This window comes from Pecten maximus, chromosome 12 (genome assembly GCF_902652985.1).
Source record: "Pecten maximus chromosome 12, xPecMax1.1, whole genome shotgun sequence".
Taxonomy (NCBI): Eukaryota; Metazoa; Mollusca; class Bivalvia; order Pectinida; family Pectinidae; genus Pecten; species Pecten maximus.
In genome coordinates, this window is record NC_047026.1 from 22,929,430 (window position 1) to 23,001,518 (window position 72,089).

A 72,089-nucleotide genomic window follows, 5' to 3' on the forward strand; every position below is an offset into this window, starting at 1 on the left:
TATATATATCAAATCAATCATTCTTATTCTTCATTTTGTGTCTTCTTAAATATTAAGAAATTAAAATTTGCAAAATTTGACAACTTTAGCTTAGATCACAACAGGTCAATAGAAACCAAACAAGATTAAATAAATGCCCTCACGTGACATATTTAACACAGGTGTATCTTCAGCTGTAGAGATATAGGTAACCATTGATGTAACCAACGCAACAGCTGCTGCTTTAGATCCACGAATCCAGTCTTTATTGTCAACCACAATAGTTGCAGGTTTTATTGATGTGATGTTGATATGCACATATATTAGGGAAGTTCACATTTAGTTTTACTGAAAACTATATATACGATAGTAGTGTTTGAAGCAAGTTTCACTTTTTCATGCATCACCGAGATTGCATATTAAAACCTCCATCAATCAGAATGTTTTTTATGAGTGGAACAGCATTTCAGCTATATAGATAGTGATACAAAGTTCCTAAAACTGACACACACACACACACACACACACACACACACCCACACACACACACACACACACACACACACACACATATATATATATGAAACAGATATACCCAGATCAGATTTCTTCAAACGCGGACATTTTCAGGGGGATTTGTTGCCATTGTACAGCCTTCTATCAGCAAACAACAGCGATTAGTAAACATTTAGTATGAGGTACAGAAAAAATATGAGTCTGGTTCTTTACACTTATAGCTTATAGCAAATTGACGAAAAGAGATGGCGGAATTAAAATTCAGAAGGACAACAGCGAATGATTATGATGGCGTGGTGTCGATACGCAAACACTTACCTGACGGCACGGACTACATTCCCAGTCAATACCACAAGCTTTTGGAAAGTAACACAGGATTCGCCGGATTTATCGGTAATCAAATGGTAAGTATCATACTCAGTGGCAAAGAATGTATATCATAGTTAATTACTCAACTCTTTGTCGAAGTAAATATCATAATTTCCGCATACGATTTTCTAAAACATGTAACTGGTATGGCATGGAATTTTAAACATGGTGAAACTTTACCATGGGCTCCACATTACCATACTACACTGGGACCAATTTTTAAAAAAACATACCACTGGTTAAGATGTCATATTTCTCGAACCGAGGGAAATCAATTTTGTCTATTTGTATGTTAGGTTTATTGTACCGTGAACAGCCAGGGTAATATTGAGGTGGGGTATATCCTTGTAGTAGTTGGTAGTTTCTTCATTGAATAAAATACATGGGGAACATCGCATGCTATTTAGATCAATTAAGGTTAGGTATCTTATCCAGGGACACGACCACGACAGCACAGACCGAACTGTTTCTCATCCTGATCTTACCGAGAAACCGCGGTCTTCTACTGAGATGTCACAGCCGGTTCTCTAACCGAAAGAGTTACCCCTCCCCCCCCCCCCCCCAACACCTGACATTTCATGGCCAGTTCTCAAACGACTGAGGCCCCTCACATGAGGTAACGTGGCCTGCACTCTAACAGACTGGCCTATCGCGGCCCCGTGAGGGTAATATAGTATCCAGATAAGTAATATGAAATAATAACAGCAACAACCTGTCATCATCGTGGCAACCAAATTTATTCCGATGACCTACATAATTAATGCATTGTGAAATTTTTTTCGAGTGGTTAATGCCATAAGCATGCCATGGTTGACTGAATCTACAAAGTAGCAATATTTTTTGAGGTAGTATATGTCCTAATAAAAATGCAAATATAATTCATTCAGTTTAAATATAATACCGACACTCATAAAAACACCGTGCTCACGATCTCTAGATTTTTTTTCATGAACTACCATAATGGATATAACGTCTACGCGGACAGAGACGCGGTGTTCGAATGAAAATTAACTGTCGTATCACTATTTGACAGCACAAAGAATAATGACATCATTAAATGCCTGGTATCATCGAGACATCATCGTGCACATGATCACGTCACTATCACAAGGCTTCACTGTGATCCATACCCTTCAATAATGGAGGACTTAAGTTTCGGGCCGTCGAATTTTCAAATCAATGTTTCTCTCTTACTAAGTTCCGGCCTATGACAAGGAGACTTAAAACGAACATACCACAGCCTCCCAAAACACACATACGCACTCACCACACGCATGCATATCGCATGCACGGGAGGCCGTCCTGAAATGACCTTAGCTGTTGATAGGACGTCAAACAAATAAAACCAAACCAAACCAAACCAAATCTCTATTACTAAGAATTTACATCCCTAAACTTCTGGATACCGCTCTCATTTGACTTTAAATTGAGCACCCGCCTCTGTGAGGAAGTGAGGAAACACTTTTGGATTTGTTTCTGAATCGGACGCTCAGCGTTTTGGATGTGGGACGACTAGTTTGCTCGTTGTCAGTATAATGTTAGAGGGTATGTTGTTCTGCTAGGTGTCTTCGGCAATATGCATCAGTGAGATATAGCAATATAAGGCCGACATCAGTTCAACGCTATTACAAAGAGGCGAAAATGAACATACCACCAGCCTCCCAAAACACACACTAACCACACACTATGCAGACCCTACAAAGGGGAGGCCATCTTTAAATGATCATAGCTGTTGATAGGGCGTTAAACAAAACAAAACAATCGTACGTTCATTCGTATGTACATATGCTCACTCTAACCACTTTAGTTTTGAAGGGAGTTCATCAAATGTTATCAATTTGTCACGAATGGGGATACCTTGAACGAGTGTGTCACACGAGGGGGTTTGTATCGTCTTTGGTGCTAATATCAACATTTGGATAGTTTCCATGATTCATACAAATTATTTAATACAAACAATCAGCGTTTAGAGGTTATATTTGGTGTTGAAATACTAAAAAGTATATCACATTCTAATTTATATTGTCGATGAATGTTATATGTGGCAGGCGTCATAAAATACGTTGTAATGAAATCATATGCGGTTAATACGAACAGTTGTTTTTGTTTGTTTCAGGTTTGTTTCATGTTCGCAGCAGTCATTGATGACGGAAAAAGTATTCTCGTACAATCAATCCGTGTCAGAGAAGAATACGAAGGAATGGGAGTTTATTCTCGATTGAGAGCATTTTGCATCAAGGATCTTTCCCGTATTGCAAAGAAAGGTGTCTTCACGATAAACTCGCCAGGTTATTATAAAAAACTTCTCCAAGGATCGGCAAAACTGGTTTTCTTACGGGTATGTATTTCAAAAACTACATTGATGATTATTAATATCCGAAGTAATCATGTAGGCTGATGAGTTGCACCTATCTATACAAGTTCTAAATCTATGTTTATTAACTGATGCTAAACATCATCAGTGCACACGCCTTCACTGTTGAAAATCATCCTCATAATTTAGCCTGTCGCGATTTGTGGCAATCTTCCCCTCTTACATATGCATAATTGGCAGCAGTTCATGTGAGGTTTTAATTACTTTTTACAGCATGCCATGAAATTCAAAACTACGAAGACGTCTCTCCAGTCGTTGCTCAGATCTAGAAATGTGTGCTCCGCTCTGGAAAAAGTTGATGCGTCCTACTTAGAAAAGGTATTCCTCACACAATCTGCCACTCGGTATCTGTTTCCGGAGAACAGAGTCGTCATTAACTGGGGGCCATACGAGATTCTGTCGTCGAATATTGAGCGCATTCTTAGAGGTAATGAGATGTTTGCCACCACTGTATCCGAAAAGGATTTATCCTGTAAAATCCTGTCACCGATGATTTCTGCAGTTACTGTCTTCCAATGTGAAGCCGGCACTTTTGTTAATCTTGATTTGTTTGGGAATATATGTGACGAGATAATTATTTCAGACCATGTAAATACACAACTAGGGAGGTGCCTGGACAAGTGTGACGAAGTCATCGTTATGTACGTTACATACCAGAAACAACAGAATACCGATATTCTTCTACAGGTACTGTCAAAACTGAACTGGAGAAAGGTTGACGAGGTTGACATGTATGGCATGGAAAAGCCGATCTGAATTATGTTGCATGATAAGTTCAATTAAATGTCGTGGGAAGCCCTTCTGAAATCGTTGATAAGCCACGAAGACTTCAATTGCAATATCCTATATTCTGAAATATATAGAAAAAATATGGCTATATCATTATGGTCTTAATCAGATATATAGATATCATATAACAGGAATTTTCAATGAAGAATGAATGATCTTCATCAGATATGTATATTAGATAAAGAAAATATAACATTGATGGTCCATGATCTTAATCAGATATGTATATTATATATTGGGAATATTACATTAAGGATTTATCTTAATCAGATATGTTTATTACATATTGGGAATATTACATTAAGGAACCATGATTTTAATCAGACACAAGATGAACAGTCATGGTTTACAGGGATATGGACACTTTACAGACAACAAAATGGTTAAAAGCTTAGAACGTATAGTTTGTTAAAAAAAATATAACCTGAAACTTATGTAACCAGTTTAATACCCAGATCACACAGATACGTTTTACTTAACTGTGGTGTGGATATTTGACATTGTGTAGAGATTTGTCGCTATAGTAAAAACAAGCATATGATAGACTATGTATAGGTTGATATGTTTTGCCCTTTGGTGTAACTGATGCACTGATTAGCCGCATCCAAAGGTTTCACAGAACACTGCAGCACGCCTGATTCCCTGTACTCGAAAGAGGAAGCACATCACACTAGTGTTTTATTCGGTCTACCTGTGCGTTTCGGGTCACAGTACAAGAATAGATATACAAGGCAATAAATGGAACAACTCTGGAGTATTTACAGGAAATTTTCCCTTCCTACCAGCCCTCACGATTTACTATCGTACTGTGACTTATGGTAACAGGTGCTTTTGAAAAGAAGCGGCCTCTTTATGGAACAGCGTATCATATGTTACCAGGAAGTTAAAAACTATGGCAGAAGTTAATCAAGTGCAATCAATGATTGCGAAAGCTCACTGGCGGCATCAATCACACTGTGCACTCATTTTTTATGTGTGTCATAACATCACTCCTGGACCTAAAAAAAAATATAAACCAAATTAGAAGGGTGCGAGGTGTACACTTTTTGACTTACAAGCTTTCCAAAAACACACCCAAAAAGATTTAAAGTGGGGTGGGACGCCGGGGTACAGCATTAGCTCGCGGTAACTCGTAACCGGTGAGCTAAAAACGTGGCCGAATTCAAGGAGGGGATTACAACTCACTTGTTTATATGTACTTTTCAGAGTCTCTTGCAGAAGTCATATACACATGATCATCTGACTGCTTGAGTCGAAATAGGTCGTATTTTCTTTTGTGTATTGTGTAGCGCATTTAGAGTCATTTTACAAATAAGCTTTGTTAAATCTGAAATCCATTTTCTTTGTGTTTGTGATTATCATAATGAAATCAGGGAACCTCTTTTTATAAAAATCAATGATGTCATTGAATTGTTTTGATATGAGTTCGAAAGTAAGTTTCTCTTTTTAATGATTGAGCCATCTCTGCAGTGTTTTATATCTAGAGTAATAGTTTTAGCCATGATTTATAATTCTAAGTACTTTCTGTGTCTAGTAGGCCAATACTAAGGGGCCGCGATGGCCGAGTGGTCAAGGTGTCCCGACACTTTATCCCCAGCCCTCCACCTCTGGGTTGCGAGTTCGAAACCTACGTGGGGCAGTTGCCAGGTACTGACCGTAGGCCTGTGGTTTTTCTCAGAGTACTCCGGCTTTCCTCCACCTCCAAAACCTGGCACGTCCTTATATAACCCTGGCTGTTAATAGGACGTTAAATAAAAACAAACAAAAGGCCAATACTAGCTGGGCATTTTATAAATCATGGAATGTTTTATATTATTATTATGTATTTCAAATTGTTGAACATGCTAATAACGTCTATATCACTGTGTGTAAGTGTTCTTTTACATGTGTTTTGCTACATGTTTATTATTGTGAAATATGCTCTTGCAATCTGATCCTGGGACTGAAAATAGTTTAATTGGACCACTACAAGCCATGTTTAGAAATGAGATCGAATACAACGAACCGAATAAAGAAAGGACTGAACACGTCGGCATTATGCAGGGATTGGCGATTAGCTGAAAAAAATAAATTATCTATAACAAAAAAGAAGAGAGAAATAAATTGTTAGCATACACACACTGATTGTAATATATCAAACATTAGTCATTCATATTTACATTTGGCACCACAATCCCTCCCTGCCTCAATGCTAATCTAGGCTGCATCGATGAGCGCATGGCGTGATTTTGGCTTTATGTTGATCATCGTCACAGGCAAGATTTATCTATTTTATGTTATCCAATACTAATTTAAATGCTTCCAAAACTAGAGTCCCAAATATTAACACTGTTAGTAAGCAGCAATATGATTCTGCTTGAATTACAAAAGGCATGCTTGCAATACATCAGTGCATTTGAATTGTAGACACGATCACACTAAAATGTATCTGATGGTCTATATAAATAATGTCAACCAACATACTGCAGTTAGTAGTATACTCCAATTATGAGTGCGGAGTATTTTCTTCAACATTAGGAATGTTTCCGTCTATCATACAAATAACACCAATACAGTCACATTTCAGATTATATTCGGAGTTGAAATACATCACATTGTAATTTGTAGAGGATTTTTATTTTATGTATTTGACAGATGTAAGAGACACAGAATTCATTTCATATCATCATTTGTTCATAAAATACGTTGTGATGAAATCATATGCGGTTAATACAAACAGGTTTTTGTTTCAGGTATAATTCATGTTCGCAGCAGTCATTGATAACGGCAAAAATATTCTCATACAAGAAGTTCTTGTCTGGCAAAAAATACGAAGACAGTGGAGTTTATTCTCGATTAAGAGCATTTTGTTTCAAGAATCTTCCCCATACTACCAACAAAAGCGTTTCCTTGGTATACTCACCAGATTATTATGAGAAACTTTTTCAAGGGACAGTAAGACTAGTTTTCTCTCGGGTATGTATTTCAAAAACAACATTGGTAATTCATAGTACCCTAAGTAATCGTGTAGGCTCATGAGTTATACCTTTTTATCAAATTTCTAGATTTATATTTATTAACAGATGTTGAACACCTTCAGTGCTCACGCCGTCACTTTTGAAAATCGTCCACTTAATTTAGCCTGTCTGGCAACCTTATCCTCTTACATATGCATAATTGGCAGCAGTTCACTTGAGGTTTTTAATGGCTTTTACAGCATACCATGAAACTCAAAACAACAAAGTCGTCTCTCCAGTCGTTGCTCAGATCTAGAGATGTGTGCTCCGCTCTAGGAAAAGTTGATGCGTCCTACTTAGAAAAGGTATTTCTCCAACAATCTGCCACTCGGTATCTGTTTCCGGAGAACAGAGTCGTCATTAACTGGGGGCCATACGAGATTTTTGCCTTCGAATATTGAGCGCATTCTTAGAGGTAATGAGATGTTTGACATTGCTTTAGCCGAACAGGATTTCCAATATCAAACTTGTTTTTTCTAATTTCTGCAGTTACTGTCTTCCAATGTGAAGCCGGCACTTTTGTTAATTTTGATTTGTTTGGGAATATATGTGACGAGATAATTATTTCAGACCATGTAAATACACAACTAGGGAGGTGCCTGGACAAGTGTGACGAAGTCATCGTTATGTACGTTACATACCAGAAACACCACATGCATAAATGTCGCACGCACGGGAGGCCGTCCTTAAATGACCTTAGCTGTTAATAGGACGTTAAACAAAATAAACCAAACCAAATTAACGTTCTATCAACAGTTAATGTCATTAAGTAGGGATCTTGTGACCTTAACCAGATATATTCAGTAAATAACAGGGATATTTCTTATCCATACATTTAACATAAACGGATTATTGAATTTATGTAGAAAATTTGGGATGATAGGGCTTTTTATTACGTGTTATATATGATGTTGTCTATCTAGTGATTATTATACTATAGTATACTGGAGAGCTTTTAAGCTATCATTACATGTGCTTAATAGTGAAATTACCAAGATCTTCAGTTGTGTAGTTTTGCTCGTGTTTGTAAACAGTATTGTTTTGTTAGCTGTTGACTGTTAGTATTAATAGAACTGACATGTTAATTGCACAAATAGTTGAATTATAAACTCACAGGAACCTTTGATAGATAGTACAGACAATATCAACTACAAAAAACATAGGAATGTTGTATGGTAGCTTATAGCCGTTTACCTCGGTATTTATACAAATCATAATAAATAGGAAGATCTTTTATACGGACAAAATGTCGATTCCGGTCGATTTCAGGTCAGTATTTCAGGTCAAATTCACCTAAAAAGAGCAGAATAGTTAATTCATATCAAGAAATTGCCATAAAATTGACATGGAAATTTCACCTCAAATCGACATTTTGAAGATTTTTTTTATGTCAAATTGACCTGGAAATTTCCTCATATAAAACTGACCTCATTTTCATGTCACATGCAAGTTTATTTCAGGGCAAATTTACATCAAGACATTTTGCCTGTGTAAGTAAGCTGTATGATTAGCGTAATGATTTTTATTTTTAATTTTCCATTACATTACTAGATCATTTCCTAGAGTGTTAACATATCCAGTTTGATTCAATATCCAAGAGCTTTGTGTCCATTAACACAATTTCAAGAACAGATGTCAAACTACTGACGGAGAAATTAACAACACAAGGTGTGGAGAGATGGAGGTTGATGTGAAGATTATGAGGAAGTTTAATGGTAGACATTATGATCTCATTTGGAAATATATTTCCTTATACGAGTCGACCATGTTTAATGCTTGTTGATACGCCTATAGTGGTTCAGTTGTTACCATCCTTGCTCTCATTGGAGAGAGTGAATTAACCTGGATTGAACCTCGAGTGGTATGGCGTGTGTTGTCGATGAAGTAGAAGACGCTCACTCTTCTGGAGAACCTGGCCTTATTCGAAAAATCCGTTTTTCATGAATCACTAATCGATTTTGAGTCTGAACTATGGTTTGACTTTTATCACTGTTTGTTTGTATACTCCTGACCTTTCGCTTCGGCGGCCGGGCTTCCGTTCCCCGATCGGTCACCTGCCAAATATCCTGGTTTCCTCCAACAGTAAGACTCCTCGCGTACTTCCGTTGGTTAAACTTGTTTTGCAATTGTAGTTAAATAAAGTTCACATTTTATATATTTGAGGTCACATGTAGTTGGTACATGGTAATTTTTACACATGCCTGACCTTAATTAGGTAGTAACATTTGCTGACCCGTATATATCCAGAAAATAATCAGAGAACTCGTGAAGAAAATATCGATATCTACATCTGCACAATAATGACCACCTTCATCTATTAAAAATAATATCATATATTGTGGGTGCTAGACCCAGAGAAGATAGAAAATAAAGAGGAATATCATATAGTATGGAAGCTAGAATTGTTTGTATATTTGTAATCAAATAAACAATGAATTAATCAATTAAAAACAAACCATGACAGATATAGGTTTGAATGTGTTTAAACATATCTACTGCGTCGTCATTACACTCCACTGTTTTCCGCCTACCTAGACTTCGAAAATACACTCGCATGTCGGTTAATGTTGCATTTTTTTAACACAACAAAAATCAAATTTACCTCAAGACATTTTGCCTTAGTTTACATGTTAATACAAGAAATATGAATTTATTTAATACAACCAATATTAAAACTGCAATAATTTTGCTATTTTTAATCATTTAAAACAGTGTATATCGTTTCAAACTTTTAAGAGCCACATCTCTTGCTTTGAAATGTTGTTATCTGTACAGATAGGATGCCCAAGGATGTTCTTGTTTCATTATACTACAGCTTGCTAAAAAGAAGAATGACAAAGTCTGCCTAACATATAGTTCACACAGTAAGAATAATATACTATGTCCATACGTCTTCTAGTCTAGCCAACATTTGAGATTTTAGATGAGACCAGAGGTGTTGGCCTGAGTGGAATAGGTGTATTATACTAAAACAACACACGTGATTACTATCAAAACACTGACAGATCAAGTAGACACAGGTAAACTCAGACGAAAATGGAGTCACCATATTTTTGATATCTTCTTATAAGTTTCATTTCATCACCCAGTTACAAATAATTTATTAATAATTTAGTTATCACAGTTATTAAGACTTACATATACATCATTGAAAATAAACATGAATATTAATCAAAACTACCACAGTTATATTGTATCTAATATATATATTTAACACTTTATAAACAAAATGCGTGTACAAAATATGTAGTTCATATCACAAGTTATTTTAGTCAAACATAATTTAAATAGTCAGTCATAAGACTTAACCATATTATTTAAAGCATTAACCATTGAATAACACAATTTGATGATTAGTTCTAATTTTACCGCCATTACGGAAAACCACAACTTTTTTTTTTTTTTTTTTTTTTACTATTTAAGCTTATTTCCATGGTGAGCCAAGATTATCTAGAAGGCTCTGAAGGTCTTCGCCAGTTTCGGAAAACAAGACTAAATCATCAGCATATAACATTAGAAATTTAACTCTTCAAAATCATAATAATTGTTGGATTTTGAGATGAAAAAAGACTCAAAATCATTGACGTATATGAAAAAGTACCGGTGACAAAATTTCGCCTTTTAATAAATCGATATGGTTTTCAAAAGATTTATGAACAACCTATGAATTTGACACAAGATTTAACATTATTATATATTAATTTAATAATACGCAGAAGCTTGCCCCTGACTCCTAGTTTTGACAGTGTGTACCACAGGTTAACTCTGTCTACACTATCAAAATCAACAAAACAGCAATATAACTCTCTATTTTCACTAAAAGATTTAATTATAATTGAATTTAGAGCAAAAATCGCATCTACGGTACTGAGACCACTTTATTCTTCAGAAAATTCACCTGTGTCTGTACATTGGACATAGTAATGTGTAATGATAGATTTGAAATTTACCAAATACAGGTAAATGACGGCTTTTTAGATTTCAGATTTCATTTCTCTCTCAGACATAGAGCATGTGACGAGAGGTAACTTTACATCAAATTCGTGTACACATGGCGATTAGCAAAAATACTACTGCAAAAAAAAACCCAGGTAAGTGCATATTTGAAGTTCTAAATTTAGTAATACATTGTCTTTCTTTTGGCTTTAACTTCACAAGATAATTTTCCAAAATAAAATGTCTTTTATAGATAAAATATAAATATCCTCTTGAAGAGCTCTCAATATCGTTAAACCATTTTTGGATGATTTAGGTCTGGTAATCTTTGTTTCACAGCATACTTCAAGTAATCTCTATTTGATGTACATATTGTGGGATTATCCCAGATAAATGTCATACCAGCTTATATAAATGTATTCTGAACATTCTTTAACCATTTGAACTCCAAAGTTCCATTTGTTTGTAAATTAAACATTAAGTTATACACAGCACTAGACAGATTACTACCAGTTATCAATTGATGCCAAATCATAATAACTTTTGTTTTAACTTTTATACATAATGGAAATCTCCCGATCTCACCATATACCATGTAGTCTGGTGTACGTTTTTAATACCTAGTATACGCTTGCAGAACTGTAAATGTAGCTTTTCGATGGCACTTAAATTTTCATAACCCCCATACTTCTACTGAATACAAAAGTATCGGTAATCAAAAGAGTCAAAAACGTTTTCTTGTATACAGCAAACATAGCTTTTTGGATTATTCCACCAGTTTCATTTTTGTTCTGTAGAAACTCCCATTATAATTACCAAAACTCCTTAATAAGATAATGATTCTAGAACCTCTATCACATCATTAAATATTGTAAACTGAAAGTTCATTCGACACTTTCTTTTTGAAAATGTAACAATTTTAGTTTTAATTGTATTTATGATTCAAATGTATCAAGGGCTGATTTGAGTTCTTCCGCCGATTCAGACATAATAACTGTAACATCTGCATAAAGAATTATAAACAGTTTGATAGAAATTCCAATATTTTCACCTCAATTTTCTATTTTTTGTAAACAATTAACACCTTGTTCTCCAAAAAGGTCTTCTAGATCATTCAGATAAATGGAAAAAGAAATTGCGATAAAGTTCCCCCTTGTTTTACCCCGATATTACATTATTTCAGATACCTCATTTCCTCTTTTTATACATGATTTGGTATTTGCATATAAATTATAAATAACTTTAAATATTTTCCCAGTTACATTACTTTTCTGGACATTTTTCCATAGCCCTAGTCTCCAAACCGAATCAAAGGCCTTTCTGAAATCTATAAATGTACAAAATAGCTATTTTTTGTAAAGGGACAAAGCTCGGAAAAAATCTATAAGTCCATTTGCAATCTCTTTCACTTTCCAAGGAAATTATTGGCAACATCAATCACATGTCCTGATGAGGACACTTCTGGAGAAACTGTAAATAAATGCTTGTTCGTTTTTTTTCTTACGGACATTCTTTAAAGGTGACCGATTCCTGTCCTGTTCCATGTGCAGTAAAAGTTTTCCCAAAAAAACTTGCATACAGAAGACTTTTCACCTAAGGTCCTGCATTCCTTTTCTTTTTTTTCCGTCTCACAATATCTCCAAACTTCGATGATGTTAGCCGTAATGTAACATGGTTGGACTGACTGATTGTCAAGCTTTCAATTTGCCACAGCACATCTTACTGGTACACTATGTTGATTCAGACAAATTATACAATAAAACAATAAAGCTGAGATTTAGGCTCCCACATGATTGAGCTGAAACCTTAGCTTTATGCTTGCACTTGCAGCTAGCTAGGAGATGAGTTTTTCATCAACTTGACATACACTGACTTTGAATAAAGTATATAATTATTCATTTGCACTACAACAGCAGTGAAAAAGAACTTTTGTTCAAACATCTCTTTCAATTCAATCGATATTTCATCTAATCTTTCAATACATACATTTGTATTGACAATATTTCTTCGATTTCACGTTTGATTTGCAAAACCCTTCCAGTCACAGCCTTTGTTTTATCCTCGATACCGAGTATATATGAAATTTCACATAGAGGATAAGGGAATTTAAAGGTGAAGAAAAATAATTAGTCTCTCCAAAAAGGACTGTTTATAATCTAAATTAAGTTACTTTAATTGTTTTACAAAATATTCTTGTTTCTAAAAATTTGACAGATATAAAAGGATTGTTGTCATTTTACTCTATATATCATTTATTTTTATTCTAATTCTTATTCTTTATTTTGTTTCTTATTATACCTGTACCTTACATCACAACAGGTCAATAGAAATTAAACAAGAATTAAAGAAATACCCTCAAGTGACATTTTCCACACAAGTGTACCTTCACCAGTAGCGATAAATATAACCATCTATATAACCAACGTACCAGTGGAAGCTTGAAATCCACGAATCCATTCCGTATTGTCAACCACAACAGTTATTATGTTAATGTGATATTGACATGCACATACATTAGGGAAGCGCACATTTAATTGTAATAAAACGATATAAACGATATTATCAACCAGAACGTCATCAGAGAATATGTACCTTGTATGAGTTGTACAGTATTTCATTAAATGTATGCAGATAATTATACATAATTTCCTAAAAATGACGCGTTTTGCCTGATTCATCCAAGGTATGTCAATGAATATATACTGTACCCAGATGAAGCACATATACCAAGATCACAGAAAGTTCAACAAACATAGATTTATTTGTTTATTTTTTGCCATTGCACAGCCTTCTATCGCAAACATTAGCTATAAGTAAACATGTAGTCTGAGGAACAGAAAAAAAATCTGCTTTACACTCGTAGCTTATAGCAAATTAAGCGAGGCGTGAAAGAAACTAAAGTCTAGAATATAACAGCTGGTGAATTCGCTAAATACACAAGGGAATATTGTGTAAGGACCCAGACCCAGAGATGGCGACATTAAAATTCCGAAAGACAACAGCGGATGATTATGATGATGTGGTATCTATACGAAAACACTTACGTGACGGCACGGACTACATTCCCAGTCAATACCACAACCTTTTGGAACACAACACGGGATTCGCCGGATGTATCGGTAATCAAATAGTAAGTTGCATGCTTAATGGTAAAGAATGTATATTGATTAACTCTCTGGTAAATAGAATAACATCTCATTATATTAGATATATCCTCGTGTAATTTTATAAAACCTGTAACCGGGCCCAATCTTAATAAAACAATATCTTCGGTTAGGATTTTCATATTTCCCGAACTGAAGTAGAGGGAGATATGTTCGTTTGCAGGGATTATCGCCCCGTGAATAGCCAGTGTCATTCCTTGTGACTTCACTGAAAAAACAACATAAGGAAGGATTGTCGCATGCCATCCAGAGAAATTAGAGGAAAATGTCTTGCCCAGGGACAAAACCACGATAGCACAGACCGGCTAGTTTCTCAGCTCCACGAGAAACGAAATCCAACACATCGGTCTTAGCCTTAGATTACGTGCATGACACTCTAACCTATCGCTGCCCTCTCACCAGAGGTTACGTAATCGATACTCTAGCCGACTGAGCTATCGCGGCCCCCTCATCTGAGGTTACGTTGCCGGACTGAGCTATCGCGGCCCCTCATCTGTGGTAACGTGGCCGGCGTTTTAACCGACTGAACTATCGCTGCCCCCTCACCCGAGGTTACGTTCCCGGCACTCTAACCGAGAGGTTAATACCTTAAGCATGCCATAGTTGACTTAGTCTACAACGACACTGTCAATGCCATTGTTTTTATATGGTTGAGGGATTCTTTGTAATAACAATGCTTAGGTCGTATATATCCTAAAACATGCAATAAAAACACAATCACTCCTGAAAGCCCCGAGCTCAAGGCCTAGATTCTGCTTTATCAACTGCGATAATGGATATCATATATATATGGTCAAACAAACGAGTGCCCGAATGAAAAGTTACTGTCATAACACTGTTATACAGCACAAAAACAACAAAGAACTAGATTTGATCAAGATCAAAACACGGAATTTCCATCTAGGAAAAGATCGCAGACGTTCTGACGGACGCTTTTGGCCATTTTACCTACGTTTTCTCTTCGTTTTCTCTTCGTTTTTTCTTCGCTTCCCTTCTTTAACCCATCAGTTGACTTTCAACCGTGTCTGTGACCTTGAACTTCGAAGGTCAAGGTCAAAGATTTGCATACCTTTTATAGCCAGTCTTTCATGCTAAAGATGCCAATTATCAAGTCTGTAGGTGTCAGAGTATTGAAAGAAAAACATTTCAAGTGTAATTTTAGGATAATATTTAACTTTGGCGATAAAATGTTTTCCAAAGTACTTTTTTCTGAGATATGTTTAATGATTTTGCCTTCAAACGATGCAAACATCTTCAAAAGAATGTTTTCTTTCATATATGATGAAAATAAACGGTTTTTAAGAGAATTTGAAATTTTCGATTTTTTTTATCATTTGACCTCCGTGACCTTGAACGAAGGTCAAGGTCAATGAAAAGTAATACAATTTGTAGGCATCCGTACATGATATCACTGTGCCAAATATCAAATCTGTGAATGTAAAGATATTGGAGTAGAAGGAAATTAAATGCATTTTTGGGAGAAATTTGAATTTTGGCGGGAAATTGTACATTTTCAAAGTGCCATATCTGCGTCATTTTTTATCGCACAACCAGAAAACTTGCACATTTCGTCTTCCTTAACCATGCCCTTTGCAATGCAATTAAACATTAACTCATTTTGAATATTTAATTTTTGAGCTTGACTTGACCTCGTGCTTAGACCTTGACCTTGACATATTTTCTGATATTGTTGCATAGAAAAGTTAGTCCCGACTATGAACTACAAGATGCACTAATTTGAGAAGGGAAAATCGAATGAACAAAGAGCCTGATTCAAAAGAATTTTTTTTTCTAATTTTAATTTTATGGATTATTTGACCTTGAATGAAGGTCAAGGTCAATGGAAAGTAACTTCTTTTGTAGCCACTCTTACATGCTATTGTTGTGCCAAACATAAAATCTGTATGTGTATAAATGAAGGAGCTGGACATTTTTTAGTGCATTTTGCCCGATTTCTGAATTTTGGTGGAGAAAACTTTGAAATTTTCAAAGTGCCATATCTCCGTCATTTTTCATCCGATTATTTTTTTTTCATATTCCAACTCAGTGGTCCATGCTCTTTCATAGGATATGGACCACGTTACTCAATTAGAGACTTTCATTTTTGACCTTACTTTGAACCCATAGCGAGGTCATGACCTTGACACATTTTCTGATAACATGGCATGGAAAAAAGTTAGCCCTGACAATGATCTGCATGATACACTGAGCGAGCATGAAATAGAAAGATCGTGTATAAAGTTATGGTCGTTCAAAGAAAAATCTGTGTTTTTACCTCTGACCTTGACCTTTGAAAGTATTATCATCAAAATGTCAAATCACCAGCTCGGTTGTTAGGTTTCAGGTACTGTAATACGAACGTTTTATTTGTTTGAGGTTTTGCTGGAAAGTGTTCACAGCAAGTATTATGAATAATAAGATTAAAAAGAAGAAAAAAACATAACAAAAACAATAGGGATTTCCATCCGAAATGGAAATCCCTAATAACGACATTAAATACTTAGTATCAGCGAGACACTACCGTGCACATGGACACGTAACTATCGCAAAGCTTCCCTGTGACTCACACCCTGCGAGAATGGAAGACACAAGTTCCAGGCTGTCGAATACCGCCAACATTCAAATCAATGTTTCTTACTTTCATCAGAATTTACACCACAAAACACCAGTGCGACAATGCTGTCCCATGTTACAGGATACATAACTCCTCCACTTTCCACTAATCTACGGATAAAATCCACAAAGTTAAGATTTCTCTCGGACTTTGTGATTATCCCGACTATTTGACTGCACCGTGTGTACTGCAAATTCGAGTCACAAATCAGTGTTTCGCTCTTACTGATCAGAATTCACATTCCAAACACCAAAGCTCATCCACTAATCTGCGGATAAAATCCACATTGTTCAACTTTTTCTCGAGCTCTGAGAACATATTTGACTGCATCATGTGTACTGCATCTTCGAGTCATAGGGGTTCGGTTTTTCTTTATTAGTAATACATCTGTAAATAACCAGAAATCTAAAAATCCATCCACACATTCTAAAGCCCCATAGAATCGAAAGGGATTTTAGTTTAAGTGTGTATACAAACTGGATTATTCACATATAGCGTTACTTAAGTCTTTGAAACCCAGCTCCTGTGGCTCGAGTGACCAAATCACATACTCGCTGTATTATTAGGACTTTTCATTTAATTCGTATTATCGGATATGAGTTTTTATTATAAAAAAAATGAATACTTCTTGTTAACGAGCATTTCATCTTGACAATGTCATAAATGTATCGATTTTTTTGTTGCCAAGGCGACGAGAGTACTGGCTTGTGACTATGCCGTTAGTGTGAACATATGTACTAGGTAAGTAGGCCCAGAGGATGTAAAAAAAAAAGGGACGCACTTGCATAACGTGTCTACTTAATTTACAATCTGATGGCGGGAATTTTAAATTGGTTAACGATAACATAAGGATTGATTGTCAATTTTATTGCTTGCATGAACTGATGAAGGGAAATGATCCTTGTTCAAATGTGTTCTTCAATCAAATATCAAATTATAGAATTCCTGATAAAAGGTAATAATCTTACAGTTGCCTATGAGCTATGACGTGTCAATAGGTATATCAGTTGTCAGTATTACCCTCTTTATCAAACAAGTCTAGCTAACTGTAACGCGGGACGAGCCTCAGCTTGGTTATTCCAGAGGAATCTGACACAATGATCATATATACAAGTTTATTTTCATAGATTCACAGAAATTACAAACCCATCACATTCTCTATTTACTACATTTATTCCTATATCAATATATCCACAGTCTCTCCATAAGACAGGGATGTCGTTCACATTCTCAAACACCTGTGATGAATTGGTGTCCCAACCAATTCACATATAGCCCGTTAATCCATAAATCATTCCTTGTGAAACAACACAGTAAGAAAACAAATCTGCATCCGCAGCATCCGGTAAACGGATCACAATAACGGTCCTCTACTGGCGAGGATCTACCCAGTGGACAGCAACCATTTTTGAAACGTTAATCGGCCTTAGACCTGTCTTCCTGACAGTTGACCTCAACCTCTGGTCGGCCATGACACTGCGTCACTGAAGATATGTTGTCCCTTCAGGTTGGCCCATCTGATATAATTAACATCTGGCGTGTGAAGCTTTAACAAATATAAAAATAATCACAAAACATCAATTCTTTCACATTCATAATCAACATATATTAACAACCTAGCTATAACGTTATCCACGCGTCACCAATACGCAATTAATTATTGTAAACTACCAATAAGTATACCCTAATTGCCAATGCAATACAATACAATAATAAAAAAAAAATCTAAAATCTACGGTGCGTGATTAAATTCTACATAAAATATCACTTAAATAACGAATTAGTAACGAGTCTTATACGACTTCCACGAGCTTCCGTAGAATTTTCACCTGCGCGCACTCACACCAGTGCATCTGCTCAAGACTACCACTCGCGGCTTCCATGCATAATTAGCATGAACAAAATCACATTACTGAGTTCAATTATCAGTTTTACAACAGTTAACCTACTAATATATTAGCTGAAATACATGTACAATACGTAAGTTTATCTATAAACAACGAAAATATAACTATTTTATCAAAATAACACACCTGTATTCGATTACATAAATAGTCACGCATGAATGGAACGCACCGATAACTAGATGGCTTGACATACAATGGGCGAACTTGATTCCGACGTGCCGCCTCAAGACGGAAAAATTACTTGATTGTGTCCCGAATATGCGTGCGCATTTTCGGCACGTGTCAATCGGCGTAAATTCCTGCCGGTTTGGAAGCACCGGCACATCGGCAAACAAGATGGCGACGTGTTCAACCGAAAGATTAGATTAAGTGAGAAGTTAAAGAATTTCAACTTGTTTTGAGCCTGTCAGGTTATTTTAGTCAGATATGTTGCAAAATAAGTTGATTTTGAAAGCTCTGCAGCGTTCGGTGTTTATAATGCTTTTGAAATATGTTTATTCATAAATGAATATATAAGATAGATAAAAATAAATATGTTTTGGTCTATGTCGGCCATATTGCAACTGAGCCGCTTTGCTTGAATCAACGTGCCGGCGGGAAGCTCAAAACCGGCAAACGGCACAACGGCAAGCTAGATTCAAGTTCGACCAATAAGCACACGATTACCCATGTCCGATGTATGGGCTTCTTCCACAAGTTAATCTTGCGCCATAAACACAGCGAACAGGTAACATTCATAAATGGCCGAACTGGTCACCTGGACAGTCCCACATATAGCTGTACCTGGGTACGCTCACACCCACTCTCACGTGACCAATAAAATGCAAAAGACATTCGTAAACATACAGGCGACCGTGACACTAACAACTCTCACTTGTGATATTATTGATGCTCCAGACCCCTAAACATATGTAATCACTCTAGAGTGATTTTGAGGTAATTAAAATGCCTTTACAAGCTTAACAAATCCCCTTCATATTTTTCTTTGTTCTTTTGGGTCGCGGACGGTTTTGGTTTGGTCTCGATGACATTGGTACATATAGTGATGAAAAATGTCCCTTCGAATAATTTCTTTCTCTCTTCCTCTGAAATGTTTTGGTACATTTGAATAATCAGTCCTTATCTGGAAGCTTTCCTTACCTTATCTTTCTTAACTGATGATTTTTTCCACCTCTTTTTTTTTGTCTCGGCATGTAATGCTACTGAATTATGGCCACTTTTTTGTGTTATAACATCATTGTTGTTGTTGTTGTTGTTGTTGTTGTTGTTGTTGCTGCTGCTGCTTTAAAAGTAATAGTCTGTGTTTTCCTTTCGGATAATAAAACAGTTCGCATCTCATAACCAGGTTTATAACCCTCCTTGCATTATACTTGATATCAGATGACATGAGAATAGATTGCGATCAGGTTAGATATGTGTAGTATCGTTTGTATTTACCATCGTAATTATCCTTGCTTAGGATAATCTCTTTTTCCTTAACAACTTTCTTCTTTTATAATGTTTCCCTTGACACTGCCTCTCATTTGACTTTAAGTTGAGCATTCGCCTCTGTGAGGAAGGCTTTGGGATATTTTCCTGAATCGGACGCTCAGCGTTTTAGATGTGGGGCGACTAGTTTGCCTGTTGTCAGTTTAATGTTAGAGGGTATGTTGTTCTGCTAGGTGTCTTCTGCAATATGCATCAGTGAGATATAGCAATATAAGGCCGACATCAGTTAAGCGTTACAAAGAGGTGAAAAAGAACATACCACCAGCCTCCCAAAACACACAACCACACACTATGCAGACCCTACAAAGGGGAGACCGTCTTTAAATGATAATAGCTGTTGGTAGGGCGTTAAACAAAACAAAACCATCGTACTTTGGTTTGGTTTGGTTTATTTTTTTTAACGTCCTATTAACAGCTAAGGTCATTTAAGGACGGCCTCCCGTGCGTGCGACATGCATGCGTGTGGCGAGTGCGTATGTGTGTTTTGGGAGGATGCGGTATGTTCCGTGTTAAGTCTCCTTGTGATAGGCCGGAACTTTTGCCGATTTAAAGTGCTACCTCACTGAAGCATACTGCTGAAGACACCCAGTAGCACACCCCACCCGGTCACATTATACTGACAACGGGCGAACCAGTCGTCCCACTCCAAATATGCTGAGCGCTAAGCAGGAGTAGCAACTACCATTTTTAAAGACTCTGGTATGTCTCGGCCAGGGGACAGAACCCAAAGCCTTCCTCACAGCGGCGAACGCTCAACTAAAGGCCAAAAGTGAGGCATTGTCAAGGGAGACATTAGGAAGAAGAAAGTTGTTAGGAAAGAAGAGAAAAGATAAGATCCTAAGTTTAGTCGCCTCTTACGATCATGCAATAGGGGCAGCAGGTACAATTCTTACGCCCTACCTGCAGGGGGCAAAACCATCGTACGTTCGTTCATATGTACATATGCTCACCTTAACCACTTTAGTTTAAAAGGTGTTTATCAAACGCTGTATCAATTTGTCAAGAATGAGGATCGATACCATGTACGAATTTATTCGGGCACGCGAGGGAGTTTGTATCGTCTTTGGTGCTAATACTGTACCAGTACATTGACACGATCACATTGAGTGTATCTAATGGTGTATATCAACAACGCCAACAAACATATTGCAGTTATAAATGTACTTTAATTGTGAGTGCGGAGTAATTTAGTCAACATGTGGAATGTTTCCATGAATCATACAATCTAATCAATAAAATAAGCAGCATTTACAGATTTTATTCGAAGTTGAAATACTAAAAGGTATATCATATTGTAGTTTATCTTATAGATGATTGTTATATCTGGCAGGTGGGAAAGACACAGAATTCATTTTATATCTTCATTTGTTCATGAAAGACGTCATGAAATATGTTGTGATGAAATCATATGCGGTTAACAAAACAGTTTTTTGTTTTAGGTATGTTTCATGTTCGCAGCAGTCATTCTCATACAATCAATCCGTGTCAGAGAAGAATACGAAGGAATGGGAGTTTATTCTCGATTGAGAGCATTTTGTTTCGAGAATCTTTCCCATACTGCAAACAAAAGTGTCTTCACGATAAACTCACCAGGTTATTATGAGAAACTTCTCCAAGGATCGGCAAAACTGGTTTTCTTACGGGTATGTATTTCAAAAACCATTTTGAAGATTTTTTAACATCCGACGTAATCATGTAGGCTTATGAGTTGTACCTATTTATAAAAGTTCCAAATATATATTTATTACCAGATGTTGAACACTGTCAGTGCTCAGGCCGTCACGGTTAAAAATCATTCTCATAATTTACCCTGCCCGTGATTGGTGACAACCTTATCCTCTTACATATGCATAATTGGCAGCAGTTCATAAAAGAATATGAGGTTTTAATGACTTTTTACAGCATGGCATGAACTTCGAAACTACGAAGACCTCTCTCCAGTCGTCGCTCAGAACTAGAAATGCGTCCTCCGCCCTAGAAAATGTTGATGCGTTCTACTTGGAAAAAGTATTTCTCTCACAATCTGCAACTCAGTATCTGTTTCCGGAGAAAAAAATCGTCATAAACGGGGGGCCATACGAGATTTTGCCGTCGAATATTGAGCGCATTCTTAGAGGTAATGAAATGTTTGCCACTACTGTAATCGAACAGGACTTCCACTGTAAAACTTGTTCACTGATGATTTCTACAGTAACTCTCTACCAATGTGAAGCCGGCACTTTTGTTAAATTTGATTTGTTTGGGGATATAAGTGACGAGAGAATTATTTCAGACCATGTAAATACACATCTAGGGAGATGTCTGGACAAGTGTGACGAAGTCATCGTTATGTATGTTACATACCAGAAACAACAGAATACCGATATTCTTCTACAGGTACTGTCAAAACTGAACTGGAGAAAGGTTGATGAGGTTGACATGTATGGCATGGAAAAGCCGATCTAAAATCATGTTTTAATGTCGTGGAAAACACATCTGAAATCGTTAATAAGCCACAAAGACTTGGACTGCATTATCCTATATTCTAAGCTAATAGAAAATATAGCTACATCATTATATCATTATGATCTTAATCAGAGAAATAGATCTCATATAACGCTAATTTTCTATGAAGAATTCTAGATCTTAATAAACTACTAAAGTATATGTATATATATATTGGGAAATATTCCATTGATGCTCCATGATCAGATATCAGATGAACAGTCATGGTTTACAGGGATATGGACACATTACAGACAACAAAATGGTAATAAGCTTAGAACATATATATATAGATTGTTCAAAAACGATTTACAACCTGAAACTTAGGTAACCAGTTTAATACCCAGATAACACAGGGGCGTTTTATTATGTCGTATGTTGAGCGACTGAACATTCAATATCAAAATCTGAATGTCGTATGTCGTATGTTCAGCGGCTGAATATTCAAAAGTTACCTCGTTGGCTGGTAAAAACACAAGATATGAAGTTTTGAATGTCGTATGTCGTATGTTCAGCGGCTGAACATTCAAAATCTGAATGTCGTATGTCGTATGTTCAGCGGCTGAACATTCAAAATCTAAATGTCGTATGTCGTATGTTCAGCCGCTGAACATTCAAAAGTTACCTCGTTGGCTGGTAAAAACACAAGATATGAAGTTTTGAATGTCGTATGTCGTATGTTCAGCGGCTGAACATTCAATATTTGAATGTCGTATGTCGTATGTTGAGCTAACTTCACACAGCCCACAAAAAGCACATCGTTTTATCTAGGCCACTACAAAAGTTACCACATTAACCAAAAACTATCATACTTATGGAATATGGTCTTGTTTATCATGCACATTGTTGTCATTTATCCGTATTCTCGAAAACCCCATAGGGACTTTTCGAAAATTGGAGATTCCCGCCGATCTTTCCTGCGGTGTGCTTGACTTTCATACTCAAAATACAAACACTTGGACAGCAAATTGTGATGTATTTCATATTGATGACACTTCTGCACTTTGATATTAATAAAATTAAAGCACATAATTGGATCTTGGTGATGATTTCAAATAGAAATTATCGATAATTATGTGTGTGGTTTTCACGATTTCTCTAATATGGCGTCAAGTGAAGACTGAACCGAGCGACCGCAAAGGATTGTTGGAAGGTCAGGGGCCACTATGTTAACACAAGGGCAAATAGAGAGTTACCAATCTCTCTGTATATATGTCTCTGAACCAATGTACAATAATTGAACAGGTCTTGACATCAAATTAAGTATTTTTCATTGAAAAAATGTATGATAGCATTAATATGATCAGGGACATACTTGTGTACGTCCCTGATATGATTTAAGGAGTTTTAACAAGCAATGTAAATATATAGAAATTGGGAACAAACAAAAATTAATTTGGCAAGTTGTGTGGTCTATGAAAATGTTTGGGAAACCAGGCTTTGCAGTTGTTGACAATATTGTATTTAGTTAGCAACTAAGTTCTCTGGTCTCTGGTTAATTACTCAACAGTTCATACATCACTGTATTTAAATCTATGATTTTTAACTGTATTTGTTACAAAAAAATGTATAAGTGACACATACTATGATAGATATTGACTTATTGGGGATAGAAAACAATGTAGTTCCAACGGGTCAGTTTTTCAGGTAAATTGTACATAATGCTGCTGGTGTCCAACTGCCCTGGAGGCAAAGGGTACCCAGCTGGGCTCTAGAATCCTCATTGACAGGATGGGAACAATGTGTACTAATTACAGGTAAGGCTATAGGTTGGTTTTGGGAAGTGGTGAATTTACATTTATACTACCATGTGCAATTATAGTGAAATTATTTTTTTTACTTCATTCCCTAGCTGTTATTACAATTAATTTTTAAAACAATGTCTTTATATTTTCGAATCAAATAGGATACGAACTGCTTAATTACTGTATGTGTCACGTTTCCATTTTGATGTACATTATTTTTCTGTGTTAGTTAGAAATGTTGGTCTTCTTAAACCTATTAACCAATCTGTTAACAGTTATACGGCTTATTTTGACCAGAGACGTATATATCATTTATGATATCAGAAACATTTTATATACTTAACATATATATAACTAATACATGTTTCGGATGATATATACGTCATTGTCCACCTCAATTATTTTGTTTACAATTTTAATCTAATTAAAGTTGAACAACCACCAGAATAAATAAATAGGCCAAATATGATGTCATAATATTGATAATTTTTTTTATAAAATCACGTTAAATTAACGTCTGCACGCAATGATCTCCCTTTGGTGGTCCACTCAGATGGAAAGATACAATATCATCCTGTCTATCAAATAAGGAGATAATATGATACTGTTACTGTTCTTGTAGCCATGGCTAACCTGAAGCAGTAAGCCAACCTGAGGTTATACACATCCGGCCTGCTTTGCACAGCTTCATCACAGTATACAGTACCTGTGGATGGCTACTAATTAACTCACCTGGCACAGCTCTCATGTGTGCCTGACCAGGGTCAGTCATGCATGGCACCTATAACAGATACTGACACTTATTGTGGGTAGTACACAACTTCATACTTGTGTAACATTGTATTAGAACAACAAACCAGGTAATGCTCGTAAATATATAGTAAATATTTGTTTTAATGATACATTTAAATCAAAGATCTATATTAAATTTAGTATATAGGTCTCTGTTTAAATGAACTGAATTTATTTAGTTTATTTCATAATTACTTGCCAGTCAAACAGCAATTACATATGTAACATCAAACCTGCACTGAGTAGTTATATGTTCCTTTCATGTTAAGAATATCTTATGTTTGATACAACACTTATTAAAAATCATATAATTCATTAGTACTATATTTACATTCTGTGATGCATTTGCCTATATGTCGTTCTCGATCTATACGAAGTAATCAAATTGTCAATGCCGTCACACACACACACACCCACATCCACACACACACTGGGGCTCGTTGCCGAATTTTCAGAAATGCTAAACAGTAGACACGAAAACATTAAAAGCCAAGCATTTATAAAAAAAATCTTGTGAAAAATCGGGAGTATCGACATGGCTGTGTATGCATTCACTGATGTGACGGTTTAGACTGGAATCGGTTTCGAAAGAAATATCCTTGGAATCTTTTTCACCTACTGTCAAGATGATTTTCATTTAGAATATAAGAGCTGATATTCCTGTAAAAATAATGTAAATCCAGTCGATAGAAAAATAAGTGTCTCTGGCGAATCGATTCACCGCCGCATCACTTCTAAATGTTAACCGTATATCAATGCGCTGAAAAACGGTTTTGTTTTTATTTTAAACAATCAGAAATTATGCAATTCTGAACAATTTAACGATATCTACAAACGTATATGAAATATAATATAAAGCCAAATTTGTGCAAAAAACATTTTATGTGATTGCTATTAATAACGACATGAGGGACTATATTATTCCCTCTGGAAATTTCGGCTGTTCCGGTATTTGAACTTGATGACGTCAGTGATAGGGGAAGCGGCAAGTTGAATTCAAACGTGTCTTAAGCTACAGTAAATAATATATATATAAATGTAAATATAAGCATTGAACTGTTACCAAATGGTAGTATACAGATAAATATTTCATTTCGCACTAACGGCGACATTCTATGTATCTGTCACCCAAATTGTATTCATATCGACTGTATACTACCATTTGGTAACACTTCAATGCTTAAATAAAATTTGGATATCAATATATATTATTTAAACTACCTTCAAAGTTAAACATATGTGTGCAGAAATACATAATGAAATAACCATTTTATTTTAAATTACTTAATTAACTGTAATCCATTTTAATTTCATTTTAATAACATATGAAATAAATTACTAAGTAATAAAACAATAGACGTTCATAGAAACCTAATTGGAATAAAAATTGTATAGCTGTCTTTTACACATCTTTAGGATATTTCAATTCAACATTTAGACATTATTAAAATCATGTATTAACAAGTAACAAATATTCCTAGTATACTACACAAATTTTGATATTAATACAAACAGATCAAAGGAACATGTGAATTGTATTTGTTTATAGATAAAATATTCATGTATATAAGCATCAAAGTATATATATGATATAGTCTGAGTATAGACCTAGGGCTGACTTGGTGTCTTATAAGACACCAGGTAGACTCGGAGTGCACTCCAAGTACCTGGAGTCCAAACGGAGTGCACTTCAAGTCCAAATGGAGTGCACTCGGAGTGCACTTTCTGTAATCTTTAGTGTACACTCAACTATACCCGTTAGTATTACAATATATGATGTTGTCTATCCAGTGATTATTATACTATAGTGTACTGGAGAGCTATTAAGCTATCATTATATTTGCTTTATAGTGAAATTACCGATGTGTTCACATGTTTAGTTTTGCTCGTGTTTGCAAACAGTATTGTTTTGCTAGCTGAAACACATTTGAAATTATATTTCAATTCTGTACCAGTAAGTAGAAGTTGTCAGTTACTATTAATAGAACTAACACAGTGATTTCATAAATAGTGGAATTATACTTGGGTTTTTTTAAACGTCCTATTAACAGCCAGGCTCATTTATGGACGTGCCAGGTTATGGAGGGGGAGGAAAGCCGGAGTACCCGGAGAAAAACCACCAGCCTACGGTCAGTACCTGGCAACTGCCCCATGTAGGTTTCGAACTCGCAACCCAGAGATGGAGGACTAGTGTTAAAGTGTCGGGACACCTTAACCATTCGGCCATCGCGGCCTCTCGGAGCAACCCAAGACCAATTGGTTATAAAATGGAGCTAATAAAACGATAATATCTATTGTGATTATCTTTAAAAGTGTTTATGTCCACAAAACTTCCAAAAAAGAGTTTTCAGATTACATAAAACACATCAGATCGTTTTATCTCTCAATTTGTTGTCGCTCATTCTTTGTTTTATATTTGCAAATGCTAAGGCAGCAGGATATTGTTTCGATCGGTTGTTCCGCCTCCTGGATCCGCCTATGTCTGTTTTAGCAAATTGCAAACTTTAATGCAAGTCGGATGAACGTTAAGGCACTTGGTCATCTTTTTGTGAGAAGCAGCCGACAAGTATACTGTACTCTGTCCAAGATGTAGCATCTTTAAAAATCAAAGAAGTGAACTCTTCCACTTCCACGATGTTTCAGAATTAGAAGAGACAGACATAAATATTGTTAAAATTTTACTTTATTTGGTTAATAAGAGTACCTGTACTAAACATTTATATTTGACGTCATAGTAATACAAGTGCACTTTCCTTCTACATAATACATAATTGTACATTATATTAAAGATAGATTCCCACAATTTTTTTTCTTAATTTCTGTTCACCGTAGAAAGTCATTTTGTTTTTGCTGTATTTATTTTTCTGGATTATCTAAGTAATGAGATTTGCGTTATTCCTTAAAATCGCTTTTTAAATTTGGAATTATACACTCGCAAGAACTTTTGGTAATAACTACAATAAACATAGACATAGGAATGTTGAATGGTAGCTTTAAGCCGTTTACCTCGGTATTTACATACAACATAACAAATAGGAACATGTTATAAGTAAGGTGTATGATGTGATGATTTCTATTTACCAATTGTTAATTTCCCGTTATATTACTAGAGAGCATTATCCCTGCATCCCATTCCTACAGTGTTTACATATCTACTTTGATTCAATGTACAAGAGCATTGTTCCCATTACCACAATTTCAAAGGCAGATGTCAAACTACTGACGGAGAAATTAACAACACAAGCTTTGGAGAGATTGAGATTGATGTGGAGATTATGCACTTTGGTGTAACCTTTACACTCAACTCTAGTTGGAATAAATATATCATCTTTAACTTTCTACATAAATTAAATCGTCCGCTTATGTAAAGAGTTCTGACAAGAAATACCTAAGTTATGTAATGTATATATATCTGGTTAAGATTACAGATCCATACTTAGCATGCTTGACTTTTCATACAACCCTATATACTTTGCATTTTTAGAATACGTTTTATTGCAATGCAACTTTTCGTGGTAACATGATTTTAGATAGGCTTTTCAATGCCATACATGATGTCCTCACCAACCTTTCTGCAGTTCAGTTTTGACAGTACCTGTAGAAGAATATCGGTATTCCGTTGTTTCTGGTATGTAACGTACATAACGATGACTTCGTGACACTTGTCCAGACATCTCCCTAGATGTGTATTTACATGGTCTGAAATAATTCTCGCGTCATCTAGTTCACCAAACAAATCAATATTAACCAAAGTACCTGCTTTACATTGGTAGACAGTAACTGCAGAAATCATCGGTGAACAAGTTTTATAGTGGAAATCCTGTTCGGCTAAAGCAGTGGCAAACATTTCATGCCCTCTAAGAATTCGATCAATATTCGACGACAGAATCTCGTATGGCACCCATTTAACTACGATTCTGTTCTCCGGAAACAGATACTGAGTTGAAGATTTTGTGAAGAACAACCTGCCTAAGTAGAACGCATCAACTTTTTCCAGAGCAGATGACACATTTCCAGATCTGAGCAACGACTGGAGAGATGCCTTCGTAGTTTCGAAGTTCATGGCATACTGTAAAAAACAATTAAATATCAAATAAACTGCGGCAGATAGATCATGAGTCTACACGATGTTTTCGAGTAATAAAAATCGTCAATGTGGTTTTTGAAATACATACCCGAGAGAAAACTAGTTTTGCTGATCCTTGGGGGAGTTTCTCAAAATAATCTGGCGATATCACGAGGACACTTTTGTTGGTAGTATGGAGGAGCTTCTTGAAACAAAATGCTCTCAATCGAGAATAAACTCCCTTTCCTTCGTATTCTTTCCTGACACGAATTGATTGTATGAGAATACTTTTACCGTCATCAATGACTGCTGAGAACATGAAACATACCTGAAACAGGTTTAAACTGTTCATATTAACTGCATATGATTTCATCACAAACGTATTTCATGAAAAAATGAAGAAATGAAAGGAATTTTCCAGCCTGATATAATAATCATCTATAAGATAAACTACAATGTGATGTACTATTTCAGTATTTAATCTTCAAATATAATCTGTAAATGGTTATTATTTGTATTGATTAATTTGCATCATTCATAAAAAAAAATACTCCTCACTCATAATTGGAGTATACCGCTAACTAGATTACGTTTGTTGAAATTGTTGATATACATCATCAGGGTTATTTTAATATCACCGTGTCAATAATTCAAATGCACTGAAGTATTGGTACCACAAACCAAATAAATCCATGACCTAAAAGAACAAAGAAAGATATCAAGGGGATTTCTTTAGTTTGAAAAGGCTTTTCCCTCAAACCTTTAGACATACCTCTCTATGATTACATAACTTTAGAGGTCTAGGGCATCGATCACTTCACAAATGAGATTTGTGAGCTAGATCTGTTTTAAGAAGAGCTGCCCTACAGGTAGGACGTAAGAATTGTACCTGTTGCCCATATTGCATGATCGTAAGAGGTTATTAAATTAAGGATCTTATCTCTATTTTTCTTTCTAAATAACTTTCTTCTTCCTAATGTCTCCCTTGACAATGCCTTACTTTTGGCCTTTAGTTTAGCGTTTGTCCCTGTGAGGAAGGCTTTGGGTTCTGTCCCCTGGCCGAAATATTCAAGCTGATTTAATTGATCCTTTTTTACCCTGTCCATCAGCCCAGGGGGGTCAGTCAGGACCAACATGTGCATATCAAGCTGTCATCCAATGCTGATAAGGTTAACAAAGTAAACATGAATTCCATATAATTCAAACAAATAAAAAGTATTTAATTCTATCTTATTTTGGTTTTAGAAGCTTTTTTTTTGTTTTAGTTAATTTGGCCCTTTTTGACCACGCCCATTAGCCCCTTGAGTTCAGTAAGTACCAATATACACGTAGTTTATATAATATATTTAAGAGTTTGGTTTGCCTTTGACCATGGAAGCTTCCTGGCAAATTTCATCGAATTTTGTTCAGCGGTTTTGGAGGAGACGTCGAACATGTAAATTGTTTAGGGAATAGAATACGTCACTTGAGACTTTCCTAAAACAACAACTTTCTTATGACCGATAAATCAAATGCAAAGTGTTAATAGTACAGCGAGTGCATGATTTGGTCACTCGAACCATGGGGGTTCGGTTTCAAAGATTTAAGCAATACTATATATTACATCGGTGAATCGAACTCCAGTTTTTAAGCACACTAAAACTAAAAATCCTTTAAATCTCGATTTTATAGGGTTTTTAACTGTGCGTCAATGTTGGATTTTAAACTTGTGGTTATTCACAGATGTCATATGTTACTCATGAATTAATACCGAACCCATGTGACTAGAAGCTAACGTACACAAGATGCAGTCAAATGTCGAGATGATGTCATAGCTCAATTAAACGTTTAAAAACGAGGATTTTATTCGAAGATTAATGGAGGAGCTTTGTGATATTCCTGAAATATTGGATATCATTGCACACTCGTGTTTTTGGATATAATTTCTGATAAAAGTAAGAGAGAAACATTGATTTTAAAATTGACGGTATTCGACGACCCGGTACTTGTGACCTCCAGCCTTGCCGGGTATGAGTCACAGGGAAGCCTTGCAATAGTGACGTGATCATGTGCATGATAGTGTCTCGAAGATATAAGATAGTTTTTGTGTGCTGTCTAACAGTGTTACCACTGTAACTTTTCATTTGGACACCGTTTCCTTGACCACATATACGTGATATCCATTATGGCAGTTAATGTAGTAGAATGTAGAGTGTCGGTGATACATATACAAACAGCATGGATTATACCGACATTCTTATTAGGATATAAACGACCTAAACTTTGTTATAACAAAGCATCAATCAATCAGATAGAAGTAATGGCGTTAACAGCTTCTGTGTAGATTAAGTCAACCGTGGCATGCTAATGGCATTTACCCATCAAAATTCTTCATGATGCATTGATTATGTAGGTTATCAATAAATTTGTCACCACTATTTTGTTGATATTGATATTCTCCCAAGTGTTTCGGATTTCAACCAGCTATGATTTTTTATAATGCCGCGTGAAGGTAATAGAAAGCTGCGTACAAAGAGCGATAATCTAAAAAACAATATGTAGTCTTATGATCATAGTTCAGGCCAAGTAACCTCGGGTGACGGGCCACGGCAGTTCAGTACGTTAGAGTGTCGATCACGTGACCTCGGCTAAGAGACCGCGATTGCTCAGTCGGCTACAGTGCCGGTCATGTGACCTCAAGTTAGAGGGCCGCGATCGCTCAGTCGGTTAGGGAACCGGCAATGTAACCCCAGGTGAGGAGACCGCGATGGCTCAGTCGGTTAAAGTGCCAGCCACATAACCACAGGTGAAGGGGGCGTAAAATCAGTAGAGGTGTCGGTTTCTGTTTTTCGGGAAGCTGAGAAACGGCCCGATCTATGCTGTCGTTGTTATGTCCTTTGACAACACACTTAACCTCAATTGTGTTGATGGCATGCGACTGTCCTCCTGTATGTTGTTCTATGAAGTAATAACGGACTACTACAAGGATACCCAACCTCAACATGACCCTGGTTATTCACATTGTGATCAGCCTAGCAAACAAACAAACCAACCAACAGGCAAATTACCCTCGCTTCGAGGAATATGACATCCAAACCGGTAATATTGTTTTATGAAGATTGGTCCTTTACATACACATACCTTTACATTGCCCACTTATTACCAAATACAATGGCAAAATGTATTTCCTTTCAAAAAAATCTAGAACTATTTATGGAACTAGTATCATTATGGAAATAAAACATGTTGTTTATCATTTTGCATGAAAGGTACTGCTAGAAATATTTTACCTGAGTATTGATTATGAATACCAAAAAATCATTGACACATCTATCTACTCCCTCTGATGTGTTATGCTGTTACATAGGGTAGGTGAGGTTGTCATTTTAGAATTCAAGGCTTGGAGTTCCTTTTTAAATGTCATGTTTTCCCATGAAAAAGTATAATTTCGTCCCTGCTACCTTATTTGAGACTTTCTACCTATTCTAGCTGTAAACGAACCAACCAGTTTGGTTTATTAGGAAGGGTTGATGGGCCTTTGTGAATACACGAGTATTTCATTTTCGAAAGAAACACAGGAAAATCCATAGCTAATGTCGCAAACACTATGGTGTTTGCACAAACTATTCCAATAACAAGCAACATTTACTGAAAGTGTGGTCATGGTCCCTAACAATTATATACATTCCTGATTATGATGCTTACCATTAGATTACCGATAAATCCGGCGAATCCTGTGTTATATTCCAGAAGCTCGTGGTATCGACTTGGAATGTAATCAATGCCGTCATATAAGTGTTTGCGTATCGACACCACGTCATCATAATCATCAGCTTTTGTCTTTCTGAATTTTAGTTCCGCCATCTCTTTTGCCAATCTCTGGATCCTTACTCAGTATGACCTTGTATATTGCACCAGTTTCTGTACTCTCGGCCGGTTGTTGTTGCTTAGATGGTAGGCCGCTAGATCCCCCTTCCTCTAGTTTGGACGTTTTGGTGGGTTCGTGTTCCACATTGTCTATCCACGAGCAGTCTTCAGTTAGTTTTTTCGAATTTCTGGGTCGTTATTTTAGTTTTACTTTTGTCAATCCTAGAGTACCGTTTTGTTTAGCTGATTGCGCCCGTATTCGGAATGTCTACGATAGGAAAAGAACACACTCATCCAGCTCTTTTTCCATTCTAGGACTCGCTACATGTATGCTGATGCTAATAGCCTAGAGTGTTATAACCTGTGAGGCAATGGAAATGATTCCATATAATCCTGAATAAATGTCAAAATTATAATGGGTGGTGGAAAAGCCCAAATCAAGAGCTCCAATATCACGACTTTCGCATTAAACGTCGACTGTTAACAAAACACTGACTTTACAAGGGACTGGAAAATACAGCTTGATAGAAACTACAGGTTCCATTTCATTCTATGATATAAATTTAACATCTGTTGCATGAAATGTAAACCTCGCGTTCTACGCTATAATGTAAAGCCACATACAATGTGTTAATTATCTTTGAAATCAATAGCAGCATATGATAATATCATAGTTAATATGCGTTTTAAATTTTTGTCTGTGAAATGTACAATAATACTAATGTATCAAAATGGTTCAGATCGCATTTCAGATGTACCGTTGGCCTAGTATTAGGAAGCAGGTCTACGTGACCGAAGGGTCGCTAGTTCCGAGTCACGGCATGGGCGCTGTGTTGTATCCTTGAACAAGATAGTTGTGTTCCAGCTGACCCAGCTGTAAATGGGTACGTGGTAGGGCAGTGCATGAAATGTCGTGTGTGAGTTGATAGCGTCGAAATGGCAGCTCTGGCTGTATATTCCCTAGGGAGTTGAGAAAGACATCGGCTGGTTGCTAAAGGCTCTAAAACCACAGATAATATTTTTGAACCACTTTGAGACACCTATGTTGCTGTATATAGCGGTATATAAAATCGATATTAAATAAGAATTATTATCTCGATTGAAAAAGCATATAACTTGTCCCGAATTTTCCTCAAAATGAGTCGGATACATAAGGGTCGAAAACATATTGTGTTTTATTTATTATCAAACTGAAATAAAATGGACGCGAAATAAAATTTTACCAATCTAAACTTGTATTCAACAATTAAAAGAAGATCAAATTGTTCCAAATCACAATCATCGCTGCAGTTGATTTAATCGTAGCGATTAGGACGGTGATCTAAATTGTGCATCAATCACGTCTAGGTAGCAGTTTACAGTAAAAATACCCAATTCTGAAAAATACGGCATATGTTTTTCGATATGTTAACATTGCAAGTTAACCATACATATTACCTCTAATAAAGTTCATATATTTGTAATCTATACAACATTTGCAATTTTAATACAGCTCTGAAGGATAAGTAAAATGTAGATTTGGTTTACTAAATATTTGTTTATACACAACATAAAAAAAGTTGCAGTCTTCATGCAAATAGGTATCTATTTCTAACCACGCGCCTATCGATCACGTGACGTGGTTGACCAATGAAATTACGTCAATGGAGTAGCACCCCCTGCATTCATTCTCGGGCAGTGTGGTTATTCGTAGCAGTAGTGTTATTTCGGCATAGCCGTATAATATTCTTCTGGTCCGGATATGACGTGACAGGTGGCGTTACTGGTCAAGATAAAGCACGTGATTGGTCAATGTAGCGGTCAATGCAAAATGCAGATATGCAGTTAAAAACGAAACAAAGTTAAGATTGAATGCAAGCTAAATAAGTGGATGTGTCTTTTCAAATGACAAATTAATAAAATCATATTCCTGATTCAAACTGATATAACTTTGTTATCTGTGCTGAAACACATTAGTTCGTTCATTTATCTCACCAGCAGTTTTATCTTATAACCACCAACATTAAAACTATGCCGTTTATCTTTTTTAAAGATAGTTCTTGTTTCATCATTATTCTCTCCTAATTGCTTACTTTTCGTCGCAACTACTCAACTGACTTTTGAGCTTGCTTACTGGCCTCATGGGAGGTATCTTTACCCCCATTTATTGATCCATTTTTTTGTTTATATTATGCGGAATACTACATTCAACTCTTATGGAGAGCTCTGTCATATTTATAAGAGATGATAAGTTTTTATGCCAGGGAAGGTGTTTTGTGTTCCTACCCGCCGTCTATTACTAGATTATTGTTATTATATGTAGCTATCAGTGAGATCAAGCCTCTCCAATCACGAGTCAAAATCACACTTCGCATGAGGAATTACACTCTGAGTCAAGGGTCTTCTCAGCTGTGTCTGCGAGTCACGTCTCTTCTCAATAGCGCATAGGAGTCAAGCTTTTCCTAACACTAAACCACCAACCACTACGCTGTGTTTTGATTCGGTTAGTTTGTGTAGCCAGGTCATAGCTTCTCTCACGAGTATAAATCTGATGAGTAATTGCAACCCAGAGTCTTGGGTCTTCTCATCTGTGTTCGTGAGTCAAGTCTCTTCTCAGGAGTCACTGCGACTCCGAGTCAAAGGTCTTCTCAGCAGTGCTGAGGAGTCTTAGTTTGTCCTAAAATAAACCACCAACACTCACTGTGTTTTGATTCGTTTAGCTTTTAGAGCCAGATCATAGCTTCTATCACGAGTCAAAATCTTATCTTAAGTAATTACAACTCAGAGTCAAGGGTCTCCTCAGCTGCGATTAGGAGTCAAGTTTGTCCTGACACTAGCCACCAACTACAGTACTATGCTGTATATTGGTTCTTGCTACAGCTTCTCCTACATCTTAAGATTATTACTACTCACTTCTTCAGTCGCATCCCCCTCTTTAGATTCAGAGTGTAGTGTCTTAGTATTTGTTTTATGCTGTTAAGTGCTTATGAGTAAGTAGCCTGTACACCATTCGGTATCCTTATTGTATTCGTACTTTTTAAGTTTCAATCAATGCGACTGTTGGCAGGTTCAGTTAAAATACTTATTTTGTGTATGTAAGATCCTTATTCATGACAACCATTTTGTAGACTTTCTTGTGAGACCTTCGACCTTTTCTATATGTCTATCATTTATATACTTATAGTCGCCATACAGAGCTTGTTATCCTCTTACATCTTAGGGGTGCACTCCCACTACCGATTATCATTCTTAACACCTTTTCTTTTGCTGGTTCTTTGAATTAGACCTCAGAGTTGCACAATATGAAGAATGTAATTATCTTACATCTGTCTCATTCAGACAAAATATGAGTGTTTCTTCAACTGATATCTCATCTTTCATCATCCTTTATGCTTAATTTCCTCTTTCTCTTTTTCAGCCATGATTCCATACGTGATATAACTTCAATCAGTTGAATATTACTTGTATTAATTAGAAGCTATATACTTGTTTCGGTGCCACTGACCACATTTAAACTTCTTAACGTATAATTTCAGAACACAATATAATATTTTAATTATATGAAATAGGTGGTGCATTATTTTCTACAGGTAATCTTGTGCTTAGTTTAAACAAGTTATAATCAATCATATTCCAGTTTTCGATCATCGATTCACTTTTATGCATACTGTTTTTTTTATATTACATTGTCATATAATTCTTACACATATATTTCTTTCTTGGGGAGGGGGGGGGGGGGGGCGCCTCTCATTCGGTTACTTTTTCATATGTAACCTCTTTCTTTGGACTTGTAATTCGAGGAATCCCTTGCCCCCGATTCATTATATTATGTTTTGTGTATTTATTACTTCTGTAGGTGATAAGTTTGGGATCGCTCAAGCTTGGGGTTCGCTCAATCTTAAACAGTCTTAGCAGAGTTGCCTGCAATCGTTAACAGCTGCTTACTCGGTGGCTTGAGATCGCTCAAGCAAGGGATCTCTCCTTTCTTTATTCAGTCATAGCTAGCTAAGTTGGTGATCGCTCAAGCTCGCGGGTTGCATGCACCACTAGTATCGTTAGTATTTTAATTATTTATGTGTATCTATTTTAGTAGTGAGTCAAATTTCATTATGTAATTTTGTAAGTTGTGTTGATGTAATTTAGTTGTAAGAATGAGCAGCCCCTAAGAATGCCAAAAAAAATAAATGATCAATATGAGCCTGAACAAGTTTTTCGTTCCATTAATACATTTTGAACTTTCATACTGTTTGTTGTGTTGCGTATAAACTTATTGTTTTATGTTTTTCAGACCTGTGAATACCATGGTAACCACTTAAAAATTGCAAAATATTATGACATTTGACTCAAAATGACACAATTCTCTGTACAGTTTTTTTCTGAAACCTATTTGAAATTAAATATCTCTATCCAAAGACAGAATTAATGTTGTTTTGACATACGTTGTACATTAAGTTTTCCCGCAATCTTACCTCGATTATGAGCGACCATTTTTCGCTGTAGGCAAAACTAATTTTTTTGTGTAAACCCACTTTCGAAAAATTCGAAAAAATTAAAACCCGGACCAATTAATTTATTTTAGTTTTAAAAATGTGAAGCGTGTATGTACTACTTTATTATGAATAAACCAATTATAGTGTACATTCATTTTTTTCATTTTCTGTGTATATCGTAACACAGGGGTCATTTGCTTAATAAAAGAAATCACCCTATGCCAAGTCAATCTTTATGTTGTCTGCTACCCTATGGCCTCATAGACGCAGCCTAGATGAACACTTGGGATAATACATTTGTACATTGTTTAATCATTTACAAAATAAAAATGGTGTTCCAGAACCCCAGATCAGATTCATTTTATTGATGAGGGGTTGTTAAATATGTGAACCCCGCTAATTTTCTTTTACAGTGGAATGTCTCATTATCTATCCATTTTTTTCAATATTATATCTGATTATATATATTTTCAAATAGCGATTTTTGCTATTATCAAATAGAAGATAACTGAAAATGATAACATAAAACAGGAATGCACATTCTTTATTTATTTTTTACAAACTGATATCATGATATTGTGGTAAAAGAATATTCTTTAAAATTCACTTTAAGTCAAAGTTAATCAATCATGTAGCAGCAATCTGTTATGCAACAGAAACACAACCACCTCATGGTATGTGGTCTAAGCCTTGATGTTTCCTTAGTCATACCCTGCGAACACACAACGGAAGAACCACAGCAGACCCAGGTTTCCATCTAAATTAGGAGGACGGGAGGGGATTTTTGTTTCACTGGCTAGCGGTGGCTACCAATTCCAGGAACTGTAAAAGGGTGATAACTCTAATTGCCAACATGGAAAACTACCAAACCAAGGGAAGTAAATCGTACAGGATAAATTGAAGTATTTTTTTACCTTACGTAAACTTAATATGACAAATATTAGTAAGTAGTCTTCTTTGTGATATATTCAAACATTATAGGAAGTATTGTTATTATATTTGTAGTCGCTTTAAATATCACGGTGTCAATTGTATTATTTATTTTAGTGACAAATGTTCATGATCAACACTAAGGATCGCTAATATCCGATTCAGTAAAAATTTAAGCGAGCGGACAACTCAGCGTGCTCATCAGATAAAAGGCTGCTATACCGTAATAGCATACGTAAAAAACTTTATATAAATAGATCAATAAATAAGTAGACATACAGCTATTTCTGCGGTCGTGGTGGTGTTAAAATCGAATTGAAACTGTTTAGCGGGATCTTACAATCTTGCCTTAATCTATATTGGTTGCCAGTTGTCGTGTGGTGCGTCGTTTTACTCTATATTACCATTAGTGATATTACTCATTCAAACTTTTACGTGATGTCACTTAAACGACTAGTGTAAATATCAAGCGATAACATAACATAATCATAATAACAGGATGTTTACCTGTTAAGTTGCCCCATGCACTAGATGCACTCATTACTTAATTAACATAAGTTACGCTTCTGCTGCTTTAACATATCTAACGACAAAAATGCGTAACTTGGTTACCATGGATGGTAGGTGGATAGATTGGATTACCTGCCTTTTCCTATTTCTCTCCGCCAGGCTGCGGTTATGATTACTGTCATTGTTTTTAATGTATTCACTCATTCTTGATTTCATTGCAAGTAAGCAAATAGTTCTACTTTCCGTTATATACAATACTCCTCTTTTTCTTTTATCGTCTCTTGTCCTAGCACCCAATATAGCATGACATTATTTTCAAATATATGATTGTCTGCCATTAATTTTCTTCATAATCTTCACATCAACCTGCTGCATTTCTCCAAACCTAGTGTTGTTAATTTCTCCGTCAGTAGTTTGACATCTACCTTTGAAATTGTGGTAATGGGAACAATGCTCTTGTACATTGAATCAAAGTAGATATGTAAACACTGTAGGAATGGGATGCAAGGATGTTGCTATATGTGTTATATAGTAAAGAAATGGAACATTAACAATTGGAAATAGAAATAATCACGCTCATCATACAGCTTACTTATACGATGTTCCTATTTGTTTGGTTGTATGTTAATACCGCAGTAAGCGGATAAAAGCTACCATACAACATTCCTATGTTAATTGTAGTTGTTATAGTCTGTACTATCTATCAAAGGTTCTTGTGAGTTTATAATTCCACTATTTCTGAACACGAGCAAAACTAAACATCTGAAAACCTTGGTAATTTCACTATCAAGCAGGTATAATGATAACTTAATAGCTATCCAGTACACTAGAGTATAACAATCACTAGATAGAGAAAATCATCATATGTTGTAACACTAACGGTACGCTAGTTCAGTGGAAGCTGGAATAAATACAAGGTCTTATCATCCAACAGCTACGCTTTTGTAAAGAACTACCCCAGCTATATATGTATATATCTGATCACAAATCCTTACTCAACATGCTTAAATTTTCATACGACCCTATTTACTTTGCATTTTAGAATACATTTTATTGCATTGGAACTTTTCGTGGCATCATATTTCAGATTAGCTTTTCTATGCCATACATGATATCCTCATCAACCTTTCTGCAGTTCAGTTTTGACAGTACCTGTAGAAGAATATCGGTATTCTGTTGTTTCTGGTATGTAACGTACATAACGATGACTTCTTCACACTTGTCCAGACATCTGCCTAGATGTGTATTTACATGGTCTGAAATAATTCTCGCGTCATCTAGTTCTCCAAACAAATCAATATTAACAAAAGTACCTGCTTCACATTGGTAGACAGTAACTCCAGAAATCATTGGTGAACAAGTTTGAAAGTGGAAATCATGTTCGGCTACAGCAGTGGCAAACATTTCATGACCTCTAAGTATACTATCAATATTCGACGATAAAATCTCGTATGGCACCCAGTTAATGACGACTCTGTTCTCCGCAAACAGATACTGAGTTGCAGATTGTGCGAGAAATAGCCTTTCTAAGTAGAACGCATCAACTTTTTCCAGAGCAGACGACACATTTCTAGATCTGAGCAACGACTGGAGAGACATCTTCGTAGTTTCGAAGTTCATGGCATGCTGTGAAAACCATTTAAAAATCTCAAATGAACTGCTGCTAATTATGCATTATTAAGAGGAGAATGTTTGCAATTAATTGAAATACATGTAGGCTAAATTTCAAACTTTTATAGAAAGGTGCAAGTTATTAGTCTACACGATTTTTTGAATACTTAAAATCATCAATGTGGTTTTAGAAATACATACCCGTGAGAAAACCAGTTTTGCTGATCTTTGGGGGAGTTTCTCAAAATAATCTGGTGATATCATGAGGACACTTTTGTTGGTAGTAGGGTTGAGATTCTTGAAACAAAATGCTCTCAATCGAGAATAAACTCCCTTGCCTTCGTATTTTTCCCTGACACGGATTGATTGTATGAGAATACTTTTACCGTCATCAACGACTGCTGCGAACATGAAACATACCTGAAACAAATTTAAATTATTCATATTAACCGGTTATGCTTTCATTACAGTATACTGCTTAGTAGGTTATATTTGTTGACATTGTTGATATAAATCATCAGATACATTTAAATATGATCGTGCCTATAATTCAAATGCACTGACGTATTTGTACCACAAACGAAAACAACCCCCCTCGCAACCTAACAAGGTCTCGTTCAAGATATTCTCATTCTTGACCAATATATAACATTTGAACCTTTTCCTAAACTAAAGTGGCTAGAATGAGTATAGGTACAAACGTGAATATGAACTAACGAACGATAGTTTTGTTTATTTGACGCCTTATGTACAGTTATGGTCATTTAAAGACGGCTTTCCCCTGTGTGGAAACAGCATGGTATCGTGAGTGTGTGTTTTGGGAGGCTAGGATATATTGGTTTTTGCCTCTTGGTGATAGCGCAGAACTTATGTCGGCCTTAGAGTGTTATACCTCACTCTCACTGAAGCATATTGCCGAAGATACCCAGCAGAGCAACACTTCCGGTCAATCGTCCTGCATCCAAAATGCTGAGCGTCCTAGTCAGGAAAAATCCCAAAGCCTTCCTCAAAGTAAAAGTTCCGGCCTATCACAAGATGACTTATCACGAACATACCGCAGCCTCCCAAAACACGCATACGCACTCACCACACGCATGCATGTCGCACGCACGGGAGGCCGTCCTTAAATGACCTTAGCTGTTAATAGGACGTTAAACTAAATAAACCAAACCAAACCAAACTTCCTCAAAGTAGCGAACGCTCAACTTAAACTCCTTTAATGTTTTTTCCTTGCTAGATAAGACTAGAAATCTGCCAAGTAAGGACTGATCTTTCAAATGTACTAAATATTTCAGAGAAAAAGAGAAAGATAGTAGTCGAAGGGACTTGAATGTTTTAAGCAGTTTTCGCCAATATGTGCCAATATCATCGAGACCAAACCAAAAAAGTCCATGACCTAGAAGAACAAAAAATATCAAGTTTGTAAATGCTTTCCTCTCAAATTTTGTGACATATCTCTCTGCTAGATTTGTTTGAAGGAGATGGCAATACTGAAAACTATAAATAATTATTGACACTTCATGACTGCAAGATTATAACCGATCTGTTATTCTATAATTTCAGTGTTCATTTAGGCACCCATTTGCACAAAAGTAATTTCCTTCATCAGTCCATGTTAGCAAATAAACTAACAATCCATCCTAATATCAACGTTAAAAATCTTAAGATTACAAATTCAGTTGACACGATATACAAGTGCTTCGCTTCGTAACATCGTTCTAGGCCTACTTATCGTACATTGGTGCACACTAAAGGAATAGCCACCAACCGGTCACTCTCGTCGCCATGGCAATAAAGATGATATTGATATAGTTATGGTATTTTTGAGAAAAAATGCTCATTTCAACAAAAATTCCTCTTTTTCTCAAAATAACAACTTTCTCATAAGTGCATGATTCGGTCACTCGAACCACAAGGGTTCGGTTTCAAAGATCTAAGCAATACTATATATTGCACCGGTGAATCCAAATCCAGTTTTTAAGCCACTACAACTAACAATCCTTAGCATTTCATATGGTTTTAAACAGTGTGCAAATGCTGGATTTTAGACCTTTTGATATTTACAAATGTCATATGTTACTCATGAATAAATACCGAACCCCTGTGACACGAAGCTACCGTACACAAGATGCAGTCAAATTTCTGGATGATATCATGGTTCGATAAAAAGTTTTAAAATGTGGATTTTATCCAAAGATCAATGGAGGAGTTATGTGCTATTCTTGAAATATAGGATAGCATTGCACACTGGTGTTTGGGGATATAAATTCTGATAAAAGAGAGAAAAATTGATTTGAAATATGGCGGTAATCGACGACCCGGCATTGTGTCCTCCAGTCTTGCAGGGGGGGGGGGGGGGGGGGGGGGGGGGTAAGGGTCACAGGGAAGCCTTGCAATAGTGAAGTGTCCATGTACACGATAGTTTCTCGCTGATACTAAGCATTTAATAATTTCAGTATTCTGTGTTGTTTTTTGCTGTAACTTTTCATGTGGACACCGTTTCTTTGACACATATACGTGATGTCCATACTGGCTGTTAATGAGTAGAATCTAGAGATCATAATCTCGCTGTTTTCAGGAGGCTTGGTGATATATTTAAACAGCATGAATTATACGGGCATTCTTATTAGGACATATAGGACATGAACATTGTTATTACAAGGTATTAGTCATCCAGAAAGAAGTATTTTCGTTCGCATCTTCTGTGTAGATTAAGTCAGCCATGTCATGCTAATGGCATTTACCTACCGAACATATTCATGGTGCATTGATTTTGTAGGTTGTCAGAAGAAATTTGCTCGCCACAATTTTGCTGATATCGATAATCCCCCAAGAGGTTCGGATTTCACCAACTAGGATTTTCTATAATGCCACGTGTGTATAATACAAAGCTGCGTACAAAGAGCGATAATCTACAAAACAAGATGTATAGGCTTGCCTGTGACACGTCAGACTTTCACTAGTTTTCATTCAAAACAGGTTTTGCAGTATGATGAAAGTGTTTTAGGCAAGTATTCTATCATATATCCTGTCAAGAAATCATATCATCATCATGGGGCTACGATAGCACAGTCGCTCAGAGTGCAGGCCAAATAACCTCAGATGAGGGGCAGCGATGGTTCGGTATGTTAGAGTGTCGAACACGTGACGTCGGGTAAAGGGATCGCGATAGCTAGTCGGTTACAGTGTCGGTTGCATGTGACCTCAGATAAGGGGGCCGCGATAGATAGCTCATTTAGAGAACCGACCAAGTAATGTCAGGTGAGGGGACTGCGATAGTTCACTCGAGTAGAGAACCGGCCAGGTAACCTCAGGTGAGGGGTCCGCGATAGCTTACTCGGTTAAAGTGCCGGCCACATAACCTCAGGTGAAGGGGGCGCCGGTATTAGTTTCCGTTCTCGGGAAAGCTGAGATATGGCCCGAGTCTGTACTGTAGTGTTGTGTCCTTTGATAAAACAATTAACCGTAAGTGTGCTGGATGGCAAGCGACTGTTCTCCTGTATGTTGTTCAATGAAGTAATTACCGACTGCTACAAGGTTACCCAACCTCAAAATGACTCCGGTTATTCACAATGCGATAAGCCCAGTAAGCAAACAAACAAACAAACAGGCAAATTTACCTCGGTTCGAGAAATATGACATCCAAACCGATAATATTGTTTCATAAAGATTTTTCCTATACACATATACATATACATTGCCAACTATTAGCAAATCCAACGGCAAAACTTAGTTCCTATCAAAAAAAGTCTCGAACCATTTCTAGAGCTAGTATCATTATGGAAATAAAACTAGTATTTTATCCATTTGTCTGAAAGAGTTGGTAGGAATACAAAAGTGTTCCATTTCCTAAAGGAACACAATTAAAGCCATAGCTCATCTCGCGAACTATTTCAATAGCATGCAACATTTACTGAAAGTGTGGTCATGGTCCTTAACAATGATATACATTCCTTACAACTTGTTATGATACTTACCATTTGATTACCGATAAATCCGGCGAATCCTGTGTTATATTCCAAAAGATCGTGGTATAGACCGGGAATGTAATCCATGCCACCATATAAGTGTTTGCGTATCGACACTACGTCATCATAATCATCCTCTGTTGTCTTTCTGAAGTTTAATTCCGCCATCTCTTTTTGCCAACTTCGGGTTCTTTTCTCGGTATGACCTTGTATATTGAGCGATTTTACTAGCTGTTAAAATGTAAGTTTTAGTTTCTTAATCGCCTCACTTAATTTGCTGTCAGCTGCGAATATAGAGCAGAATGAGTTTTTTTCTGTTCCTCAGACTAAAAAAAACCCCTGAAAAGTATGTAAATATTCATGGATATACCTGGGTGAATAAGGCAAAAATCATCACTTTTAGGAAATATTATATACTAATCTGCAAAGAATAATTATACCACCCATGCAAAAAATATATTCTTTGAAAACATTCTGATTGATGGAGGTTTTAATATGCAAGCACTGTGATGCATGAGGGAGTTAAACTTTTTTGAAAACACTAATATTCCTTTATAGTCTTTTCAGTATAATTTAAGGTGAATTTCCCTAATATATGTGCATGTCAATATCACATCAACTTAAAAAAAACACTGCAACTATTGTGGATGACAATAAAGATTGGAATCTTGGATATAAAGCGTCCGCGGGTATGTCAGTTATATGAATGGTTTCCTATATCTCTACTGGTGAAGGTACACCTGTGTTATTTATATCACCTGAGGGCATTTTCTTTAACCTTTTTATTTCTATTGACCCGTCTTGATCTAACTTGCAGTTGTTAAATTTTGCAGATTAAACTTTCTTCATATCTTAGCAGACCCTAAATGAATAATTATATTTGTTGATTTTATATCTACATGTTCCATATTTTGTTACTTAGAATTGCTTGTATTTGGATAGGCAGGGGTACAGTGAATTGATATATATACACACTTTATACATGTATGGTCAGGATAGTAAGATTCCTTGATTTTTCAGCATTACCCGTTGTGTATTCTCTGTTTGGCCTTACCAACGAAATTGACATAGGAATACATTGCTGACAGTGATGCGAGGTCGAGAGGATCGACCCAGATAGGCTTTTTCCTAGGTTTTTTTTTTTTCTTCTTTTTTTTTTTTTTTACATTTTGTGAATTTACTTTTCATGAATTGAAGATGTTTATTTTCAACGTTTCTACCAGGAATTGAATATAAAAAATATGATATGTTGGAAATGTACGTGATTTACTTAATCAGAACAAAGTTTATCCTATGTGAATTTCAAAAATTATTTGATATAGAATCGGAAAAACTTGTTTTATCAAAGGAGATGTCAGTCCACCAAGCACTTATAAAAGAATTAGATTCATTCTTATTGGCAGAAAATACTATAAAAAGACCATTTCAACCAAGTCATATTTATAATCATAATAATTCAATAGTTCATAATAAGAAAGGATGTGTGGACATGTTTGTAAGTAAGATTTAAAAACAAAGTTTAATAACAGCCGAACAAAATGGAAATAGCAACATACCTATACTTGAAAACATATTCCCTTTCAACTACCAAAGATAAAAAACAAATACTGAGGTTTTAATATCTACAACACCGCATTCTCCCTCTTAATACTTACTTAAAAACTACCAATGCCTCATTCAATAATATATATATGTTGCTATATCTGTAATATAGAAACTGAAACCGTTAAATATCTTTTTAAGGAATGTTCAAAATCCTTTCAAATATGGCAAAATTTAAAAGCTATAATATTCGATAAAACTAGTAAAGTAACTGATTTTAGATTACATACAGTACTTTTTGGAGAGACTCATTGAATCTATTACCTTCTTAATTTCATTATACTACATGTGAAGTTTCATATTTAGTCTGTTCGAGGGGGAAAGGCTTAGCTTTTGGCATTACAATATGATACCGAAAAAATCTTGTCAATAAAAAATGTATGTATTGAAACATTCTATGAAACATGATTTGAACAGAAAAAGACGTTTGAAAATTAGTTATTTTACGTGTTTTATGTGTGAAACAAAGCCTCGGCGTGACTTTGATCAACAAAGCACCAAAATGACGTCATATTTACGCGATTGTTCTAAGTCGAAATCCTTGCTAGGTTTGATTCACCCGCAGCATTGCCAAACATGTTTTTGACGCTGACGGAAGTGACGTCATGTGATCTGGGCTGCATTTATAGGGTGATAAATACCATCTGGTTTATCACAGGGGTATTGGGAGACTGTCACGCAGAATGTAAATATATAGTTTTACGTGATTAAAGAATATCAAAATCATTGCAGATATAACATTTATATTGGTTGTATTGAAGAAATATACATTTCTTGTTTTTACTTTAAGGACAGTGTATATCGACGGACGTCTCTGTTACGATTGTGACACTATCGCTATAAGATATAAGTCCTGTTTCTATTTTGTCCAAAAACTGCAGCTGAGATAAGGTAAGATTTTCATGTACTTCTTTTTATCCATACATAAATATTGATACCATCAGTCACTCGAGTCTTTGATCAAAACCACAATAACTTTTACATAAAAGTTTGAAAATCATCAGAAAATTATTAATTGACTATTATTATTATTATTACAAGCTAACCGATAATAAGTATTTATATATTAAAGTACCGTATTTAAAATTTTGCCCTTATCCATCCATGTAAAAAATATATAAAAGAAGTAGTATGTGACCAGTAGCATTGGGTTCTAATACTTTTTCATGTAGGGAAAGCATGGTCTTTCATTGATATGTACAGTATTTTTCTATCAATAGTTACATTATCTTTAACATTTGTCTTTCAAATCTTAAGCTACATGTAGTATTCGAAGCAACTGGTTTTCATTTGACAGAAATAGTGACATTGACCTTTGACATCCGAGTATGAAAGAGTACTTAAGGTATTGTGCAGCAACCAAATAAGAGGCCATCACCTCCTTCTCTGGACCTCTTTTTGATATTGAGAAAAAAAGGGTTTAACATTTAAATATATTTGACGGCTGTGACCTTGAATTTTGTATCACTTCACCAGCATACTACAGGCCCAATACCAGGTACATGTATCTTGGCCTCAAGGTTATTCAGTTGAAGATTTTCAAGTTTTTGTTTTTTTTGCACGTCTGGCTCCAGTGGTCTTTAACAAAGGTAAAGGTCATTCATTAAAACAAACCTATTGCAGCATTCAAGATTTGGGACCATCACTTCAGAATGCATGTGCTATTAAATTGTTGAATTGTCCTTTTGTGTCCCACCCTCCTCCTTGGGAGTCAGCATAGTGCCTCAAGATTCTTAAACAACAATCAGACCAGCCAAATAATGCCCAAGACCAAGTTTGAAAAGATCATCAAGTTAGCCATACAGAAGAAAAACAATTGAACCAGAATGTTATCTTGGACTACTGTGCTGAATATGTGCTGATCTGACAGATCTGCCAATTCAAAATGTCTTAACCAAACAAAAGATTTTATCAAAATTATTGTTAAAAAGGAAGAAGCAGAGCATTTCTATATATATATATGTTACAGAGACATGCAAAATATTCATGTACATGTACATGTATTGCAAAACAAAAAGCAAATTTTGAAAATCAAAAGCAACTAAATATGTCAATTGTTTAACCAAAAGGAAACTGGAAACAAAGAAATGAGAAGAAAATTTTGAAGATATTTAATAGAAGGAAGTGTAAAGACCCATGTGAGAGACTATAACCACAGAGATATTATCAAAAGAAAGGAAACTAGTTTTAAGTATACAAATAAGCAAATGTAAGCCTTGTTATATAGAAGATATATATCTGATTTATATGAATATGTCCCCCCCCCCCCCCCAACAATGGAAAGTAAAACAATCATAATAATATGTTAAAAGAATCTTACCTACAATGGAAACTAAAATGGATTTGTAAAGTTTCACCTTTGTGTAACTTTTAGATTTCTTGAACTGAATGAATTGGAGAAATGAAGTCAATGTGACTCAATACAATAACCTATTCCATTTTTCACCCACTTTCAAATATCATCAGATGTATATGAGGTGTAGAACAATTGGAAACAAATATGAATGGCAATCTGCTAGAATAAGATGTATCGGAAAGAAAACAAAGGGGCACAACTCTTCAAATTAGTGAAAATCCAACCCTTAATTTAGAATATGATCATCTGCCATTTGAGAATGTGTTCCTAAACCAAAGTCAACAACTGTATGAGAGCTTGTCAGTGTCTAACTTCCGGTGGTGGGGCAAGAGGAAACTCCGAATACTCATTAATTAGTCTCATCAAAGGTCTTTGACCTGTTAGAAGGCGAGATTGCCAGATCTATTGATTAATAAAATCTGACATCCTGTGTATTGAAATCAGACCAAAAGTACTGCAGTATATGTCAATAAGTATTTTTGGATTGATACACCAAATATGTTAATATGAATGTTTAAAAAATATTTCTTATTACTGCAAACACATACATGTATATTGTACAATTATTTCAATTTCAGATTTGGGAAATATTTCTATGTTCGAGTGGATTAAAGAAATATATAACACAGTATTCTAATAAAGTAATGTAATAATTGTGAAAATGTCACAGAAACATGTCAACAAACAATATGATGTGGAGCGCAATTGATTTTGAAAGCTAAATTCTTACTGTAGTCAAGTTGTCAAGAATCATATTCTTTTATATATCTACATGACTTAAAAAATCTCTGCAAGGATTTATAAAACAAAAACAAAACAAAACCCCGCAAAAAAATAACAAACAAAAAACTATACACAGATGAACATAATTTTAAAAGATAGACAATCGAAGCTGGTAATTGTGTAAAATGAACTTAATTCTATATCTTCATAACCTGTTTACACGGGCCTTCAGAACTGACTGAGAAAAACCCAATTCCATTCTTTTTAAATTTGTTGTTGACATTTCTCTGATCTTCAATAACCAAAGTTATTTTGTTTTTTTTAGTTTCACATTTTCATGACTTCTGCTAATATGCCAAATACAGTAAAAACTTTGTCTCTACTAACCCGACTGACTCTAAAAAAAATTCTTGCATGCTTTTTTCCCCCAAAAAAATCAGTGTTTTGGTAATGCAAATATTTGATAAGAATATGTAGTCCATTCCCATTTAAACATCAATCCTGGTCAGTAATACAAGGTATGTGTAAAGCGATTACACTTAATATTTGGGGAAATATTCTCTGTTTTTATATGATCAAATGAAAGAGATTAAATTGATAAATATCTTCTTCATCTAAATCACAACCAAGGGAATTCATAGGTTGCCAGTGCTGGAACAATCTTATTTTTTTTTTTAAAGTTTTCCACATTACCGGTAATATATACCACAAGGAGACAAACACGAACATACCGCAGACTCCTGAAACATGTATTAAGTGCACCAGTGACCAGGTAGCTCAGTGGTGAAGTGTAAGTCTAGAGTTGGCAGGGTCTCGTGTTCGAACCCCTGTCTGGCTACTACCTTTCTCCTGTTACATATTTAGCGAGCTTGCAAATCCTTTGGGAGGATGCTAAAGCAACGGGATATCCGAACCTGTTATCTTTGGGGGTGAAGATTTGATAAAAGGAGGGAGGAATGTTGCGGAACTGGACTGGGTTGATCATCGGCAACCAGGTAGCTCAGTGGTAGAGTGTCCGTCTAGAATTAGGAGGGTCCTGGGTTCGAACCCTGGTCTTGCTTACTTTTCTCTTTCTCCTGTTATAACATGTGACACACGTACTTGATACATGTACATGTATGTCTGTTACTGTGACAGGTTATGAGTCATAGAGTACAAAGTCAGGTTACTATTGTCCCCCCCCCCCTTCGAATTCTTGTATATATGACCACCGGGGATGTCATTTTTGCCAAATTTTAATCAAGCCCCCCAAAACGTCTCAAAATACATGTAGACTGTAACTAATTCTCATGTCCCTGTGGGTAAACAGAAGTATGAAGTCAATACAGGGGGGGGGGGGGGGGGGGGGGGGGGGGGGGGGGGGGGGGGGATGGGTGGAGTCTTAATAGAAAAATGCAGGGGGGGTGGGGGGTGGGGTGGAGTCTTAATAAAAAAAAATTCAGCGGAAACGTAATTAGATGACTGTGGTTGAGAAGATGAATTATTTGCATGATCATATCTGTAAACTGTAAACAGGTAAAACGAAAGTAGGTCTAGCCAAACTACTAGATGAAGCAAATACTGCTATTTTCGCAATAACTGTTCATTTCAATTGATACGATAGCAATAAACGAAATCAGTGTTACCTTTCGTTGTATTTTAACACATTGGTGTCTCAAAAAATGAGAAAATAAGCCGGTATAACGTTCAATGATCTTCTGTTTTTATTATCGTCATGCATGTTTTCCGGGTCACGTTCTAATAGCATGTGGGCTTCCGGTTACGTCATCAAATTCATTTCCCGCGAATTTATTGGGAAATCTAAATTAACACTTACAATGAAATGAAGTGAAAGAAATAAAAAATGTCTAAATAAAAATATTGTGATCAGTATTTAGTGCAACATTAAATTTTCACTGTAAAAAATTGCTACGATTTGCTTACCTAAAGCCTAAGTAATTAAAATCAAATTATTTTAAAAACCATATTTCGATTCTATTATAATCTTAAAATTTGCATCACAAGATCGTTTAGAAGCTTTGCAGTACTGACTCTTTCAAACGCACAGATGCTTTGATTTGAGCAAAGATGGCGACCTGAAGCTGTGAGGCGGTTTGGATTGGAATTAAAATGCGTAGGCCTATATTTCGGCAAGTAAACATCGTACAATGTCCCCGTATGGTCAGATCATCTAATTTTGTCATTATGTATTCAGAACAGTTGTTGTTTAGTCGCTACGGTCATTAACATAAAAATTCGGATTATTATATAAATACTTATTTAATTATTTAATTACTTGCCGATATTCATTCTTATCAAAATATATTGAAATTGCCTCCCTTGGAATCGAGCATCTAGCAGTTTAATATTACCATGCAAGGGAATTTACCTTTTCTAAATGTAGACAAGCCAGGAACTACAATTTTTTTTATACTAGATGGGACATCCATCGTAAATTCATTATTTATCAATTAATTATGCACCTCTTCCACCAGTGAAATTCGTTTATAACAATCACTAGCGAGATGATTATCGATTTGTTCGAGATTTTGTTCAAGAAACTAATTACACCTACTGAGGTGACACATTAGAAGAGTTATATAGAGTATAGGAGGATAAGTAACAAAACGACGAGGTTATAACACATATTACCTATGTTACAACTTCTCTTGTTTTATATAAAAAAAAAAATGAACCCGGTTAGGTGTTCTATGTCTGTAAGATATGTAGAAATGAAATTGAAACTGAAACAAAGAACATTGTATTTGTATATTGTTTTGTAATTATTTAATTCAGACTCGAGCAATTAGATATATTACATGCATGACCACTGAACATGGTGATTACTATATAATTACCGATACACCCGGCAAATATGTAATATTTCAAAAGCTTATAATGTAATCTTTGCCGTCATATAAATGATCATCATAATCATCAGCAGCTGGTGTCTTTCTGAATCTCAATTCCGCCATTTCGTTCGCTAATGTATCGATCTTTAATTTATTTTACCTTTATGTACTGTGTCCTTGTGTAGGAAAAATCTCAATGGCTCTTTATAATCGAGGTTTTATTTCCCTTGCTTTTCTCACCTAACATGGAATAATTGTAGAGTGAGAGTAGAGAAGCAGACTTAGCATCCTGTCCCTTTCGCCAGATATTTACTCGGCTGTAACAATCTACGTCGCCGCGAATTGATGCGAACTATGCATTTTGCTAAAACTTCCCGAGTTATTCGAACTCTAGGCCATTCTGCGATTTACATGTGTGTTTGTTACATGAGTATAGTTCTGATGATCGGATTTTTGCCGAAAACATGAAAAACAAAAACAAAAATTGTTTACCGCATTTCACTATACCAGGGGGGATCTCTATCGCACTTAAACCAAACATATTTTTGTAATATTACGCTCTCTACTTCTTCAAGCACTGATGTGAAGAGACCACACACATTGGTATTGGTAGGAGTGATCACACATGGTGGAACGAGTAGAGTGGCCACATATGGTGGTGTGGGTAGGAGTGACCACACATAGTGGTACGGGTAGGAGTGACCACACACGGTGGTATGGGTGGGAGTGACCACACATAGTGGTACGGGTAGAGTGACCAAACATAGTGGTATGGGTAGGAGTGACCACACACGGTGGTATGGGTAGGAGTGACCACACACGGTGGTGTGGGTAGGAGTGACCACACATGGAGTTATTGGTAGGAGTGACCACACACGGTGGTATGGGTAGGAGTGATCACACACGGTGGTATGGGTAGGAGTGATCACGCATTATGGTATGGGAAGGAGTGACCACACATGGAGTTATTGGTAGGAGTGACCACACACGGTGGTATGGGTAGGAGTTACCATATATGGTGTTATGGGTAAGAGTGACCACGCATTGTGGTATGGGTAGGAGTGATCACACATTGTGGTATGGGTAGGAGTGATTACCATGTTTTTAAAGCAGTATAAGACCCTTCCATTCATGAAGGGTGTTTAATTCTACCATATATGAGATATATAAAGATGCTTTATTTTGATTTGAATGAATGTAACTCCTTGTGATCCCCTCCTGAGGAAAACATATGTTATATACGGATAATACATAAACACTTTTTAAAAGACAGTGGAAAATTGATGTTTTGTTACTATTTAGCAAGGAACAGCTACGTTTTTTCATGATTATAAAGACTACTTTGTTATAGACTTGCTTCACTCATTCCTTAGAAAAGTCTGTATTGTTTTCATATCTATTTGTTAACCATGAATACTGTTCGTGTTCGTAGCCTATTCACATTTTCACACGACTCATTTGCCTCACATTGTCCAAAAAGGTAAGTTTGCGTCATTTGTTGAATTACGAGAGTATTTGTATTGAAATCGTAAGAATACATTGTTTTCAATATGATACTTCTCTTGTCCCTATAAAAGCCTAACCACCTCTACATGTAACGAATCATGCAGAGTGGCCGGCAACACGCCATGTGGTGTTTTCTATAGATGCCCGTCGTGATTTCACTTTGCTGTTGATGAATATTAACATCGAATTTTAGAAGAGAGATCCTGGATATTGGAAATTCATTGTAGTTTTGTGGTTTAAGTAAAATTTTCAATGGCTTATTTTCCGTTCTGATAAAAAAGAGAGGCAATATTGTAAAGGCATTGTCCGTCAATCTGTATCACCGATTCGGCACAATATCGTTAGTTTGAGTGAACCGATCACTGACATGGACTGTGTGCTTGAGGTAAATAAAACCATTGTTACTATAAATAGATAATTGATTTCCACCGTAATTATTTGCCAGATAAAAAGGTTGAAGGTCAGATGTACATCCATTAATAGTATAATAGTACATCTATTATTATCCGTATAAAAATATTGTATTTATTTCAACCGTAGTCGTTTTCAATCTCAAAAATCGAACGTCAAATGTACATTAAATTTAGAGTATAATTATACATCTATAAACCTCCTTATAAAAGCTATATATAACATGTCATATTTCATTTCTACAACAAGGAGTTGAGTAATTAGCGATGTCAGTATCTACCGTTGAGTATGTTACTTGCTGTATAATAACCGATAAACCCTGCTTATGACGTGTTGTTTTCCAAAAGCTCGTGGTATCGACTGGGATGTTATCCGTGCCGTCATATAAATGTTAGGTATCAAGACTATATCATCATAATCACGCGCTGTTGTCTTTTGGCAAATCTCTGGATTTTCACACAATATGTCCTCGTATATTGAGTGATTTACTTTGCTCTTAAAACATTTGTTTTACTATCATGCTTGTTCTAACTTGCAATAAGTCTAAATAATGAATGCAGGGAAACAGTCTTGTTTACTCGACTGAAACAGCCGTTTTTTATTTTTCCATTTGATGACCATAAAACAATGATATATAAATTATTATAAAACTTTACTCTCGATCTGTCTGCTATTAATGGACAAACGTGATATATCAAGAGAATCTAGTTATCGAAAACGGCATTCTAGGTTTAACAATTATTGCATCAAAATGAATGCACATATACAGTACACAAAGTCAAGATACATGAATATTCATATCCTATATTAAAGGAAGGCAATTCGTTATGAATGACATAATTACATAAATTATTATATGAAATAAAAATCACAGCTGTGTAATACCACAAACAATTAACATCAATATAAGAATCAGCATCTTAAAATGCATTATCAATACCTTATTTGAATATCTCGGTTTGAATAGTGTATATATATCGACTAATTACTGTATGAACAGAAAATAGCCACAGCATTGTAAAAAGAAACATGGACTTTCCAATAAGATTATTAAAGTTTCAAAATACCCTAACTTATATCTGAATTGTCCTCAAAACATATGAAACTTATTTTGATTGACATCCAGAATAATCTCAGACTTGTCATGAGTATATGCGGAACTGACAACATTGAAATATAAAGTCCTTCTTCCAAATGTCTGTGATATAATATTGCAATTAAAGAACAGAGATTAGACAGCCATTATGTTCCAGTGAACCACATCATGTAAATAGATAGGTAACCTATTGCAAAGGGAAATGAAAGTGTTAACTAGACAATACACTGGGAAAATAAGCATTGTACTATACAGAACAACCACCATAGCACGGTTTTAAAAAACAAAACAAAAAAAAAAAAAAAAAAAAAACTCACACCTAATCTTAATTGGATGTGGTTGTTTATTACATTAAACGACGGATATTAATGCTGTTAGAAGATGCATGATACACTCGTACATTCCTACAGTAGGATGGTGTACGAAAAATCAACAACATTGTAAATATGACTAGTAATAAAAGTTACTTTGGTCCGTATAAGAATATTGTTGAAATTTAAGTAAATGACAACTTTTTGGCACCGCTCTTCAGGCCAACCTCCCCATCCCATTGGCTAACCTGGAGCCCAGAATGAAAGTTATTATTTGCACATGTGTAGTGTTACGATACTACAAGGCTATGTCGGCTATCATGACTATTCCTACCCAGTCTGTTCAACCTGAAGAAGGTAATGTCTACTGCAACGATACTACAAGGCAATGCTAATCATAATGAATTTTCCTACTCGTCCATTATATAATTTTTTTACGTATGATGTAACTCACATTCTGGAAGTTTCAGCCAAATTCATTTAATTACGACACAGCGATGATCTTTTTTTAATGTTTTGATAATTCATTTTCCAATTAGGTGTAAATGAAAGCATCGCTACAGTTGGAGTTAAAGTTTCCCATCCAATCTACAAAGAAAGCGTTTAATGAATTAACGAATATTTTCACATCGCATTTTGTTTGATACGTTTCGCTAGTGGTTCGGGAAAACAATTTTGACTGTTCCCCCAAAAATAACATTGAAGCAATGGTTTTATTACCAAGTTCATATTAGTACCAATGCTTCATAAGCGAAAAAGGTCAAATATAACAGGTTAAAATGATTCATCCAGTGGCACGTTTTTGTCGTACGTTTTTGAAAATGTTCCTGTTGCATGCTTTATACTCAGCGAATACCTCTTTTGTAGCAATTCCTTTAAATCTCCTCCCATTATTTCTCCAATCTCAAAGATATCTTTCTCACAACATATCATGTGATAGTCTCATCCTTTTGAAATAAGTGACAATTTTACCCCGGAGCTCGAATCTGGTAACAGGTATGGGTTTTTTTCGTCGCTGTCAATGTTGTCCTTATTGTGTACTGGTGCTTTAAACAGACAGTGTGAGTAGACTACATCTAGTTCCTCTTAATGGAACTTAATGATATATTGATGCATATGTCCCGATCCTTCAACCTAGCAGAGTCATCAGCCTTTTTGTTCAGTGGTAGATCTCGCTTGAATGCTTTTGTTGATAGTACATTTAAAGATTCAGCACGACAAACACAATTGAGATGCCTAGGGTCATTTGCATAGGGTCATCTGCATGCAGCATCCTCTGGTAGGTGGGGCCTTTGTTATTTTACTTGGAACAAGCCTGCAACTTCCTAGAATCCTCACCGTGGCATATATGTATCCTCCAAATAAAAAAACGTATGTATGTCCAGGGGTTATTCCGACCAAAAATTACCACTTGTCAAACCATTCGGTGTCAGTTGGACTGCACGATAAACAGCCGTATTTAAAGTATCCTTGTGGACCATAAAGAGTCAATTCCCCTTCCAGTCCTCCTGTCAACATACCGAGAGAACCTTCAGTACAGTATTCTTGGGATGCATCTTTTTGTATTGAGACTTTCTTGTTGTTGATTGATCGCACTCATAGAAACCATTTTCCCCTGAATATTAACTGAGTGCTCTTTTAACTTAGGTTTCAGATCTTCGTTAAATGGGTTTTTTTCAGTATAAAGATTTGAACAGTGGTTCACCATAAGAACCTTAGAGTATTCATCCTCCTTTCTAGTGTTCGCCTAAATAGAGCCATATCACATTGTTAAAAAGTATCTGCACTTACGACAAGACGTATCCGGCATTGTATGTCCTCCTTAAGTGGTAGTGTACGTACCTCCCCAGGAACATTATCTTCACTCTCAACTGCAAACGAGACTTTTTCCGTAGGATTTATGGAGAAATAGCTCGTAGATGCCTCCTACAGAGTAAGAACGGCAATAGCATCCGGTATCAAACGACCATTTCAAGTTCCTGAGATCCATGTATTTAACTTAAATGCCACTATGTTAATTTCGTGATTCAAAAAGTTTCAGAGAAAAAATCTATATTTAAGCTGAGTGGCATCTATTCACAAACACTTTTTCGGAACGTAAACAAAAATCAGAGTGGATCTCACTTAACAAAGAAGACGATGTTTATACGAATTTCCGAAGGCCACCTAAGGGGAAAAAATCATATACAAAACATACCTAGAGGCGCCCAGTATCGCTAATTTGAAAGTTTGTATTATGCTCTTTTTTTTTTTACAATGTTTGGCTTATGTGAGACTGTTGAATCTTCAAATCAGTGTCTCAGTGACATTAAGCGAAATAAATATCTTTACGATTTGACAACGAATAGTCGGATATTTCAAAAAGTAGTAACGAAATTGAAAAGAAACGAAATTAACAAACTCACTTTCGTTTCTATTCCGTTTTTAATTTTAGAAATACCCGCTGCTGATCCATGTACCACATCAAATAGTCAGAAGAAACCAATTATCTCCTTCATCATAATCAGACCTTCTTAGCGCCCCGTTATCTACGGATTGTGAAAATATTTTATCGTTATCACTGTAGTCCTCCTCTTCCCTGCGCGTTGATCCATAATCGGCAGATTTACTGTATATATGTTCACGACTTTCGGTATGCATGTCACTTTCGCTTCCCACAGGGTTGATTAACCCCTCACCCTCTTTCACTTTAGCCCAATCTTGTCTCGTTCCTCGTGCAAATATTCCATAAAATATAACTCCAGCCATATGTACACCACCAGCTATCCAAAATATTGTTTGCCAATTGTTCACGCTCTGGAATAAAAAAAGTAGACTTAAAAATAATCAAATAAGACATTGAATCTCTATGTCTCACATCAGCGGTCATAATGGGTTTCAAGATAATGATAAGATTGTGTCATTCGCATGGAAAATCTTTTTTCAAAAAGTGTATAAAGGGAGATGGTCGAAATTTGGCCATATACACTGTTTGTTCTATCATAAAACAACATATAATACCGACATTAAAACCGTGAGCTTGACCCTATATACCTTCATATCTGTTATAACTTTGACCTGATAAATTTGATAAAACATTTATTTATATTTTAGACTTACATCCTATTCACAACAATTTTGAATATATCTTCATTGATATCTATGACAGATTGAATATTCATTTCACTACAAAAATCGATAAAAATCCTTACCCCTGTTTTCCCTCTTATTACCGCGGCCACAGCAGTACTCAGGATCGCTCCCAAGGCACCACACCTTGATAGCCCTGTCAGGATACTGGCGTACTGAGGAGCGAGATCTAGGGGGTTCACTTGGTAACCTAAAACGAATTTAGATCGTTCTCCCTTAACGAGATCGTTGTTACATGTACCCGCTACATCTTACACAGCGAGGCTTTAACTACTGGCATTTCTCTTTATAACATCGAAGAATTCACTTGGGGATCGACAATGCTAAACGTTCACATCTATGTGACATATGATTTTTTTTTATCCAATGCCAGTTTTATGAGAAAATGTGTGAATTGAATTACCAATATCATTTATTCACTTTACATACATTACTTATTTTTACTATTTTTTCTCAAATAATTTACATACTCAAGCAATTTGTCTTAATCTTAAAAGGCTTTGCTCTTTCCTTGCTTTGAAACCCTCTCAGGCACAAAGGTTTATGACACTGATGCATACATGTTTTACTGGATATAGCGAGCCCGCCAAGTCTATCAGACAAACACAGTGTTATCTTATGCAAACCATTACCTTAATGGTGAATCCGCTGAAGCCCATTCAGACCATTTTGTGATAAATAAATATATAGATATGCCCATCATATGGTCCGACTTTCCTCAATTCTCATCTGCCCCGTGGAGTTCAATATTTTGATATTAAGTTTATGTCTTTATTTTTTAGAAACTTCGAATAATATTGCGTTCATGACGTCATAATCATTGTAAGGTCACAATACCCCTCTTTAAATCTACTGCTATCAAGATGAATATACTGCAATTTCACTTTTTTTCAGAACAAGTTTCATATCTACTACATTTATATAAGGACTAAAGACTTCTGGTCAGGTCAGTATGGTGTCATTGAAATAGGGCTTCGCCCTCGCTTAATATTTAACTCTACCAGATGGTATAACACCAAACTGACCTCACTAAATGTCCATAATTGATAATACAAAATATACCTGATATAGCAAACCCACTGAAGCCCACTCCAATACAAAGTAAGATGAAAGCTGTAGTCCGATTTTCTGGCGTATTACCAAGAGTAGCCAACACAAAGAAACAAATCGCTTCTGTTCCAAACCCTGAAAGATATGTAAAGTTCATATGTGTAGTAGAATTCTGTTGAATCTAAGCAACACATTGAAACAAACCAAATAAAAATGTTCTGATGTGGGATACCTAGGTAGATTGTATATAGAAGTTTATGTAAGACAACTTCGTTAATTAGCTCACGATGGACAGAAACTTTTGTTATCTGTTGTTTATCAGTAACACGTACTCATTATATTTTTGTTTGCCAATAATTCAGAAAGTTATTTTCATTCATTTATTTATTTTTGTTTTAATCATTTCAGTAGAAATAACTTTGTCGCATACCAATACACTGTGCCATTTTCCTGCCGACAGTCGTAGTAATACCACACTTTCTGGACTTTATCGTCTTGTCCACAAGTACACCCCCGGTCACAGTAACAAGCGTCATAAATACTTCTGGTACACCCGTCATCCACCCAATCTGTCAAAGGAAATTATTTAGATTAAATTTCACATGTACCACTGCTAGATGGTCAAATACTAAAGCAAATAGTTTTTTAACCAGCGTTATTCATCTTTCATCAAATTTCATGAAGATTTGCAATAAGTTGTCCTCGAGTAAGAGGACTTAATCATCGCACTAGTTGTCCTCGAGTAAGAGGACTTAATCATCGCACTAGTCTAACATACACACGTCATCTTTTTATTTTCTATATTCACTCTTAATTACACAAAATATCTTATTCATTATTTAACTATCTTGACATATGTTGTCAATTTCGCAAGAGGGTTTTCACTAATCACACATTCACACCTTTTGCTTCCACTCTCATGTTTCACGTCGGTTTATGTTTACCAAAATTTAATATCTAATGCTAATATACATATGTCACACACGCATTCTTACCTTTCACTTATAAATATGCGCATCTCTCGTAATTGCGTTAATAAATCCAAGACTTATCGTTAAATTTCTAAATACGTGTCTTACTTTCATATTTTTATAAAATATTTTCATTTGTTTAATTTCCTGTCTGTATAAGCTAATGGTATTATAAATACCGAATATAGAAAAACATTAAAAATCTGTTATAAACTTTCTTTAATTTTAGATATTTATAGTGAGGATAAAACTGAACCTCTACCACAAGACAGATTTATTTGGCTTGTAATAATATCCGAAGAAATGTCAAAATCACCGATGCGTGAAGAGTGAATAACGACTGTAAAGTGACGATTGATATGGGATGCTTTCAATCAAGAAAGTTTTAAATAACTTGTCGGTTATTGCTTTTAAAATTCACAAGTCGCAGTCGATACTGATGTAAAGATGTTGTTCTCAGTATTATGATTTCTTAAAAAGGAGATTACTCACAAAAAACTCAGACTCTTGATAGATACATCAATAGGAGACAGAAAAGTAGCACGAAACCATGGTGTACCAGAAAGCACCTTAAGACTTTCCTCTAAGAAACCGGTGCACCAACCTATTTCAGTCGTGTGCAGGAAGAGCGTTTGGCACAACGCTGTTAAAATGGACCATGGGGGCTATGGTTATACACAGTGGCAAGTCATCGACATGGCCAAAAATATGTGTGATGAGATGGGAAAGAAGAATATTTAGTTAACCAGACACACGTTTTATGGGTTTTTAAAGATTCAAAGATATCAAGATGATGAACCCCAAAAACGATAAAGTCAAGACATGACGCAGTAACAGACAATACACTCTCAAACTACTTCTCGTAACTTTCCAAGGTATTGGACAGTCTACATATAAAGGATGTTTCAGAAAGTATTTAGAATGTTGATGAGACGGCGAATAACTTAGATCATAATCCTCCAAAGATACTTGCAAAACCAGGCACCAATACTCACATAGCTACTGCTGGAAGATCTTCCAATACAACACTCATCGCTGCTGGCAGCGCATTGAGAAAAAACATAAACCCTACATCATTTTTTTCCAGGGGAAATGTTCAGATGGTATAGCAGCTACACAATATAGAGCAACTGCAACTGGGTGGTCAAACTCTGCAACATTTTTAGACTTCATCAGGAACTACTTTTTAATCCAAGTAAAAGCCAGATATTGCCTTCTCCTCTATGACGGTCACTCAACCTACATCAATGCGGAAGTAATAGATGCTTCTCGTGAAAATGATGTACACTTATTTGTGTTACCGCCATATTCCAGCCTTGAGCTACAGCCACCTTTTAAAGAAGCCTGAGCTGTGAGTTCAACAAAATCTTTAATCCAAACAGAGTCATCACATGTGATTTGCTTCCGGGTTTTATAGGAAACTCGTACAAGAGTGCTTTAAATGTTCCAAACGCGATAGCAAGATTCCGAAAATCAGGCATTTTCCCTTTAGGCCCTCTGCATCAGTCGTAAATTCACCCGTTGTCAGTAATGTCAAGGAGGTCCACTCTCAAAAGAAAACAAGGCAGGAGAAAAAGCAAAACAGGGTTGTAAATATCCTTTTTGATGAGAAGGACAAAGAGTTCCAAAAAAAGAAAGAAGAGATCGGAACAACGGGGAAGAAAAGAAACTATATGGTGCCACTATATCAGAAGATGTATATTATGCAGAGTCACGAAAGAAGCATGAAGTGAAAAAGAAGTCAAGAGAAAAGATCAGAGGCAAATAATCTAGCAAAGGAAAGAAAAACCGCTTCCTTAACACCATTTGTTGTGATCGCCATGTTACCCCTGACGACGACGACGACGACGACGAGGAGGAGGAGGAGGAGGAGGAGGAGGAGGAGGAGGAGGAGGAGGAGGAGGAGGAGGAGCGGCAACAGTCATTTGACCCGCACGGGCCTCAATAACTCATGGGGAATTTAACAGTCGCCGAGGTGCTTTGTGCTTTTAAGTTTATTTTTATCGAATAATGAAGCTTCACTCTTTATTTCAATAAACAGCTCAGATCATATCTTGTTAAATTGCAAACATAGACCGCCGTTGAAGGTCTTAAGTGTGCAAGATTACCTGACAGCACCGTGCATTAAATGATCGCGCCTTGGCGAAATATATTACAATAAAATGAAAAGGAAAAATGACCTACATCATCTATGCTTGCGTTGAACACATCATGGAAATATTGTGGAAGTTCTGTTAGAATCAGCGAGAAGATCCAGTTACGGCAAAAACTACCAACAATGATGGCGTACATTGGCAAACTTGTAAATATGCTCTGCCAGGGTATACCAGAAGCCTGCAAAGAAAAAACATAATATATATATATATATATATAAGCTATTACTAATGTTATATTACAAACAATACCAGGCCTATATGCCACACTAATCAATTTAGAATATATATTGTAGAATAATTTTAGATACCAAAGTCAGTTCTGTATGGTATTGTAGGTCACTTATATTATATACAAAAGTCAAAGGATCTTTTTTTTTTTTTTTTGGTTTGAACACAGTTTTTAATACTTCTTTGTCTCAGTTGCATCCCCGATATTCAAGAGGTAACGAACACATATGGTCTCTTAAAGAGAGCGTATGTCATCGTAACCCCTGGGGTATCGGGGATGCTCAGTTGATTGAAACGTGGATTAGTACATAAGGCTTGTGTTTATATACTATTAAAGTATCTAATAATCTTAAAACACGCCAAGCAATGCGGACAACAGGAGATATTTCTTTATCAATAAAGCCTTGTTTTAGATCTGAAATATTCTAAACATAAATGTCATCACTGCGATTCAAACAAATTATTTATTGACGTTTGGTAACCATCCTACATATCATATCAGTTTAGGTAGCTAGACTGTTAATTACTATCGAAAAAATAGACATGATAAATTTACAATTAATCTGTTGCCTCCTCTGTGTCCTGGACCCTCTTCTATAAACAGCAACTTCTCTCGGTCTCCGACTCCAGGGTGGTCAGCAGGAGAGTCATATATGCAAAAGAACCACGCTAAAGACCACAGCACCCCACATCCGCCTGTACAACACATAAGTATAAATCCCCTATTCTATCACTCCACTTTAGAAAATTATGAGTCATCTGGAAATATTTCTTTTAAGGTTTTGAAACAAAAGCTCAAAGGGATGCTGGCACTCACCAATAAATTATCTTTATTATTTTCTTTAAAAGACTGATCTTTTCTCTATTTTTCCTTCTTTTTTTCTTTTCCTTCTATTCAGATAAAAAGGAAAACCTTCATATGAAATCCAAGAAAAATCTTAGAAGAAATAGAGAAAGCCAACTTAGACCATTAAAATCCAAGAAGGATGTCTGTCGGCCATTTCGTTTACCTATTCAGATACAAAATTAAATGAGCACTACTATGGACCAAGGGGGACCTACATGTGAAGCCTGAGAAATATTCCTTCTGTATTTTTCAAGAAAGAGCGGTAACAATCTTAAATTTTCAAATTCGAAAAAATTGTTTTCCGGATCAGACTCAAAATGGAATAAGTACAACTAGGGACAAAGGGGAATCTACATGTGAAGGTTGAGAAATATTCTTCCAGTGCATTACTAGAAACAAAGATTGATTACGGACAACGGACGTAGAGAGATTTTAATAGCCTAAAATATTCTTCAAGTTAACTCATTCTGGAAACATTAACTAGATCATTACACATGTCATGTTAGCAATTTATATATGTATCATTTGGTAATCTTTGGTGATAAGTTCCATATGTCGCTAAGAAACATATAATATTATGTGGATTATCTTGGATACATTACAGATAACTCTCCTGGATACACTTACCATATATGAAGAGACTCGCGTGCCAGCTGACGTAGCACGATGCATAGCCAGTTACCAAGAAAGCCAGTGTCGGACTGAGGTACGCTCCTGTAGACATAGAAAAACCGTGACTATATCATCAAAATGAAGACTATGGGAGAGTTAATGATAAATATCGTGGTTACATTGAGGAATATTCTTTTCCTTCTTTATAAAGTCAGATATGTTTGATGTTTATTGACATACCTGGTAGTTTGCTTTTTCTCACTTTGAGGACGTGACATTATTCGGGCTTTACATAGAAGCAGAAGACCTTTAGCCTTACAATCGTTTTATCGATTGCGAGGCAGAATTGCAGTTTCGTTATCGTACAGCAACACACATATGTAAAGATGTAAATGTCAGATAAAACGTAATAGTCTACCATCTCACACGTTTGACATATTCTCCGTTCAGAATAAGATATTGTGTATTTGGCCCTAATATAACATGACATTTTTGAATTCAAGCCTTAAATCAAATATATATTATACATTCTTAAGTTCGAGAGATGTGGTTGTTAATTGCACTAGATGTTTCATTTTATGATATTTAAGTTGCATCATCGGACTATTTGAAACTTTCAAGAGGAGTCTTCAGGAATTCTAATAATTGTTTGACATAGAAGCGCATTGGAGGACCGACTACTCGTATTGTATGTACCTAAAAGAATTAAAATCCTATTCCTTTAAAAGTGGTGGTATCGAAAAATTGAGAAAAAAAATCTTGAAATCTTTAGCATTAACTAGACCGACTATAAATGATGACTTAATATTTTAGTATAGAGATAAAATTGTTGATATATTTCTTCCATTTGTTAGAAAAGAGTAAAAAAGAAATTAACTCCGTATATGTTCAAAGTAAAATGTTAACAAACTGCAATGTTGACAAAAGACATACATGGAAAGGAAGTGTAAAATTCGTATTTGATTTGTCAATTTTACTTTATTTCATACAGTATTGACTACTTATACGCAACGTACATGCATGAATTGAATAATCATTGGTGTTCAACTTAAAAATAAGATACCTCGTGTGACGGAGTCATAAAAAAATGTTAAAACCAAAACAAAACCCTCTTGTACCGAAAAAAATCAAGCAATATACATCAACTAAACTTTCATGTTCTTTGGTATGTTCTCGAAAATCTGAAAATTCACTTTGTCTGGGGCCGCCAAAGCTCAGCCGGTAAGCGCCGGCCACATGGTTGTTTACTTTGGCAAGACGCTTTTCTCTTATTACTCTGGATAGCATGCAACTGGCCTCTCGTATGATGTTCGGTAAGGAAGTCACCAACTACTACAAGGAGACCCTGACGATAAACCCAGCAAATAAACAAATGCATATGTATTGATCAAAATATTCGGGTACGTACATGTTTATATACATATAAGCAAGCTTATAGGTACATACCGGAGTACGAGATGGTGATCATCCTGGTCTTCTCGGTCCTCGGTGCCCACGCCGCTATGACACCACTGAGGGCAGGTACTGATGCGCCCTATTTAAAAAATACAATTCAATCATCATCATCATCATCATCATCATCATCATCATCATCTGTGGTGTCCATGTAAACCTTTCATGTCAGTTTTCATTTGTTGACATTAACACATCCTGTTTGCTTTGTCCTATTCTATGACATTTTAAACCTGATCTAATTGCAAAGGTTCTCAATTACATAAACATGTTTATTTTTCTTCGTGAATATAATTCTTGACTGAATAACAGTAACAGCTTCAATATCATGAATCGTGAACTAACCTCCACAAATCCTTGCATAAATCGTATAGCCATAGTCAGCCATTTGTTGAAAGGTATGGCCAATGGCAGGATTAACATCAGAATCGAGGACAAAAGGATAGAAATCCCGCAGATTCTGTAACAGTGACAAACAATATTCGATTGTCCTATTTCAATAACTGACAGGTATATTGATATCGTAGGCAAGAGGCACAGAGTGCCTGATTCGCCCATCTATTTTTTCAGGGTCATGGCATATGTCTAAACATGAATGATGTCAAAGAATTTGCTTTCTTTTACTCGATTGGGACCCCGCCAAACCAAATCTCACGCCCCTCTAGGCCAGACCAACCTTTTATGCAAAATTCGTTTCCTTTCAGGATGCTTCAGATCAAATATAGACCAAATCCTTTCCTTACTACAGATGAATATGTACATCTCTCTCTTCTTCAGCTTAGTAAATTCAGATTGCGAATATATTAGCGTATACATTGTGAAAAGAAATGGCTAGCGGATTAAAAAGCGCGGGAATCGGTAACATAATTATGACGTCGTCTATTTGTGATGTTACCGAAACGTCAACTAGACGGCGCCATTTTGAAAGGACTGATCATCGCAATTTTATTTTTGTTAACAATACTGGTGTCTTAACATAGATTCACTGGAGCTTTTATCTTAGCAACCGCGGCTGCCGTAGTTACCAACGTCGCAACACACCCCGAATTTCATTTTCTTCGTACTGTATTTAAACGAGTTGTTTGATGTAAATACAATGTATAAGGATTGTATCTCATTTTGACTACGTATACGGTGGTATACGCGCAGATGGCAACGAACATATACTATGGAGCGCTATCACGCTAACCATAGGAAATGTTCGTTGCCAACTGCGGGCATACTACCGTATACGCAGTCAAAATGAGGTACAATCCCTTAATTCAGTATCATATTATGATTTCAATTAAGAGAGAAAGTTAACGATAGTCTAAATATCCGTTAAAAATCAAATTTATCAATAAATAAAAATAAATGAATAGATAATTAGTGCATATGCTTATGATAAACACGGTAAGCAATTTCTAAATTTAATGTAATAATCACACATAGGCTTTAACTAAATTTTGTCAAGGTAAACTCATGTAAGGTTATTTCTACAAAAGCAATAGGTTGGCTGAATGGGAATTAACCCAAAATTATTTATAGGCCAAACGGACAAGCGACAGAGAATTATTGTCTTATGTTATGATAATGATATTCGTTGTCCAGTGAAGATGTTATTGTCTAATGCCGGACAGGCGCCGATTGGTCAGATTAGATCACGTGATACATAAAAGATTTATAAATCCGTGGAATTGGACTTTATGAAAGGCTTTTACTCCATACTATACCCCTTTTACGCACTTGTAAGGCCGCAATAGTGGACATTAAAATCCGACAAATAAATAAATGGTCAGATTTGCTTAGAAAGCAACAGCTATAACATTGCTCCTACATGGTATAGTACAGAAAAATGGTTTAGGACTTTATGGATATTCTCTATATTCCTAATATTGCTTAGGATGAATTATAAAACTATATAACAGTTTGTTTTTCTATATCAACAAAAAAATAACTAACTAGTAATATATACTGAGGATACACATCTGACCAGTTAGCGCAACCGATATTTATATCCATAATGCTTTAGAGCTATTACGAGCTGTCTCTCACTATATTAGCGACTTTGAGAGTGATTAAAAGGAAGGTGATTTGTGATATTGTACAAACCAAGTATATTCCTTTTGATACTATGATAGACTTTGAGAATGTTTTGTATTACTTGTGAGAGTGGCTTCAACGTGGTGGATAAATGGGCATTCATGTTACAATAGTACAATGTTTTTCACTCCAAATTTGTGTTATAAGATATAGTTATTGGATTACCACGCACCTGATCAACGGTTTCTGTCGACCAGCATATATAGCATGATATATATTTATTATAAACAACATGAAATAATAAAATACCATACCTGTTTATTATATGCAGCATGTATGTTTAATATTATTCATTATATACAATATGTTATAATGTATATTTATTCCATCGGTATCAGGTCATTTAACTTATCTTGAAATGCATGAAACAGATCAAACACGTTTTGACAAAATTATGCAAGTTTTTGAAAACCATACCTGGAGGGAGAAAATCTTAATGCTAGGTAACCGCCTGGAGCCTGAGTAATCAGTGAACCTATGAAGTAGGCTGTGTTAATATTCTGTGAGAACTGAACGGTTACCCTCCCGGCCAAGGAAAGGTATCTTGTAGGGTCGCTTGCATTCACTGTACACTGTGTATTGACAACAGACAAGAAAGGTTTGATGTGTTATCGATTAAAAGAGGCACAATCCGGTGGGTATAATTTGTTTTCTAGTATAAAATCCTTTTACATGGTGTATAACTTAACTTACAAAATATTTAATTATGTAGATTCAAGGCAAGCACCATCTATGTATCCCCGAAAACAGATGACCTCCAATTGTCCTCTGTACATTGTCTGATATAAGCGAACGAACTCTTCCATGACTACCAAGAATCTTCTAGAAATGGTGAATTGGAGTTACCAAAGATGAGGGGGTTTTGGATGACAACAATATTTAATATCAAACATTAGACTGAAATATCTAAGCGTATATATGTTAAAATATCTTAGTGATGTGCCCCAGCAGTTTACTAGCCGAGTTGGTTACAGTAGAATTAAGATGAGTAATTCTTTATGTCTAGTCTTGGTTACAAATACCTTGGTTTAATACTTACTTTTAATGACACAAATTGTACTGCACTCGAATATCTAATTGTAACGGGTTTATTATTGAATATAAACGAAATAGCGTTTTAGATTGTTCTTACCTTTCCACCGACAGACTGATTTTTGATTACATCCACCATCACCAAGGCAAAAACAGCTCTGTATCCAATAGAAACGAGCAGACCAAGAAAACCTAGGCCCACCACTATGAAACGTTTCGGACAACACATGATTTATCTACAATAGAAAATATTAACGTACTCACTTTGTCAGGAGATGTTGATGCAGTATAATATTAATTTCACATTTGTTTTTAAACATATCAACTGTGTAAAATTAAAAATATAAGTACAAAAATGAGTAATTCCCAACCCTGTATCAGGAGTTTTTAAAACATAAACTGTCTTATATATCGTGAAAAATGAATTATGCAGTAAGGGGTGCAATATTTCATCGTCGAATTTGTGATCCCGAATTCTACATTAAAGTGTAAACTATTACAGCAAATGCATAGCCATAGGATTATGTCTCGAAATATGCTGAGAAATAAGGTAAACGTCAAAGATGGTAATAAACGCCCTGAGAATTGGAGGTTTCCTATAATAATCACTTACATTCCCACGACCTATTTAAAATTATTTGAAGTTACACTACCGCCATCTGTCGGGAAAACTTTGTTTAAATTTGAAGTTTTAAACATTGTAAATGACGTATATTCTAATGGAAAGGTTTAACTTTCGATTTATGTCAAGTTCAAGCGCATGAAGCATTCTTCAGACAGCTAATTAACTCATCAAAGACAGAGGTGAAGCCATATTTGTATCATCATTATGTATTTACAAGATGTAAGGTCTGGTTGGACAATATAAGACGAAGAGAACGGGAATGTTGAACACAACAGTTGATACTTAGTACAGATATTACACATGGTAACTGTGCTACGCTCGAACATATTTTTACTATGCCAGCGATGTCCCTTGTTATTTATCCTTTCAATAAATTAACTTAGAGCTAATACAATATAAAACCCATCTTCAAAATGATAACGTCCTTCGATTTAATGCAATGTTATCGTAGAAATATCTCCTCGCATGCATCTCATCATGTAAAAAAGCCGAATTTCGTCCGGGTGGAGGTAATAGAACGTAATTTCTTTTCATTGAGAACTTTTGCTATATAAGATTTAACGAGTTAACTTTGAACTTTAACGTATGTGTCTGCCGATGGGAAACCCCGTTACTGAGTAACTTATTCCGGCCACTACATTTAGCCTGATCAGTGACGGAAAATCCGCCGATGAACTTGGAGATGACCTATACATTACAAAATAATATGTTACTTGTGCTATTATCATAAACAAAACAAAATGAATCAAATACAGGCACAGCGCTTTTTGTTGAATTAGCGACAATTTGTTTTAATTGCTTTAATTATCATATTAATGCTGCCTCGCAGTCGCTCAACATCAAATCAATTGTCAAATCTTAATGACATCATCGGGTCATCAATCATATCTCCGATATCGTTACAAATCATACCCGTTACATTAAGGGGTCATTCCGTCGTTGAAATGAATTTAGACCACCTAATAAAAGTAATCGGAAATTGTGTGTGTACTTTACTGTAAAGGAACACACAAAGTCCAAGATGTCCAAACGTTCTTAAAAATATAAGTTTTTTAAATGAAATTTCGACCCGAAGAGCAAAATCAAATGCCGCCACAAAGTCGAAAACGAGCATGCAGCGGTTGAGTTTTGCGGATTTTCTATACAAATATTATATCTATTCCATCACATTTAGCCATGAATCTGAGTGTTAGCTTCTTTCATTTATAAATCTGATAAATTACTGTAAAACTAATATATGCCGTTCGAACGAAAGAATGCCCCTTTAAACCTCTCTTCCCATGGTGATTTATTTTGCAGTTCCTGGAGATATTTCAGGAAATCGCAATTTCAGTAAACTCATCTATTCGTGGAAATATGTAGTTAGCGAGAAAGGCTGTTATCAAAGGTTATTTTTGCTGTTGGGGTTTGCCCACATGCAGACATTTCTGTGTACATAACGGATAACCCTACTTCACTTACTAGTTATAGTGAATGGTGTTGTTTATTCATATCATTAACGAAATGATTTATGTACAAGGAACTTTACATCATCAGAGGAGAAACAAAAACGAAATGATAGTTCAGACACAATAGGTAACCACCAAAACAAATTCACGTATCGTTTTGCTTTTATTGTATACAATTGTAGTAATAAGATTTTAAATCACACCCCATTTCTTCCCCCCATCTATCCCTGTACACTAAGTTATTTGATAAACGTATTTTTAAAATTTATTTAGAGAAGCCAACATTTCTGTTTTATATGGAGTAACAGCTGGCTGTAAATTTGTAAAGACCGTAACATCGCCATACTTCCTGCATCACTTGTCAGATAATTAGTTATCACTATTTGATTTATATTGTCTCGCCAACTGCTGTCGACGATGGCCCATATCAGCCGTCATTTTACCCACGTGTGATAGGAGTGTGGTACATTATCTGACATAAGTAGAACTTTAAAGTTATCTTACGCAAATCTGCTAAACAACAATGGTATCACTCTCCTTTGTTTCCTTAATCAGAACAGAAGGCATGCAAAACATATATCGTGTGTTAAGCGCGATAATTTATTACAGATGTAAGGCTAGTTACATAAGAAATACAGTGCGTTGTTATATTCCCGTTTTGTTCGTCCTCCCGGGTCCGCATTTCAATAGCATGTGTACAGGGTCCGTCATGAGAGCAAAAATAAAATACTGGACCGGACTATATAAATCAATGCTAAAATTACAATGTTATGTTGTGGTGTGTCAGATGACCAAATGGAATGCCAATTGGCTTTACGAGTGTACCGATTTGTACTTTGTTTTTGAACAAACAAGCATATACCGTCATAAAAATAAAATAAAAGGATGTACCAAATGACGGCTGATATGGGCCATCGTAGCAGTCAGTGTTCTGTTGGATATTTTTGTCAGATAACTATAATCTGTACACATGTACAATGTAATGTCACTGTATATAAGTGGCTGAGACTGAATCACCACTCAATATTGTTTCCTTGTATGAATGGGTCTTCCTACAGTACTTTACAA

At 35.8% G+C, this 72,089-nt stretch overlaps 5 protein-coding genes across 6 annotated transcripts in view; 2 read left to right on the top strand and 3 right to left on the bottom strand.

Moving 5' to 3' along the window:
- The first annotated feature begins 740 nt into the window (after positions 1–740).
- LOC117338938 lies at positions 741–4,242 on the top strand. Its single transcript, XM_033900302.1, has 3 exons — positions 741–899; positions 2,981–3,202; positions 3,452–4,242. Exons 1-3 carry the CDS (start codon positions 741–743, stop codon positions 3,992–3,994), a joined length of 924 nt encoding a protein of 307 aa, XP_033756193.1. The 3' UTR covers positions 3,995–4,242.
- A 17,346-nt stretch (positions 4,243–21,588) lies between these two features.
- Positions 21,589–23,071, top strand: LOC117340010. The gene is made up of 2 exons (XM_033901754.1): positions 21,589–21,775; positions 22,035–23,071. Exons 1-2 carry the CDS (start codon positions 21,638–21,640, stop codon positions 22,575–22,577), a joined length of 681 nt encoding a protein of 226 aa, XP_033757645.1. The 5' UTR covers positions 21,589–21,637; the 3' UTR covers positions 22,578–23,071.
- Positions 23,072–28,679: 5,608 nt separating this feature from the next.
- On the bottom strand, positions 28,680–33,062 carry LOC117338939 (histidine N-acetyltransferase-like). Its single transcript, XM_033900303.1, has 3 exons — positions 32,904–33,062; positions 29,329–29,547; positions 28,680–29,222 (listed from the first exon to the last, which is right to left on the bottom strand). The coding sequence occupies exons 1-3, from the start codon at positions 33,060–33,062 to the stop codon at positions 28,680–28,682; spliced, it is 921 nt and encodes a 306-aa protein (XP_033756194.1).
- Positions 33,063–40,057: 6,995 nt separating this feature from the next.
- LOC117338941 (histidine N-acetyltransferase-like) lies at positions 40,058–44,721 on the bottom strand. Its single transcript, XM_033900304.1, has 3 exons — positions 44,563–44,721; positions 40,787–41,005; positions 40,058–40,600 (listed from the first exon to the last, which is right to left on the bottom strand). The coding sequence occupies exons 1-3, from the start codon at positions 44,719–44,721 to the stop codon at positions 40,058–40,060; spliced, it is 921 nt and encodes a 306-aa protein (XP_033756195.1).
- Positions 44,722–54,545: 9,824 nt separating this feature from the next.
- The window catches only part of LOC117339525 (vesicular glutamate transporter 2-like), an 18,605-nt gene continuing 1,061 nt past the window's right edge, over positions 54,546–72,089 (bottom strand). The window contains exons 2-12 of one of the 2 annotated variants that reach the window (XM_033901177.1): positions 69,049–69,184; positions 68,334–68,488; positions 66,180–66,294; positions 65,829–65,916; positions 64,398–64,484; positions 63,480–63,619; positions 62,724–62,873; positions 59,999–60,137; positions 59,581–59,703; positions 58,581–58,708; positions 54,546–58,185 (exon numbers count right to left, since the gene is read on the bottom strand). In XM_033901177.1, the coding sequence (XP_033757068.1) occupies positions 57,853–58,185; positions 58,581–58,708; positions 59,581–59,703; positions 59,999–60,137; positions 62,724–62,873; positions 63,480–63,619; positions 64,398–64,484; positions 65,829–65,916; positions 66,180–66,294; positions 68,334–68,488; positions 69,049–69,177 (1,587 nt within the window). In that variant the 5' untranslated portion in view covers positions 69,178–69,184 and the 3' untranslated portion in view covers positions 54,546–57,852. The remainder of the gene's footprint in view (positions 58,186–58,580; positions 58,709–59,580; positions 59,704–59,998; positions 60,138–62,723; positions 62,874–63,479; positions 63,620–64,397; positions 64,485–65,828; positions 65,917–66,179; positions 66,295–68,333; positions 68,489–69,048; positions 69,185–72,089) is intronic. The other variant, XM_033901178.1, reaches the window with a different exon arrangement.

What these genes read in the sequence shown, in the direction of transcription:
- LOC117338938 (XM_033900302.1), top strand. Translation starts at nt 741, where the DNA reads ATGGCGGAATTAAAATTCAGAAGGACAACAGCGAATGATTATGATGGC. An exon ending in GATTTATCGGTAATCAAATG is followed by an intron (nt 900 to 2,980) that starts GTAAGTATCATA and finishes TGTTTGTTTCAG; the next exon opens with GTTTGTTTCATGTTCGCAGC. An exon ending in CAAAACTGGTTTTCTTACGG is followed by an intron (nt 3,203 to 3,451) that starts GTATGTATTTCA and finishes TACTTTTTACAG; the next exon opens with CATGCCATGAAATTCAAAAC.
- LOC117340010 (XM_033901754.1), top strand. Translation starts at nt 21,638, where the DNA reads ATGGGAGTTTATTCTCGATTGAGAGCATTTTGTTTCGAGAATCTTTCC. An exon ending in CAAAACTGGTTTTCTTACGG is followed by an intron (nt 21,776 to 22,034) that starts GTATGTATTTCA and finishes GACTTTTTACAG; the next exon opens with CATGGCATGAACTTCGAAAC.
- LOC117338939 (XM_033900303.1), bottom strand. Translation starts at nt 33,062, where the DNA reads ATGGCGGAACTAAAATTCAGAAAGACAAAAGCTGATGATTATGATGAC. An exon ending in GATTTATCGGTAATCTAATG is followed by an intron (nt 29,548 to 32,903) that starts GTAAGCATCATA and finishes AACCTGTTTCAG; the next exon opens with GTATGTTTCATGTTCTCAGC. An exon ending in CAAAACTAGTTTTCTCTCGG is followed by an intron (nt 29,223 to 29,328) that starts GTATGTATTTCA and finishes TGTTTTTTACAG; the next exon opens with TATGCCATGAACTTCGAAAC.
- LOC117338941 (XM_033900304.1), bottom strand. Translation starts at nt 44,721, where the DNA reads ATGGCGGAATTAAACTTCAGAAAGACAACAGAGGATGATTATGATGAC. An exon ending in GATTTATCGGTAATCAAATG is followed by an intron (nt 41,006 to 44,562) that starts GTAAGTATCATA and finishes AATTTGTTTCAG; the next exon opens with GTATGTTTCATGTTCGCAGC. An exon ending in CAAAACTGGTTTTCTCACGG is followed by an intron (nt 40,601 to 40,786) that starts GTATGTATTTCT and finishes TGGTTTTCACAG; the next exon opens with CATGCCATGAACTTCGAAAC.